Genomic DNA, 72,089 nt, shown 5'->3' with positions numbered 1-72,089 from the left:
TTTTTATTGTGTGTGTATATTTATGTCTCTGTGTGTGCATGTACCTAAAAGGTGTGGTGATCATAGGATGTGGAGGAGTCATGTTTCTCCTTTTACAAAATGGGTCTCTGGCATTGAACTCAGGTTATCAGTCTTGTCAGAAATCTCTTTAATTACTGAGACAACTCACTGGCTCATTTCTGCCATAATCTTTTTCTCTTTATGCCATTAGATGAGGGCTTTTGCTTTTTAATATTTTATATATTATATGTAATATTTTGTTAGAAATATGGATTGCAAATATCTTCTACTCTGTGGCTTACATTTCTGTTTTGTTTGGTGTCTCAGAAGATAAAGGTTTCGAATTTTAATTTTAATGTATTGTGAAGTGTCATGAAATTTTTTGCTTATCAAGATGCAAAGGTACTTTTGCCTGTTGTCATGTAGAGACTATTTACTGTTTTCATTTGGGCAGTGTATTAGATTGCTACTGCTGCTGTGCCAAAATACTACTTTAGCAGCAGGAGTGACTTTCTTTACAGTTCTGGGAACGAGTCCATGGAGTATTAGGCAGGCTTTGCATCTTCTGTGGCCTGTCCCATGACTTGTTGTTAGTGCTGTCTGCTTGTTGTGTCTCACTCAGTCCCAATGCTCTTATTGTAGGGAATCAGTAATATTAGGTAAGGGGCATCTTAACTATCACATTTATGCTCATTATTTCGAAGGGCTTTGTCTCCAAATAGCACAAATTCTGAGATGTAAGAGACAGGATTTCTCTGTTTAGCCCTGGGTGTCCTGAAACTCACACTGTACACCCGGCTGGTCTCAACCTCACGGATTTTATCTTCTTTACTTATTTTGTCACATGATGTAAATATCTTATATCCAGTCACCACACATTACTCTCTTGAAAGACCGGAGAAGCCATTAATCTTTTCAGTGAATAATAGACGACTCACTTCTTTTGATATGATTTAGTCACTCTTGCTGCTAGAGTTTTCATTCCCAGCAGACTTGGGACAACATTGTTTGTTACAAGGGTTAAGTTCTGCAAAATGTTGTTCAGGCTGGTGGTTGCAGCTTTTTTTGAGGAACTGGCTTTGATCAGCATGGTGTTTAGATTGCAAAAGTAAGCTCAAAAAATCCAAGGGAAGTTTACATATGTGGAAATAGATTCTGTTTGTCTTTTTGGTATCTATTTAGATACAATTTGAGATAAAATTTGTATTTTCACTCACATGTTGCCTTGTTAACTTGACAAGTTGTTAATAGAAGCACAGAGTTTAGAGGTAAAAATAAGTATGATTGAAAAGCTAAGGAGAAGATTGTTATTAAAATAAGTTTTCTCAAAATTAATTCTTTTAGAGAAATATGAAATGTTATATCTGGATCTTAAACCATACAGAAAAAGTCAGAGGAAACAAAAACAGAGTTCATGTTATTAACTTTTTTTAGGGATGCAAAATAAGCTTATCAGAATCTATAGATTTATAGAAATAATTCATTCTGTACACCTAAGAATGCATTGAAAAGACCATTCCCTTTTTTGACATAGTTTGCTCCATGAAAGAGACATAGAACTCTCACAAATTTGAGCATAGTAGGACACAAGTAAGTTGTGACCATATTATTATTTTTTTTTGTTACCATGGTAGTACGCATTAACTAAAACTAGACCTGAGGTTTACATTGTAAATAGTGGCATGGTGTTAAATATTTAATACCTTTCTATGGACCATTCCCTTTCTACACACTCCACCATGGCCAGTTTTCAGGCAGTAACATGATCTCACTGAATGGAGAGTTTAGGAGAGATGGACAGTTAACAATTCTCCTGTTTCAGAGGACACAATGATTCGTGTTAGCAGATAGATTATGATGAGATGAAGTGCCTCGATACTGTTTCAGATGGAAGGTTTGTAAACATTAAGTTGTGAGCCTGTTTAGTAAGTAGAATCAGCCTATTCCTACCAATGATAAAATAGAAAAGAAATCATGCCCCTTTGATTTATGCTTCAGTACAATGTGGAAGTTCTGTCATCCTCTGGATTCAGTAGGAAGTCTGTGTCTTATGATTTAGTATGCCCTTGTAGAATCCAGAATAAGTTTAGACTCCATATACATCTTTTAATTTTTCTCTATTTGGACATAAAAGTTTTATTGGAATGCAAGTGTATTAATTCCTTCAGGGGTAGTCTTTGTCATGGTTGCTGATGGGAGACTGGAATATATTTTTTATAGAAGTTGCTGGCAATCGCTAGACCTTCTGTCATTTTAATATTAGGAAATTAACAAATGTATAAAGTGTTTATGAATTTGTTTAATTATACTCAACTGACTTTGACCCAAACTAAAAACTCTTATGTCTGGCTTGTAAAAGTGAAAAGTTAGCTTTCTATTTTAGGCAACCTATAAAATAGAGAAAGATAAATCCAAACTCCAGGATGAAATATTCCTCGTAGAAAAGAAAGTAGAAGAAGGGAGAGCTCAGCATTATGAATGAGATGAATTCGTGAGTCTTGTGTATTCCCAGAGAATTATGGATCTTACATATTAATATGATATTGACTAAAATATTACATGAAAGCCAGCCATAGTGGTGCCAATCATGTGTTGACAGCACTTGGGTGGAGGATGCAAGAGTTCCAAGCTGTTCTTGTCTGCACAGGGAGGGGACACACTATTTTCAAAAATATAAATAAATGAAATTAATAAATTAAACTAAAAAACAACCAACCAAATAATAAATCTAATCAAAGAAAAATTAAACAAAACAAGAAATTAATGTATGTAAAAATAGAATGTAGGCCAGGTGTTGCTTGCAAACAATTTCAGTCCCAGCACTCAGGAAGCAGAGGCAGAGGCAGACAGATCTCTGTGAGTTTGAGGCCAGCCTTCTCTATGGAGCTAATTCTAGAACAGGTCCTAAAACAATACATAAACACCCTGTCTTGAACCCTCACCAACAAAAATTAAAAATGTATGTAGAAGACCATGAGAACAAAAATTTCCACATCTGATATTATTACCTATGTTTGCTTGTATGTTGCTTTGCTTATTGTTTTCAAGACAAACAGCCCTGTATAAAAGCCCTGGCTGTCTTGAAACTCACTGTGTAGACCATGCTGGCCTGGAACTCATAGAGGTCCACCCTCCTCTGCCTGGTGTTTGCTGGGATTAAAGGCATGTTCCCCCACTTCTCCTAAAATTTTACTTTTTAGATGTTATGAATATAAGTGGTGTTTCATATTACTGTTTTCTTCTTATTTCCATTTGATGAGACAGTCTTAGAATACAGCCCTGTCTCTATAACTGTATAACTGTATAATTGAGTCTCAAACTCCTGACCTTCCTGTCTGTGACTCCTAAGTGCTGGGATTACAAGTGTATTCCCCAACGCTTTTACATGGAAAATTTCCATATTTACTGTAGAAGTAGCCATATATACTATGACTTCAATTATCATAGTGAAGGATATATACTCATATATACACATATATAATACACACACATATATATATTATATACATATATTTACTTAGAATATTTATAAATGTTTTACTCCAAATTCTTGTATAAACAAACACTTGATGTGTGTAAGATTATTTAAAATATGAATTAGTAGGTTCATGTTGAACCTGAAAAGTGCTATGATACATTGAATTTGTGTAGAAATACTATTATTACATAATTTGTATAATCCTTGTAAACATAAGGTAAGAAATCTGACAAGGCCTCTTTGCTGGCCTCTCACTTTTATTAATAATCAATTAACAATGTACTAACTAATGCATGTTTTCTTGGAGCAAAAGGGCCTCATTAAATACTTACTGACTGATACTGTCATTTCAGATGAGTGATATTTCAAAAGCAAAACAATCTCTAGAAAATGAATCAAAAGTCTATCAAATCACAACTAGATGGAGTAAGTTAAGTTGAATTACTTAAATCGGTCTGTTACTTTTGAAGAACATTTAGGTTTTTATATTATTATTAGGTATATTAGTGAGAGTTTTCTAGAGGAATAGAACTTAGGGGATGGCAGCCAGCTATCTATCTATCTATCTATCTATCTATCTATCTATCTATCTATCAATCTATCATCTATCTATCTAATCTATCTTTCTAAAGGGAATTTATTAGAGTGATTGTCAGGCTGTATTCTGGTTATTCCAGCAATGAAAGTCTAATAACAGAGGTTCTAAGAATCCAGTATTTGCTCAGTGTATGAGGCTAGATGTCTCATCTGATACTCAGTATACACAGCAATCCCAAAGATGTAGGCTACAATGCCAGTGGGAGTGAGGACAAGCAAGCTTCCTACTTCCATGTCCTTTAGATAGTCTGCTGCCATAAGGTGTAGCCCCAAATATAGGCGGATCTCCCCATCTCAAAAGGTCCAGATTAAAAGTGAGTCTTCCCTTTTGAAATGATTTAATTTAGAAAATTTTCTAACAGCTTCCTTGGGATTTAGTTATATCAAAATGTCATTGACAACCAAGAATAGCCATCATATTAGGTGAAAAAATATTACATTAAGACTTGAAATATAGCAGATATTAAATATGCATTTAATTTTAACTGAGTAACTTTGAATGAAATTCATTTTCACCTGAATATATTTAAACTAGGACTGTATCTGAGCACTCTTTAAGTTGTGTTAACATGTAATGATAGTAAATATAGTTACTTCCTGAAGTATGTAGTTTAGCGCAGGAGACAGAATAAGTAGTGTGGGATCTTTCTGGAATATCTACTCCTGAACTAGTGAGCATGAAAGAGCATTGTCACCAGTGTACTGTATGCATGACACTTCCAGAAAGCCTCAATTCTGGTTCTGGTTCCTTTTCTAAAATCACAAAGTGGGCAGGGAAGCTAGCTAGAGTTTTCTGAAGTGTACATGGCAGTAGCAGGTTGCTAAGGGCAACAACCCATTGTTTCACCCATTTCTCCAGGTTATTCCCTTCCTGGTAGCAAATGAAGCCATGCATAGAAAATAGTCAGTACAGGCAGTGTTTTAAGTAAGTCACTAAATAAACCAATATGTCGGTATTTAGTAATTGTTCTTTTCTATTTCAGTAGTTAACAAAAATGTCTGCATACTACATGGAAGGTTCAATAATTTGCTCAAGTCATGTTGCAAATGAGTGTTGTATAAAATTAGGGTTGATACTTCCTCTGCTGTTAATAGTGGAATGTTTTGGCCTTAGATTAAATTTCATGTTCTTTATTGGAGACACAAACAGGAGGTTTTCTGTTAACTTGTTATAAACTGTGTATTTCTATGATTTAAGCCAATATTTGAAATCAATGAAAAAATAACTTAAGGGAGTAATAAGAGATACCTTGAATGAAAATTCTCAAATTCTGGAAAACCTGCAGCAGTTTTGTAATATACAGATATTCTCTGTTTGATCTGAATATAGCCTCTCAAGATCTGGGCAACCTGTGACTTTCATTGTTGTCTTGTAATGTTTTATGAAATAGTACAAATCACTAGGTGTGTTTGGGTGGTGTATGTAATCCTTGCATTTTGGCAGGCTGAGGCAGTAAAAAAGGCAAATTTAAAGCCAATGTGGGCTATATAAGCAGAACTTGTCTCCAAAAAGCACATAGGCTGAGTCTATGGCTTACAGGTTAAGAACACAGGATGCTCTCCTAGAGAACTTGGGTTTGATTCACACAGCACCTGAGTGATGGCTCACAACCATTCTTAACTTCAATTTCAAGGGATCTAAAGCCCAATTCTATCCTTCCAGAGATAGCATTTCGTAGTAGCAATGGAGCCAGTCCTGGAACTCACTCTATTGACCAGGTTGGCTTGGAGCTGACAGAGGTCCACCTCTCACTGCCATTGGAGTTCTGGGTTAAAGGCCTGTGGCCCCACCTCCTGTTTTATGTTTATTTTACAAAATGCCTGTTTTGATATGCCCTAACTGTACTTGTGTTTGAGCATGCAACAGGCAGAGTGTTACTACCATGCTTAAAGATTTCTATTGAGCTCTAAGGAGTACTTAAAATAGGGAATAATCAGCTCCTACACTGGTGTGGAAAAAGTAGCTTATTCTCAGGTTTTCTGGAATGTCATGGACCACTTTCCTCACTGCCTGACACTCCCAGGAATAGAACTGTGCATGATGCAGCTTTACTGACTGTTGATTGTCATTTTGTTTCAGAAGGCAACTTTGCCCACCTCTGGTCATTCTGAATGCAAAGCAGCTGACTCTGGCATGACTCCTCCAATGGTTCCAAAGGTTAGAGGCCCTAGAGTCCCTAAAGGACCTGCCTTTCCAGGGAATTCAAGAGGCCAGATCACACCACCTCCTCCTCCAGGAAACATCAGTGGAGGTCCTGGATAGTATGTCCCACCATGGGATTTTGGAGGCCCATAGTTTCCTCCAATGCCAGGTAGGCATTGCTTAAAAAGTCCATGTGTGTGTCAATATTTATCTGTGCTTTCCTTCAAGTTTGTTTCCTGTTACTGAGATAAACACTGGCTAGTACCATATTGAGAGGGAAACAGGCTATTGTGGAGGCTAACAGGTTACAGTCCAGCAACAAATGAAATCAAGGCTTCACCTTGATACACCTTAGGGTATTTTGAAATTGTACTTTGCTGTGATAGGCCAGAAGATCAGTAAATTTACAAGCAGATTTTTTTTTTTTTTTTTTGTTTTTGTTGTTTTTTGTTGTTGTGGTCTTGTTTTCTTCTCCCCAAGGCAGGGTTTCCCTATAGCTTTGGATCCTAGTATGAGTGTTTGGAAAACAGAATTGGGGCTGGAGCTAGTGGGTTAAGATGTGTATGGTACAGGGTTCAACTTCCACTGTCTTCTACCCATATCTTGCAACAGGGGGTAATGTGTACCAACCAATGGACTTTACATCTGACCTTCCCCCAAGAACCCAGGTTTTCCTGACTCTCATACGCTAAAGTAGAAAAGAGCTCTCTCCAGATGTGATTCCCCCTTTCCAACAACCTGCACCTGAACCTCTAGCCTGCACTGGGACCTCCTGAAACACAAGGAGATTTGGAACTTTCCACGGCAGTCATTGCTTTTCATTTTCAATTTTAGCAGCTGCGGTTCCTAATGATTCTGTTATTGTTGAAAGAGAAGCTAATGTGATTATATTTTCAGGATAGTAGTTTGTAAAGATAAATGATGTATATATTTATCTTATGAGTAAATTATTTCTATATATGTTATTATGGATAGTAGCTTTTACTTTTATTATCAGCACATCCATAATCTTTGTAGTTTTATTCATGTAATCTCATAATTGTGGATATCTTAAACTCAAACTGCTGTGTCTTTAGACTAGAAATGTGTAAAAAACATCTTGTGGTAGACAAGTGTAAAGTTAACTGTATGTGTAATCAAATACATTTTAATTGAATTAAAGACTTGTTTGCCATTGATTACAATTAAACCTTCCAATGTCCTATAAACTTGGTTCCATAAATTAGTCATTTTACTTTTTATAAAATAGGGCCTGGAGTTAGTGGTTATTAAGTGTGCAGTACAGGATTATCTCCTTCCACTTTACTTCACCGTCTCTTTGAACAGGGAGAAATGTGTATGCACTAAGGGGCTTTCCATCTCATTTTCCTCCAAGAGCTGGGTTCTTTCCCTCACTCTTTAATCCTCAAGAAAATCTATGGGGATATTTTCGTACAAGAGAGTTCATTGGCCCACCATATCCTCCAATGCCAAGTAGGCTATTTTAGAGGTACTTGTATGTGTCAATGTTTGCCTGTGCTTTCCATCAAGTGTGGTTCCTGTTACTGTGCTAAACTCTGGCCACAACCAACTTGAGGGGGGTGTTTGTATTGCTCAAGTTACAGTTCAGCAACAAAGGAAGTCAAGGATTCACCTTGTTTCTTCTTAAGGAATTTTGAATTTTTACTGCATTTAATAGGTCAGAAAATCAGTGAATTTACCAGAGCATTTTGTTTTTGGTTTTGCTTTTCCCACGTTAGGCTTTCTTTATGGATTTTGAGCCTGTCCTTGAACTCAATCTGTAGATGAGGTCAGTATGCTTACCTGTCAAGTTAGGACAAGCACAGGTGAATCTGATGGTGAAGTTCTCATTGATCCTACGTAGTTAAGAAGTGTACTTTTCAATGTTAAGATTTGTTTTGGAGTCAAAATACTGTGGTGTGAGTGTTTGGATATTCCATTCTACCCTTCACCAAAAGCAGAGTTTTCAACTCCTCTCACATCCTGAAAATAGAAATGAGTTCGATCTAGACTTGAGTCCCCATGCCAAACAAACTGCACCTGAACCTCCATTCTGCACTGGAACCTCCTGAAACACAAGGAGACCTGGATGTTTCCTTGGCAGTCATTTCTTCTCATTTTCAGTTTTAGCAACTGCTGTTGCTTATTTGATTCTTTTGTTGCTCAAATGGAATCTTAATGCAATTGTAAATTCTGGATAATATTTTGTAAGTAAGGATGATTTAAATATATATCTTATGAGTAAATTATTTCCATGTTATTTCATTCTGTATGGTATCTTTGCTTTTCATTATTACCTCATACATAATTTTTATGCTATTATATGTGTAACCTTATAGTTGTGGATATCTTAATCTCAAAAGGTTATGTCTATATACCTGTGTTGTGTAGAAAGTTCTAGTTGTAGACAAATGTAAAGTTAACTGTAAATTTAATATGAATTTTAATTGAATAAATGTTTTGTTTCACATTGAGAGTAATAAAACTAGGCAGTATCCCATTATCATGGTTGCATAAATTAGGACCTTTTACCAGTACAGATAATTCAACTGTTCCAGAGGGAAGTGTCTGTGGCTGGAGAGATGGTGGCTCAGTGGTTAAGACTGGCTGCTACTCTAGACCAGATGACTTGGGCTTGGTTCCCAGCATCCACATTGCAGTTCACTGCAAGGCATTTCTCTCTCCTGGGAGGCGTGCCTTCCTGTTAACTACTCTCTTTGGCTTGTATCCTATGACTCTGTCAATTCTAACATGTTATTTCTGTGTATCACATGCATGCATGATGACTGAGAAGGACAATGCATGGCATCAGACCCCCTTGAATTGGTTTTACAGATGGCTGTGAGCTGCTGTGTAGTTGTTGGGAATTAAGCATAGGTCCTATGGAAATAAAGCCATAGGAGTTGTGCTTAACCATGGGAACCATCTCTCATATATCAGGGATGTCATCTATTTTATGTGCTGATGCTAATTTTTTGTGCCTTAGTAAGGGTTTCTGATATCTGGCTAGAATTAAACTGTACTCTGTTCCATGTCTAACTTCTCATTGTTTTTAAGACATTTATGTATATCCTCTTTAGCAGTCAAGGATATTAGGCAGGCAAATGTTAATGGATATGTAAAAGTCTACCAGTAAAATAATTTGTGTTCTTGTTCATAATTGTTGCCTCATGTGATCAGTTTTCACTCAGTAGATTCAATCTGTCAGGACCTCTTCAACTATCACTACCCACTGAAGCTGTTAAAGATATATATATATATATATATATATATATATATATATATATACACACACACACACACACACACACACACACACACACACACACACACACTATAGCTATTAAACTGAAATCATGATTTTCACTGTGTCACAGAGACTCCACAAGAGTTGGTGTGGCAATTAACCACTGAACCCATTGCTCCAGCCGTATCTTGTGTTATATTTCCAGGTATCCCATCTGACCTGATGTATGTGTTGAAGGTTAGCTTTGCTGCCATAGTAAGGTTTTCTTGTATCTGGCTGTATTACAATCTTTACTCTTCTCCATATACAACTTCTCATTGTTGTTATGTCATTTACATAATCTGGTTTAGCAGTGAAGGCTATTAGGCAGGAAAATGGCAATAGATATGTAATTACTAGCAATAAAATAATTTGGGTCTTGTTCTTAACTAGTTACTTTATTTATGCCTTTCACATTTGTTGATTGAATCTCTCGGGACTTCTTCAACAATCACTCACTATCCATTGAACTGGGAAAGATGTGTATCTACTATAGGTATTAGAGTAAATCATATTAAGAAAGTATAAGTTTCAAACATTTAAATTTATTTTTTTCATTCATAGATGTTTTTCCATTTTTTAATTATTTTTATATTACATACCCATCCCAGTTCCCTCTCCCTCCCACCCTCTTTCCCTCTCTCCTGCCGTCCCATGCCCCATGACCATTCTTCCCTCCCATCCCCTCCCCAATCTACATGTAGCGTGATGCCTTCCAGGAGGGGTCATCTAAATTTGTCAAATCATTTGGCATAGAGACTAGGCCTTCTTTCCTATCTCTACGTTAAGGGAATATCCCTCCATGAAGATTGTGCTCCCAAAGTCCTTCTGTTTACAAGGGATATATCCTGGTTCCAATGTCCGAGTTCCCTTTGACTGCCCAGGCCTTCTAACTGAGACTCATGTTCAGGGGGTCTGAGTCAGTCCAATGCTGGATTTCTAAGTATCAGTGTTGGGCCCATTAGCTCCTCCTTCTTAGGGTCAACTTTCTCTATGTGTTTCTGTAGCCTGGTCCTGTCCTCCCTCTCTGCATCTGGATTCGTGTTTGACTCAGTGTTTAGTTGTGGGTGTTTGACTCTGTTTCCATCAGCTATTATATGAACAATCCATGATGTTGGATAAGTTAGACTTCGATCTCATTATCAGGGAAAGGCATTTATGGTAGCCTTTCCACTGGTGCTCAAATTGTTAGTTGGGGTCACTGTAGGACGTCTGGACATTTCTCCAGGTTCAGTTTTCTCTTTGAAACTATAATGGCTCCTGCTTCTCTCTCTCTCTCTCCCTGTCTCTCTTGTTTCTCTTATCTATTGACCTTTGACTCAGTCTTTCTAGTCCCTTTCCCATCTGTGAGGATCCTCATATGAATTTCTTAGAATCCTCCTTGTATACTAGTTCCTTTGGCAGTGTGAATTATAGGCTGATGATCATTTGCTCTATGTCTAAAATCCATGTACTAGCGAGTACATACCATGTTCCTCTTTTGATTAATAGGTTACCTCATTCAGGATGATTTTTTCAAGTTCCATCCACTTGTCTGTGACTCAAGTTCCATCCACTTGCCACTTGCCTGAATCAATCAATACTTCTAGTCCCTTTCCCATCTGTGAGGATCCTCATATGAATCTCTTAGAATCCTCCTTGTATACTAGTTTCTCTGGCAGTGTGAATTATAGGCTGGTGATCCTTTGCTCTATGTCTAAAATCCGTATATGAGCAAGTACATACCATGTTCCCCTATTTGTGAATGGGTTACCTCATTCATGATGCTTTCTTCAAGTTCCATCCACTTGCCTGGGAACTTCAAGATTCCATGTTTTTTTCCTCAGAGTAGGATTTCATTGTGTAAATGTGCCACATCGTCTTTATCCATTCTTCAGCTGAGGGGCATCTAGGTTGCTTCCAGATTTTTGCAATTACAAATAAGGCTGCTATGAACACAGTGGAACAGATGTCTTTGTTGTATGGATGTGTATCATTTGTATATATGCCTAAGAGTTGGATTTTCGGATCCTGTGGTAGACTGATTCCTATTTTCCTGAGGAACTGCCTGTTTGAGAGTTCTCCATTCATTTCTGTATCACATTTTTAATAGGGTTATTTGGTGTTTTGTTGACTAGTTTCTTGAGTTCTTTGTATATTTTGGAGATCAGCCCTCTGTCAGATGTCTTTGTATCTTTTCTGCACCTATACATGCAGGATCAGGACAAATATATCACCACGGCTCTGACCAGTACAAACCAGCTAACATGTCCCTTGGAGTTCTTTCCTTTGGCATCTCCAGATGTAGCTCCCTTCATGCAGTATTCTTTACTACTCTTCATATTAGGTATGCAATTTAAGGTAAGCTATGTGAGTTGGAATTCTCATTGAGAAACTAGACTTTGTGTTTTATATTGTACCTCAGTGAGTATCACATCCAAAATGGTTGAATTGAATAGCGGATATAGCAGTAACCACTTGATGCTAGGCTGTGAGGAATGAGTTTTCCGATGGAATGTGTTTAGTTAAGTACTTAGTCCAAAGTAATCTCTGGTCCACTCCAGTAAGTCAGTCAGGCCCCCATAAAGACACCAAGTGACCTGAAAAACAAGTATCACATGAGGATAAACTGAGCAGTGACAATATATGCTTGAGGTTGGCCACATTTGTTTGAAGGTCACCTTGTACCCAAGGAAAATAAGCTCCTTTTCAAGAAGAGGCATTTTTCTTGTTGATCAGAATGCCATCTTCATTATTCACAAAGACTTTCTTCTAAAAACCTCAAGTCATGGATAAACAACTATATCCTCAAAACATTTTCCTGTAACTTTTGCATTCAGAACTTATATATGCAGTTACCTCAGGCTTCAGGACCCCAAGTACACTATATAGACCTCACCCTCAAATTGGTAGGTGCTACTTTCTCTGTCCAAATGGGAATCATATAGATGTAACACAAAATGGTAGAACCTAGGCTCTAAAGCTAAAGATATTTCAGTCAGCTTTGCAAAGTAATTACTGTCTGGACAAGAACAGCAATTTAATCTCTTTCAGGCCCAGTTGATTCAGCTTTAATACCTATAAAGCTTCTAGTTTGGTTTCTCAAAGAAAAGTACTTAATAGAGAATAGTAAATTCCCCTTGCTTTATAGATAATCAGCTCTCTGTCCACCTCCTTACCTCTCCATGCCGATGTTGAGTTAGCCATTCAAAATGATCAGGGTTCAGAACCAAGTTCTGCCCTTCTCTTTGGCCTCTTTCTCACAACCCAGTATAACAATGTCACCATACTGACATAACCACCTTGGACCATCTTCCACCTTATTTTCTGACTCCCTAGAATTTCCAGAAGACTTGACCTCCTGGACGTGCCATAAATGAAAGCTTCTAACTTTCCACATACTATAACTGGTTAAAACTCACATATTACTCACTAAGATGACTTCGATGTTTTTCTTGTTTCATTCTATTAACCTATGCACATGAAGGATGATCCACTACAAACAGAAAATGGATTATGTCATACCTCTGCCAGTCTACTCACAGAGCCCCAAACTACTGAAAGCAAAGGAAACATTATATTGTCCTATCAAGGTACCATGACATGAATTTGCAAAGCCTCTAGTTCTCTCCTGGGCTCATTCAAATCCATTCTGCGATCTGTCCTCTTCCTATCTACACATAGCAGGTTGTATCTGATGTTTCTGATGCTCAGAAGGACTGAAGCCTAGTCTTCTCTAGGCACACCTACTTGCTCACTAGTTCTGCCTAGTTCTTCAACTTTTTGTTATGCACCAGCTATTCTGTATGAACCCTTATTACCCAATTGTCTGCATGTTTATTACCCATTCACATGGGAATCTCTTCTTCCTTTCTGTCATTTTCTCTACAGTACTAATCACCATCTAAAACATTACATGTTTGACTTATTAAATTATTACTTGAGTCTGTACCTACATATAAATTCCCTCCTTATATTCCCACAACGTTTGAAGCTGTCAAAAAGCTCTTTGGTAATTAGAATATTTTTGAATGGGATGTTCAATGTTTTATCCATCATCTGTTTGATACTTAGTTTTACATTGCAAATGTTTGACATATATAAATTTAAAGAAGGAAAGATTTACTTTGTTTCATTTTCAAAAGTTTCAGTTTGTAGTCACTTAATGCCCTTTCTATGAGTTTACAATGAGACAGTAAATCATGGCATAGAGGAAAGAGCAAGGTAGAACTTACTTCCTGGTGGCCAAGTAGAGAGAGCCAAGTAGGTCCTGGGGTAGCGTGAATATTTCCAAGCCATGTTCCCAGTAACTGAATTCCCCAGCAAAACCTCACCTTCTCTAATTTCCAGCATCTCCTCAAAAAGTATTATCAGCTGGGGTGGATTTCAAGACACAAGCCTGTGGAAGACTATGTACACATATGCAAATGTAGTGTCTGATTCTGTTGCTAAGCATTAATGCTTTTTAAAACCCTCCAGCAAAGGCCTTGGTGAGGTGCAGCCTGCTGTATCTACAGGGTTAAGGTCTTCTGCTTAGGAGAATCAGAACTCTACTTACTGCTCTGTTGTTGGAGGACTCATATTCCAGTGTATTTGCCGAGATTCACTTCTCTGAAGGAAATTCCAAACTCCTGATGTGGGGATGGGACATATTCTTTGCAGGGTAATATGGGAATTACCACGGCATAGGTTTGTCAGTGAAATGAGTAAAAGGGGGGGGGGGTGGCGAGTGTAAGACTGAAGATCATGTCTGAGGCAATATTCATGGAATACTCCAATGTCCTCTTTATTCACTTAATTCAGTAGAAGCGTAACCCAGGGATGGCATCTGGCAAGAGGAAACAGGAATCTCTTCAACTTCCTCATGGACAACTGATGACTGGCTTTCTACATAGACAGAGAAAAAGACATGGAAGCCCTAAGTTTTCTCTTCCAAAAGAGAAGATGTAGGCTAACGAGGCACACAAACATTCCTTCAAGACTCTTTACTTGACTTCTCTTCTTCCCACCACAACAGATGACAACTCTCATTGTCTCTTTAATATTCACTGATTTATTTCCTGAGCCTGGCACCCAGTAGGGATGCAGTAATGATTGCAGAATAAATGCACAATTAAACACTGAACATGAGCATAAAAGCAGAGATGAAATCAAACTTACTTAAAGACAAACTGTCCCCAGATGAGTTCAAAGTGGCTTTGAAAGGAGGAGAAAACAAAAGTTACAGTATAATTTGAGAAGAGCAGCAGACAGGAGCCAAGGAACATACCTGTTCAGAGTTTGGTTTTGAGCAAAAATCTGTACCCATGAAAGCTTATTCAAGAAGTACAAAGATGGATTCTGACAAGCTAAGAAATAAAAGAAGGAGAGACACACACGTTTTCTGTTTTCTTAGTTCTGTCAAATGATCTCTTCCTTATTGTCATTACTGACTCACATAAATATGATTTCATCTTGATAAAGGAGCATCCCAGAGATTACTATTTGATCCTCATGCTTTCTAAGTATTTTGTTCAATTAGTAGAGAACTATCAAGCCCCCACAATGACCAAGGAATGAATAGGGTAGAGAAGGAATTTACTCTCTGTTATGAGAGGAAAGAGAAACCAATAGGTATATCCCAAGATTAATGAGTATACTGTGGTCTAAGCTCCTGGAATGCGATTTCTCCCTCCAAACAACAAAGAGTAGAGGTAGAGAGATTTTCAACAGGAAAGACCAAGTATTACTCAAATAAGAATAGAACTAAAAATTAAATTAAAAGTAGGAGCCTTACTACCAAATTTCTCTCCCAATGTATTTGGACAGAATGTGGAAGAAATTGAAAAAGCAGAGATCAAGAAGACCTCTAGGAAAGTGATATTAAAATAGTCTACAGTCTGTGTTAATGTGATATTTCTCTCATGTATACACCCTCATGACTTGACCTTAGATAGTTTCATATACTGTGAAGTAATGACCGCTGGCTCAAATAACATTTAAGAAGAGGGTCTTGTGAAATGGCTCAGTGGGTAAGAGTATTTGGTCCAAAACAAAGATGATTAATAATCCTCAGCACCCACTTAAAAAGCCAGGCATAAATGCATATACTTCAGCATTGAGAAGCAGAGAGACAGATGCGGTGAGCTCTGGCCACATATCCTAAAAAAGGCAGTTTTCATATTCAAAAAAAGATCCATTTTCAAGACAATAAAGTAGAATATTGTAGAAATCAATTGATGTCCTGTTGTGAACTCCATGTGTGTATGAACAGGTGTGTCTATCTGTACACTTGTGTTCATGTACCTCACACATTTACAAATATAATAAAAACCTAACCAGACTAGAAGAGAAAGCTACAAATCCAGCTTTACATACATGCTTAAAATATTAATGCATAGTACTACTGACAGCAAAACCAAGAAAATGGTTCAAACTTTCCAAAACCCATAGTCTTTTTACTACCTCCCAGATGTTCTCAGCAATAAAGTCATCATTTGTTACAAAAAAGAAGACAAGGAGGGAGAGGAGGAAGAGGAGGAGTTGAAGGACGAAGAGGAAGCAGCAGCAGCTTCGTATGTGCATATCTCTACATATCTATATCAACATTTGGGAACTGGAATGGAAGGGATCAAGTAGGGATGGAAAAAAAGTGACAATGGAGAGATACAAAAGGATACAATAAAATCAAAGACCATATGAAGGGCAGTATAGAAGCACAAAACAGAAGAAACATCCTAAAATACATGAAGCCAAAGAATGGCTATATATTCTCAACAAATGAAGCCTCCATTACCATGAATGTGTTACATCTAACTGTGCTGTTGGCCCCACGGGAAGCCACACACAACCCAGACTGTTGTCAAGACTATAGGTTGTTCTTCCCATCATGACAGCTGGACCCTACTGAACATTTACACATAGAGCTACTGCCACCATAGAGCCTTCACCCCAATGAGCTAATGACTTTGGTGCATGAAAGTACTGAAAATATTCTGCAAACTACCCAATGAGAAATATAGACATCAACCCAGCTACAAACCATTTGATCAATAATGGTGTCCTGCCTTCAAACAATGTAAGTACAATGGTGGTACAAAATTTGTGGGGGTAACTAATCTAAACTATATCTGATTTGACTTAAGGTCCTTCTCACAAGGTGGAACCCATATGCGGTACTGCCTGAGTAACCAGGAATCTGAGACTAGACAGCCCAGAGACTGAGGGTAAAAGCAAACACTACTGTTCTCCTGAAAGAACATGACAAAATGACTCCTGGGGACAATTCGTTCTACTCATTGATCAGTGCCTTTCTCAGCTATTATCAGAGAAATTTTTCCCTGAAGCATATGGGAACAAACCCAAATGTGCAGAGAGTGTGAGATCTTGTAACACTTAGCGCTGGATATGATATCAAATCCCAGGGCTCAGAGAACCCTGCAGAAAAAGAGGGGCACATAATGTCAAAGCCAGAGCAGAGGGAGGGAGAACACCAATGATACAAGGCCTCTAAATCAAGACAATGGACTCATATGTGAACCACAGAGACTATGGCAGCATGCACATAGCCCGCACAATGTCTGATTGATAGAGTCGAGCTGAAAAGTGAAATAGACACCTTCCCTATCCCATCCCATCACTAATCCAGCCACTACCAACAATTGATGAACACTTGTAACTGAAGGTTTGGTGTTCTCCAAGGGAATCCCACTAGAGAAACCACACTTAATGCCAAGCACTAGTTGACCAAGAGGAAACAAATTCAGTGGATGATACTTTTCTCATAACAGCCCTGTATCCAGGGCTGTTATTTGTTTGTTTTCTATTTTTATACTTTTTCTATTTGTTATGGTTTCCCTTTTGTATGAAATCCCTGAGTGTGTGACCAATTGAGTCTATGCACCTTTGTCACCTGAGCATTTTCTTGTGCTCTCTACCTTACGTTTGATTTTATTGTCCTATTCAAATATGACAGTTTCTGTTCTATCTTGTTGTGCTATTTTTAATTTAATTATTATCCCTCAGAAGACTGTTTTCTCTCTAAGAGAGATGATAAGGTGGTAGATCTCGATGAAAGTGTAGATGGCAAGGAATTGGTAAGAGCACAAGGAGGGGAAACCACAACCAGAATATAGTATATGTGAAAAAATAAAAAAATCATAATAATTTATCAATACAAGGAAAAATTAAAATTTAAAAATATACATAGAAAAAGCATATCAACATTTGATCATCTGCACTCGTACAGCCATTTTGCAGATCAGTATGGCGGTTCCTCAAAAAATGGGAATTAGTTAACCACATGACCCAGAAAACCCTCTCTTAGGCATATAGCCAAATGATCCGCATCCATGCAACAAAGACATGTGCTCAACTAAATCATAGCAGCATTATTTGTAATAGCAAGAACCTGGAAGCAACCTAGATGCCCCTCAACTGAAGAATGGATAAAGAAGTTGTGGCACATCTACACAATGGAATACTACTCTGCAAAAAAAAAAAAAAAAAAAAAAAAATGGAATCTTGAAACTTGCAGGCTAGTGGATGGTACTGAAAGAAACCATCCTGAATGTGTTAACCCAGTCACAAAAATAAGAACATGGTATGTACTTGCTCATATATGGATTTTAGACCTAGAACAAAGGATCAGCAGCCTATAATTCACACCAACAGAGTAACTAGGATACAAGGAGTATTCTAAGAGATTCATATAAAGTCCTTCACATAAGGGGGAAGGGACGAGTCCCCCAGAGCACATGGGAAGTGGGGGGGCATTGAATGGAGAGAGATGTAGGAGAAAGAGAAGGGGAGGAGAGGAAACGTGCGACTAGGAAGATTGAGTAAAGGTAGGAATTGAAAACAGAAGAAAGAGAGAGAGAGAGACAGAGAGACCCACACAGAGAGAGATAGAGAAAAAACATAAAAGAGGGAGCCATTATTGGTTGAAGAGAAAACTGAAACTAAACAAAGGTCTAGGGATCTATAAGACTGACCCCCAACTAACAATTTGAACAACCGTGGAAAGGCAACCATAAATGCTCTTCCCAGATAGTGAGATCAACAACTAACTTATCCACCATCATGGACCCATCATCTAGTACCTGTCAGAAACAGAAGCAAACACCCATAACTAAACACTGAGTTGTACTAGAATCCAGATGCAGAGGGAGAGGACAAGAACAGGTTGCAGAAACTGCTGACCTGAACAAGGAGGATCTAATGGGCTCCCAGACTGATAGCTGGGAATCTAGCATGGGACTGACTCAGGCCCCCCTGAATATGGGTCTCAGCTAGAAGGATTGAGCAGTCTAAGCGAACTCAGTCAGTGGAACCAGGGTGTATTCCTAGTGCACAAATAGACCTTGTGGACACATCCCCCATGGATGGATACTGACTGAACCTAGAGACAGGAGAGAACTCCTAGTCCCTACTTCAAACGACTTGACAGATCTACAAGACCGCACCTGGATGGCATTGCACTACCTGTGGAATTGGGGTGGGGGAATGGGATGGGAGGTTGGTCAAGGTGCACATGAGGGGGCAGAGAGTGTAAGAGGGAGGAAAGGTAGGAGGAAGGGAGGGAGGGAAGGAGAGGGAACTGTGATCTACATTTAAAAATTATACATAATTATTTGCTAACTATGAAGTCTCCTAAACTTGGTTTTTCTATGAACATGCATTCGGTCTCTTCAGTTTCTAAAGTAAAGCAATATTTAGTTTTGCTTAACTACTTTGAAATTAGAGCTGACTTTCATTTTTGTGATTTCTTATTGACACTATCATTAAGCTCATATGACACTATCATTAAGCTCATATCCAGACTATCGCTCAATGGCATGTGCTTGCCTGCCACATAGAAGGCTCTAAAGTCAATCCCAACATCAACATTAAAAGCAAACTAACACTGGCTGAGAAAATGGCTCAATGAGTTAAACTGCTTGACTTGCAAACCTAGTCATCTGAGTTCAACCCCTGCTATTGAAAGTGGAAGGAGAGAATTGACCTCAGAATTTTTCTGATGCTCGCATGCATACTATGGTATATACATGTATACAAACACACACACACACACACACACACACACACACACACACACACACACACACACACACACAGAGATCATGGTCAGGAGCTCTGCTATGTCGGTTGCAAATGTGATGTCAGTGTCTAGGACAATTACTCTCTCTAGGTTGGCAGGAAGAGTCTGGTCAGAACCCACTTCATCAGTCCATAAAGCCCAGAGTAGAGTTTGTTGGGTATTCAGGACACTTCAGACTAGACAGGACAAAATATAAAGAAAAAAGTAGAGTGTTGTGCCCACCCTCGACCATCAAGGAATACGCAACTCAGGGGAGATCTTCTTCTAGCAGTTTAATCAGGATCCTTGAACAAGCTTCTTCTTCTAACACCAGGGAAATGCCATGTGCATCCTGCAGATAGGCTGCTCTTATATGGAAGCAAGCAAGCTGAACAGGCTTAGCCAAATAAGGACTTGGTTACCACAGAGAGAGCTCACCATCGGGAAGGTGGAAGGCGGAAGCCAGTGCCATCTTTAAGGCCTGGCACTTCGCAGCTCTCTACAGTAGAGAAGGAGGGAGGGAGGAGAAGGAAATACAGGGGGAAGAATATGGGTAAAGAGAGGGGGAGGGATAGGGGAAAGAGAGGAGAGACATGGTAAAATAAGAAAAAGGGGAAAACAGCCATGTGGATTCATTGCTTAAACATTAAAAACCATGCTGAGAAAGAAACATTATCCAATTTTACAAACTTTTTAAATAAATAAATGAATTTTCTTTAAATATTTATTCATATAACTTTGCCACATTAAGTTTTTTTCTGGGAATAAAAATGTATTTGAATCAATGCAGGCATAAAATCCTAGTTGTGATGTAATTATTAAATGTAAATTCTATGATGGCTTTTGAAAAGACTTTATTATTATTAGGGAAATTATATAGGTCCAGGGAAGAAAATAAGTATATGAAAACAAAACAACCCCCCAAAAACAAAACAACAACAAGCTAGCACCTCATTTTTTTATAAGTAGAATCATTTCTTTTATTCACTACATTTAGGTGCCATTAAACATCACTACATGTTTTGGTGACTATATAACCTGGAGAAACTGCAGAACCCAGAAAAAATGGACAACAGTGTGGAAAGCAAGGGAGGGAAATGGCAAGGCATAGCCACATAGAATTAAACCCTGGTCAGAGTAAAGCATAATACCTCACAGATCATAGGGGCAAAATTGAAAGTTGTGTCAGGTGAATGGAGGGCATTAAAGGAGAACAGTAACCATCCAACCATCAACCCCACTTTACAGCAGGTATTATGTAAATCTGTGGTTGGGATTGCTAGAGGAGGAGCTGGCAAGATAGCTCAGAATAAAGTATTTCCTGTACCATCAGGAGGACCAGAGTTTGGACAATAATAAACAACACAAAAGGAAGGAAATAGACCCTATGCAAACACTCATCCCACAACATCCAACAGAAGCAGAGTACCTGGCAGAGACACTTGCCACAGTGGATAAATGACAAAGGGTCTACATAATAATGAACACATTACCCTCATTGTAATGGACAGAACAGTATTCCTATAGTGACTGTTAGTAATTCTAAGCACATGTGGCAGGAGCTTTAATTAGCAATAATCCAATTGAATCCAAGATTTCTATATATGGCACATATATAAGGGAGCAGAAATAATCGCAACTTACAAGTTCCTTCTCAAGTGGTTGATGGAGGTCACTATGAGTTAGAAACTCACCTTGCTGAAGCTATGACACTCTGGGTATTCATGGGAACTAAATGGCATTTCCTCAAAGCTCTCTAGCTGACTTGAGCATACTGAATATTCGGTAGCCTTGTAAAAATAACCTAGAAAACCTGAGTTAGTGTAGTGATATGAGTTTGAGGACACTCCTGATTTATCTTCAAAAGTCAAAAATCCCAAGCCAGGAAATGAAGGACAGTGGTGTGTCAGTCATAATGTCAAGTTTTTGGACTTTGACAGGTAATACACAGGCAGTTGAGGAGGCTGGTTTGGGCAGGAAAGGCTGTCCACTTCTCATTTGGAAATGCTGATTTTCAGTAGTCTCTAGGCTACTGCAGTAATGATAGCAGGGACAAATGTATTATCCTTCACTGAGCGTCAGAGATTGGGGGAGAGTTTGCTACCATATTAAACTCCTTAGAAGCATTCCATCAGTTGTAGTTAGCCATAGTACCCAAAGCCTGAACTAATACCTTCCATGTTCCTTTTCCCTGCAGAACTTCTACATTTCTGGGTTCCTGTAAGGTCAGAGGAGAACTCTCTATCCATATAAACAGCTTAATGAACCAGCAAGCCAAGAATGTGTGCACTATTGTGCATGTGAGTGTTTGACTGTGGAGAGTACAGTACAATGTCAGGTATCATCTTTAAGAATGTCTTCCATGCCTTTTGAGTCAATGTCTCTTTGGCTTGAAGCTCATCAATTGGGCTAGGCTAACTGACCAGTGAACCCCAAACCTCTGCCTTTATTACAAGAATACACAAGTATGCCTACACAACCATCTCTAGCATGGTTCCAGAGATCAAATCACATCCTCCTGCTTAAAAGCCAAATAATTCATAGGTAGAACAGTTCTCCCCAGTAAGGAAGACACTGATTTCTAAATATATTAATTAATTTAGTGTGTGTATATTTGTATACATTATAGTGTACATGTGGTAGTGGGAGGGTAACTTATGCAAATTTCTCATCTCATATTACCATGTAAATCTCAGGGATCAAACTAAGGTTTTTAGGACTAAGCAGCAAAGACTTTAAATGCTACAGCTATTTGATCGTCCCAGGAAACCATTTTTCTTCCTTCACCTCTGCCTTCTTCCTTTTCTGCTTTGTAAGTTAATTACATTTAGGCATCACTAGCTTTTAAATGTTTAAATAACCCTGGGCCTTAATTTTCTCACCTGTAAAATAAAATTACTCCATTATAACAACAAAGTAACTGTATTTATAGTCTGTAAGCTTTCTCTCACTACTAAGGAAATATTTACTCGTGAAAAATAGTTTCCTTACCAATTTGAACCTATTTCTCTAAATGAAAAATCACACTGACACTGCAAGTGTGGATAAAAATATGTGGTCAGTTTTACAATGGATTATTACTCGACTATTAAAAAGAAAAAAAAAATGACACCAGGAAATTTTCTTGCAATGGGATGAAACTAAAAAAAAAAAAAAAAAAAAAAAAAAAAAAAAAAAAATCCTAAATAAGGCAGCCCAGACCCAGAAGACTAACATGTTATGTACCCACTCATATTGGATATTATTTTTTAAATAAAGGATAACCATGTACAATCCACAGACCAAGTGCAGTTAGATAAAGGGCAGGGATGGCACAAGGATATCCCTGGGAAGGTGAACTAGAATAGATTTTGTGGGTGGATTGGGAGCAGGTTGAGAGAGAGACTGATGGAAACAGTACAAGGGGCAGAACTGGAATAGGTGAGTGTTTGGGGATTAGGAGACAATGTTGAAACTTTCATGAGCATGAGCCTTGTGCACACTCCTTGTAATGGATTATATGGAGCCTGTACTGGCTATGTTCTGTAGTCAGACTAGGCTCCCAGTAGCAGGTCTGAGACACCAACCTAGTCAAAACAAAACAAAACACTAACAACAACAAGAACAACAAAAAAGAAAAACCCTGAATACCCATAACCTGTCTTGCCTGTAACATGCACTGGGGTAGTGGTGGGTGGTCCAGAGCTTGTAGGAGTATGGATGACTGTTCTCACTTCAGACCCGAGCCACTAGAGGGAGCGCTTCCCCAATCCTGCCTGAATGGCCAGATCCAGATGCTGGAAGGTGAAGAAGGAAATATGGACTAAAGGAGGTGGTTGGTGGGAGGGTGGGAGGGAGGGAGGGCAGGAGGAATAAGAGTGAAATTACTCCTAGTGATATTCTGCTATACACATAGATTGAGGCCTAGCCTAATCACCATCAGACAGGCTTCCTCCACCTGATGGGAGCAGAAATGACACCTACAGTAAATATGAGGCAGAGCTCAGGACCCCCGTCCCCTCAAGGAGAAGAGTGGAGAAAGGATTGTAGGAGCCAGAGGGATGAAGGACACCAAGAAAACACAGCATACAGAATGAACTATTAGGAACCACGGGGACTCAGAACAGAGACTAAAGTAACCACAGAGCCTACAAGGGTCTGTGCTAGGCCCTAGCAATATATGCTGTATTTGTTTACCCTGGGGATTTTGTTGAACTGCTAAAATTTGGAGTAAGGTGTCTATTACTCTCTTTTACCTGCTCGTGAAACCGACTTGTTGCTACAGGGTTACCTTGTTATTTCTTGATGTGAGTGTTTATGGTTAGTATAATTGCATCTTGTTATGATGTGTTCAGTTGATATTACTGGGAGATCTGCTCTTTACTGAGGGAAACAGAGGCAGTAGATCTATGGGAGAGATAAGCAAAAGGGGACTGGGGGAAGGGGAGAGGTAGAGTCTGTGGTTGGGATATAATGTATGACAGAAGAATAAAGAAAAAGAAAAATGTTTTGACACATAGAAAAGTCATTTAAGTTCTGGGTGGTTGTTCTGGCAGTGTTCTGGTTCTGTGTAAATCCACCTGAGCAGGAACTGTATCATGCAGTCATAGGGTGGGGGCACCTGAAGAGGCTTGTGAGAACCAGCTAGGGAGTCCTCTGAGATGAATTCCAAAACCTGTGTTCCTCACAACCACTCTGGAAAATTTACCTTCTTTGACTCAATCTCCTGACTCACAAAACAGGGGGAACTAAGTGATAGACATGACACACAATTGAGAGAAGCATTCAATGAGGAAGGAGAACAAAAGTGGCCAGCAGAATGTGTGCCACAAGATATGGGACAAAGATGAGCTTTTAAATATCAATCAATACATTCTGAAGAGCAGCTGGCCTTCAGTCTAGCCATGGTTAACTAGGTGGTCTCTTTGGCAGAGTGGCTAGAATTTTGGGTATATCAGTTAGATGACGACACACTTATAGTACACCCTCTCCAGTGTGTGAACATCCTGGTGCTTCATGGTAGCATGAGTAGGTATGCTCCTTCTACCTACAGTGAGAGCAACAGAAGTGGCAAGACCCATATTTATTTCTCCTTGCTATTAAAAAGGAACATTAGGAGGTTTGGGAAATGGCTTAGTCTAAGAGCTATACATATAATACATATGAGAACCCGAGTTTAATTTTTAAGAATTTGATAAAAATCTGATGAGACACTATACATCATGAGGCACAGACTGAACATTTCCTGAGGCTCAATATCTCCTTGTTCTAACTGAAATCAGTCACATCCAAGATCAATGTGAAATGTTCTTAAAAATAACATATAAAGTGGCTGAGGAAGATCTTCAAAGTGAATTTTAGCCCTCCACTGACACATGTACATACTCCTGTACACACACGTAAATATACCGCTTATGAGTTCCTGGGGCTAAGGAGAAGCCAGAGGCCAATATCAGTGATCTGAGGTATCGACACCATCATTACATAGTGTCACTGTATGAGACACACCCTCCACATACAGGAATAGCTATTTATCATTTCACCTGGTGTTTGTATAACAGAATTAGGGAATACATCTGCCAGATGGACTCTTTGTAAAATTATGTACTAGTGGAATCTCTAGTCACCAGAGTCTGGGATTGGGCTTAAAAATCTGCATGCTAATAGAAAGACTCTGTTCCTCAAACCTGGGTGACTCCAGAGGCTGTACAAGTATCAAAATGGCAGCTGCCCTTTCCAGAGTCCACGAGAGATGTGGAAGTCATTATGTTTACATGTAGCAGAGCAGGCCTCAGAAGAGCACGGTGCCATTTCTTCACTCTTTCTCTACAGCCACACGGGTGTTGTGTGGAAAGGGTATGGACAGTACATACTAGACGGTTTAATGGTAGCCATTTGGTAATAACCTCCCACATCTGTAATTACAGAATACAATGAACTCTGCTGGTATAAATGATAAGTGGGTGCACAGCATCCATCTGATAGAATGACAATTAAAAGGAGGGGGGAGAATATGGACACAATCAGATGGAAATGTCCAGAGGAGATTAACTTTCAATTTGGTCTGCAAAACAAGTAGGAAGCGGAATTTCTCAAATACCTAAAGGGAAAAAGATAGAAGAGGTGTCCATATATATAAACAGACTGCCAAGCATGTGCACACACTATGCACACCTGACTGTATGTGTTTTTGTGAAATAAATATAGCCTGAAATCTTTCTAATATTTATGATTACTCTATGCACTCATGTGTACCACCATGTGCATATGAATGCTAAAGGTGAACTTGTGAAGTCAGTTTTCATTCCCTGTTTAGATGTGCCTATTCTTGTGAAGTCAGCTATAGGTTCAAAGGTAGGTTCAAAGGTTGGAATTGAAGGAGGTTCATATCGAAAGAGCAGAAGGTTGCAAAGTATGTATAGCCTACTAAAGAGAATGGGGAAATCCCTTAGAGTGGAAAAATAAAAGAGTTTTTAATACGAGATTGATCCAATCTCAGATGTGTTTTAGGAATGCATGATATATGGAGGTTGGAGTAGGAGAAGGCAACTTCAAAGCAGTAGAAGTATCATAAGGGTTTATTATCCGGGGGTAATATACCAAAAATTCAAGTTCTGGTGCTCATTCTAGATTCATTAGGTCTGGAGGAGGGTTCAAGAGTCTGGAGTTTTCTGTCAGCATTTGCAGGTCATATTAAACTCCGCAGATTATAACTGAAGTAACATTAAAAACAAACGACATCCCAACATCAACACTTCTCCATGTCTCCTTGGCTAGTTTTCTCATGTAGCTCCCAATTAGCTCATTTCCAAGAAACATTCATAGACATCTCTGAGCAACAGTGACCACTGACAGCTGACAGTTTCCTGAGAGTACAAGGATAGAAGATCTTTCTCGATATAAGTAAAGACCTGACTATTTTGAGAGAGCCAAACATGGGAGTTGCTTCCACATCTCTTGTGATATTGGAAACTTAGAAATTCTGTTCCCATATACATAGCCAAAGTTGTAGTGATGTACTTAACCAACATTAGCTGCAGTGCTGAATTCTAGGACTCCCATCTCCCAACATCAGCATCTCTGAAAGAAAGTTTGCAGAAACTGAAAGCTGGTCTGTATAGGTAGTAACGCATCAAGGGAAACTTGTTTAGTGTGTGATCATAACCTAACTAACATACTTGCCTTATTCCACTGAAAAAGCCACAGAAACCTACTTACAAATCACCTCTGTGAATACAAGTTACTGTGGAAGGACAGAAGCTCAGTGAGGCAGAGGAACATGATCCCAGCCAGATCTACCTACAGGAGAAGAACCCCATCCCATCTTTGCAGTACCTTCCTTTCATCATATCACATCTCAGAAGCAGATTCTGTTTAGATGCATGGAACTTAAGGAGACTGTCCACTGGAGCATTCCCTGACTACTTGCACACTCTTCAGAATGTCACACTCTGAAATGAAACTCGTCTCAGCATCAAGCATTCTTCTTTGTGAACTGGGCTGTTGTAGCAATTTAGTTTCCTGAAATATTACTGCCTTAACAACTATTAGATTTTTCAGTGCACTGAGGGAAAAATTACATTAGATCCCACATCGTGTGAAATTAATAATGTTTGAAATTTCAGTAATTGATATAGTTTCAATATATACTTATATATGTATACTTAAAACTGAGCTGTAAACAGAGAGAACAGTCTGGGAAGAGTTTAAAAGTTAAACAATACAGCAACACAAACAATGCTGTCTAAAAGGACATGTACTCAGCTCAGTTAGTAGAGTACTTACCTAACATGCAGGAATCTCTAGGAATAATGCACACCCACCACCACGCCTACGAGATATAAATAGTGGCTCATTCCTGCAATACCAGAATTGGCGAAGTAGAGGCAGGAAGGCCCAAAGTTCCAGGAAGTCTTGAGTTATACAATAAGTTTGTGGCCAGTCTAGGCTACAAGAGCCCGTGTCACACAAATACCCAAAGAAAGAAATCCACTGCTTACTGTGTACCTTACCTACCAATGAGTAATGGACTGTTGAACTAGATTCAGCATGCTTTCAACCAACACTCAGTTGGGTCTTTGGGATTCTGCTCTAAGGGAGGAATGACAGTTTCTTGACACCTAAGAGTATTTCAGGAGATGATGGCTCACCTGGAGTGGTATGGTACTTCTAAGATATAGTTCTAGTTCTAATTCAGGCACATAGTCTTTGGTCAGTCTACATCAGAGTTTTCTTTAATCACAAGAGTGGAGAGGCCTGACATGGCATGTGATCTATGGACAAGAGTGTAGCCAACAGAGAAAGTGCTCTAGTTAAATTGCCTTCAGCAATGTGAACTTTATCTTGTACCCATGTTTAATTTTCTAAATTACAGTGCCAACAGAACAAACAGATTGTGTATCCGTATGCCTGTGATTATGTCTACTTCTGATATATAACTCACTTTTAAAATTATACTTACCTCTTACTATGAATAAAGATAATTACCTTTACCTGAAGGGAGAGAAGTGGGGGTAGGGGTGGGTATTTTCTCAGTTTCTTGGAGAGCATCAGAAGGGCAGAGACTGCATCTTCTGAAGCAGGACCGTTTCAGGGGTTCTTTACTATTAGCTGTATAAGTTGTTCACTAAAAAACTGTTTATCATTTATCTTTGGTCTAATGAACTCATTAATAACCCACATTCACATGGAGGTAGAAAAAATAAGTTATTCCAATGGTTTGAAATTAAAATCCTATTGAAGAATGTAGTTATTGAATTAGTAGGAAAACTAACTCCTTATGACTGGACAGATCATTTCAAAAAAAAGCTGAGAACTGATCTCTGTTAGATTACAGCACACTGACTTAGCCCTGACAGGGAGGTGGGGGAAGTAAACACAGCAAAGTCACAGCACAGAACTACACAGATGTGTTTGTCATTATGGATTTAATCACAAGAAAGCAACTTCTCTGTCCTGGGGTCATCTGCTGAATATTATTCTCATCCAACTTCTCCTTTTTAGTTGTCCCTCAACTCACTTGGAAGGACCACAAATTAAAGGGCAGCCATGTATGTGAACACCAGACACATGAGTGGTTAAGGGAAAAAACCCTAGTTGCCACTTGGTTAATTTCTGGTTGTTTTAAATTTGTTTTCTTTCACAACACATGGAAAGCAAATCTCTCTCATGTGGCAGTCTGAATTTCTTCATCTCACTGACAAAATGACCCTCCTCAGTGGTCACTCACGAAAAGAGTATAACTTCATTCTATTCATGCAAGACATGCAACTAACATTAACCAAAAAACTTCAAATATTTTGATCCCGACATTGAGGCTTTTTTTCCAAACTAGTTAGAATATGGTTATATTGACATCCACCCTCCATTACAGGCCCTTACTATTTATATTATGGTTGGTAAGAAATCCAGATATTGAGTATAGCTAAGTGTCTATGTAGGGAATTTACCATCCCAGAGAGTGCAAAAAGGAAAAGAATATCATCCCTAGATAGTAAAGTAATAAAACATAGCTGTGAGTGTAGCTCATGTTAAAACACACATGGTTCTTGATCATTTCTGTAGCGCACACACACACACACACACACACACACACACACACACACACACACACGGCCAAACAGACAAGTAAAATAGGAAAAATAATTCTATTGTTCCTTCATTTCACTTAAATTTGTTCATTTGACTGATAAAATAAAAATAATAAATCAAATTCTTATGATCTGATTCATTAGGCCTTGAGATAGCCTTGTGGGTAAAGATGCTTGCTGTCAAAGCTAAAGGCCTAAGTTAAGTCTTCTAGACTTACACAATTCAAAATTAGTAGGGAACAATTCAAATCCTAATTTGGCCTCTGACCATATGTTTACAATGGCAAGGGTTCACCTGCCCACACAGACACTGACAAATAAATAATTAAAATTGTAGAAAGAGTTCACTTAATTCTTCAAGACAATATCTAAACATTTGCTGTGCTCGCAAGTTTTGTATATCAGTGAAAGAATTCCAAAGGTGGAGTGTTCCTGGGACTCAGGAGACCATCTAAAAAGAATAGGATCTTCTTGTGTTTATGTGAACATTGACGTCACATTTGAGAAGTGTTTGTTAAATAAGAGACACTATTGTGAAGCAATTTGCAAATATTATGCCCCCTCTACACAATAATCCTGAAGCACACACCAAGGAAATAACAGAATTATGAAGAGTTTTGAAGAATTATTGGAGCTGGATTTGAAAAGTCATATGTGCTTCAATGTGTAGCTCTTGATGTTTGTGGAAACTGATTCAAATAAGATGTTCAAGTGAACACTGAGAAGTGAAAACAATAAAGAAGTTAGTAGTGCAATTCTTGGGATGGAGTAACAGATTGGAGATGGTAATTCAAAGCAGAAAATATGGAGGTCAACAGAGCTTGTATTTTAACGTAAATGAATACTCCCTGGGGTAATACCAAAAAGTACTAATAAAGAATAACTTTTTGTGGTATATATCATCATGGCTCCATCTCCAAACTAAAGGATTATAACAGCTATTGAAAATCTATTAAGAACCAATCAGGAGTGTCGCAGGCTTTTAATCCCAGCCTTTGAGGCTGGGGTATGCGGATCTCTATGAGTCCAAGACCTGCCTGGTGTATAAGAGCCGGTTCCCAGGCAGCCTCTGAAAAACCTGTTCCAAGAAACAAAAAAAAAAAAAAAAAAAAAAAAAAAATCTACTAAGAAAACTATGAAAATGAGTCATCAAGAATGAAACCAGATCCAAATTATAAAGGATCTCAGTCTGTTCTTCACTACCTTGCCAATATGCCATGTTGACATTTTCTGCTTAGTGTATTTGAACAGTGTCACTACTGGCCTACAGCACACATGCACTGGAGTTTAAGGCTTCTTCTGCATGTAAGAAAGCTTAGTTGGGGCCAAAACCCAACTCCAGTCAGCTCTGTCCTAAAACCACATGGCCCAAAGTGATAAACTAAATTTGGGCAAGTACAGTGGTACCTAGTTTTGCAACTTGGTGTGGTTCAGTGAGCACAGCAAACACAGGTAGCTCCCAGAACTTCCTTGAGGGCAATTAATACTTATCAGTTGATCTTCTGTTCAATCACCCTGAAGGTAACAACTGGGGAAATGAACTGACACATCAGCTCTAACTTCCAATTTAGGGAAAAACAAACCAAATTTCTGATGCTTAAAAACTTTAGATGGTCTGTTTTATTTGTTTGTTTGTTTTTGTTTTCTTTTCCAACATACTTTGCCAAGTTCCTACATAGTTTTCTTGGAGGAAATTCAAAGCAGTCATTACTTGGAAGCACATGGAGCAATGAAATGAGATCTGACACTGAAAAATAAAAAGACATTTCAGAGCAGTGACTCTCAGGTCCTACATTTGAGATACACAAAAGCATCAGCTTATTTCATGAGGCCTACAAATAGGATGCTAAATAGGGCAATGCTGAGCAGAATGTCTCCATCTCCAGGAATTAGTACACACACACACACACACACACACACACACACACACACACACACACACACCACACACACACACACACACACACACACACACACACACACACACACACACACACACACACCCACACCACCCACCCACCCACCCACCTACCTGCTATTAATTCCGAGTCAAGAAAGGATATTTCTTAGGAGTCAAGTGGTATAACTGGGCTGATCACAGTGAGTTCGAAGTGTGAATGCGTCATCGTCTCTTACGTCAGAGGCCGTTTTCTGACACTGATTATGACAGAGGACGACATCTCTGCGTAGGAGCGTTTCCCCCTAGCTACTACAGTGTGGCTTTTGGACTGGAGAGGATAGGACAGAGCGTGATAGTAGCTGTAACTTGGGGGCTGAGCTTTCACTCTGGGGCTGTGCCAGCCCTCGGAGTGTAGGGCTGTAGCCCCAAAGTTGGTGCTTCAGCTTTTAGTGTTCCATAGGGGAGTATTTTTTTTTTTTTTTTTTTTTTTTTTTTTTTGACTTGATAGGACAGAGTGCGATAGTAGCTGGGGATAGGGGGCTGAGCTTTCACTCCGGGGCTGTGCCCCAGGCCTCGGAGTGTAGGCCTGCAGCCCCAAACTGGGTGCTTTAGGTTTTCTTGCTCCAGCTCTCCAGGACTCTGGTGCTGGAGGTCAGAGTGCCAGCGTTGACGCGTCAACTGAGATAAGGAGGTGGAGAGGGCAGTGGTGCCAGCCGGCCCCAGAAGCCTTCCCTTTCCCAGTGTCCCACTGACTGTGCTCTGCTCTGCTGCTGTCCATCTGTCCAGCCGCAAGGCCCCCCATGGTGGGCACAGGGATGGCGGTGCCTCGTACTGCCACCGTGGTGTGCCCATGGAGGATTTTTGAGCTGCTGCCAGTTCTAATTATCTTCATGTTCTGTGAATTTAAAGTAAGTAGTGCCATGCTCATGGTTCATTTGCCCATGAATAAAAATGCTCTATGGAGGTTCTAAATGAAATAAGGATTTTGGTCATTTTCATCATGTTGGCTGTTTGGGGAGAAAATACACAAAATTAATCCACAGTTGAAGTCTATTGCCTATAGAAGTACACATGCAAAATAAGGGAAGGGAGTGATTGTTTTTCCTTGGGTTGCTGGCAAAGTCTTTAGACTGAGCAAATAAGTTTCAGTAGATGAGGTGTGAAAACAGCATACACAGGAGCTCACAGCATAAGTGAGCCAAGGGCCTGATGTGACATGATGCTCACTGTAGACCAGTGGGTCTCAAGGATTGCTGTGGGGTGTGAGATCCAGCACAGGCTCATCAGTGATGAGACCCATAGAAAAATGTATAGATATTCCTGATAGTATGAGAATCAAATGTCAGGGGAAAAAACACAGGAAGGAGAATTGATAGGGATAAGGATAGAGAAGTTGGTCCTAAATGGGGCAAGAAGAAATAAGAGCTAAAATGAGTGTGACTTTCTTGATTAGCTGCAGAGAGGGGTGGGATGTGTGAAGAATCTGGAATAGTCCCAAGTTCCTGGCTCTGTCAGCTAAGTTACTGAGATGGGCCTTATGGGAAGAGAAGCATATTGTAGATGAGAGATGATTTCAGATCACACACATCTCCCTCAGAATCCACAATCAGGGCCTAGGGAGATGACTCAGTGCGGAAAGGAAAGTGCTTGCCATGATCTGGAGTAGGAGCCCTTAAGGCAATGTAAATGCTGGGTGGAGGTATGAATAGAGGAATCCCAGGTTCACTGGTCATCAGTTTATCAGAGAATGTGTGAGCTCTAGATTCAGTGAGAGACTCTGCCTTAGAAAAATTGAGGTAGAGAAGGAAGACATTACAACAGCAGCCTCTGGCTTTTCACATAAAATACACAGGCACCTAGCAGTTACCAACACTTATTTTTGATAAGGTTGGGGGTGAGGAACACGGAGGGATTTTGCAGACTTGGCTGGATTTTCTGTGGTTCAGTGGGCTGTGTGGATGTGTGTTGCATTTTGTAAGGGAACAATTCTCTCCCCTTCAGGATGGTGTTAGCTATGAGTCTTCTATTGGTGCTGTTTGTCAGATTGAGAAAAGTAGTCCTAGTTTGCAGTCTCCTGATGATTAGACGGTCGATTTTCTTACATGTTTTATTACTATCTGTTGAGATCTTCTTTTTCTTCATTTCTTTTACTGTGGATTATGACATTGATTTTTTTAACTGAGCATTACATTCCTTTCTGTGTATATATGGTGTGTGTGTGTGTGTGTGTGTGTGTGTGTGTGTGTGTGTAAATCCAAAGCCCCAAGAGTCGGTTTTTTCCTTCTACCACATTGGTGATGGGGGTCAAACACAGGTCCTGAGGATTGGTGGCAAAGTTTTTACCTGCTGAGCTATCTTCCTGGCCCAATAATATTTAAAATTTTTATTTAGATTTATTTATTATATATAGTGTGTTCTGTCTCCTTATATCCCTGCAGGCCAGAAGAGGGCACCTCATTGCAGATGGTTGTGCGCTACCATGTGGATGCTAGGACCTGAACTCAGAACCTCTTGACAACTAGCTAATGTTTTTAACCATTGTGAGATCTCTCCAGCCCCTGCCCCCACATATTTTTTTTTACAAAGTCTTTTATGACTATAAATTTTCCTGTTACACACTGAATTAGTTGTTTTGTGTAAGTTTTATGTTGCATTTTATTATTTTTTTTTAAAAAAAACCTTTTATGTTCATGGATGTTTTGCTCGTGCATGTATGTCCATGCGTCACATGTTTGCTGTGCTTAAAGATGCCTTAACGGGTGACATATTTCCCTGGAAATGGAGTCATAGATAGTGGTGAGCCACCAAGTGGATCCTGGGAAACAAACATGGGTCATTTATCTACAAGAATGACAAATGCTCTTAACTGCTTAGCTCTCTCTCCAGCCCTTCCTGTTTTTTTGATAACTAATTTTAACCCGTTGTAATCAGAGAAGATGCTTCTTGACATGGGAATTTTTTAATTGAATTTTTACTATTTTAAACTATGTGTATGTGTGTGTATATGTGCTTGTAGCTTCAGCTGCCCAAGGAAGCGGCAAGAGGGCATCAGATCTCACAGAGCTGGAGTCATGGGCAGGCACTTAGGGACTTCTTGACATGGATTGCTGCAAGAGCAGCAAATGTTTTCAGCTGCTGAGCCATTTCTCTGGGCTTGGCCATGTGGTTTGATTATTTAAAGAAACAAAACAAAAAACAAAGAAAACATTGATGTGTGTTTTAGCTTAATGCCTGGATTTTTTCTGAAGAATCTTCCATGTACATTTGAGAGTGAATGTATTTTCTGCTATTATTGCATAGTATTTTGCTAGTATGATAGTCTAATTTATTTGTTGTGTTTTTACCATGTTCTCTTTTCATGCTGACTCACTGAAAATGAGATCTAAAAATAACTAACTACTGTTGATGAACGGTTTGTTTTATCCTTACTTCAACAGATTTACTCCATTTTATTGTTCTCTTGCATAAAATCCTACATCTTAAAGACTGAGCTACCCTTTTCCATCACATCTTTGTTTCTAGTAACAGTTTTAGTCTTAGTCTTTTTTATCTGCTATCAGAGGAGTCTACTTGTTTATGATCAGTTAGTATTGGGACCTGGTGATAAAGACTAGAATAACCCACTGAGGGAAGATGGATTCAGGAAGAGGTAAAATATGCAATTAACTGCAGGCCTTACTCTGTGAGGTGTGGAAGAATATTTTAGAGGGTATGTGGAGGGCTTGGATATACATTCATAGTCTCTGGAGTGAGATAATGGAAATATTTGCCGTGCCTGAATATCTATTCTTGTGATCCTAGAAGCAAATCGTTATCATTGCCTTGCAACATGATATCACACTTGTTTGTATGTGGCTCAGGTGAGAAAGAGAGAGAGGACCAGGATAAAATATTTTCAACCCTTTTCTGAGCCCTTGTAAGGTCAGTCCTGTACCTTAAGGATCTAAAACACAAGGTTAAAGGAACTCTCCATGAAACCCAGAGCAGAGGCTGTGCACCTACACTTTGGATCCTTTCTGGAGTCACAGATGTAAAAAGGAAAATAAAGATACAGGGAATAAAAAAAGAGGATACTATTGCATGTATTTTTTTTTTTGGTAGAAGTTAATAAGCTGTAGATAGCAGCTTGTAAAAGGTCCTTGTCATGTACTAGCATAAAACAGGTTTTATAGATAGTAATTATCTAAGGATTTGTTGTTCATTTTGTCAGACCCCAAGGAGAAGACAGCTGTGGAGTTTCTAGATGGTGTATGTTGATGCCTGGAAAGAGTCAAGCCCATCATTTCTAGGGTTGTTTTTGAAAGAGCCATTTTCTTTTTGGGCTCAAACTGCATTAATTTAACTCAAGAGACAGGAAGGAAGGGTTTAAATCCCAACTCTGAAGCTCTGTCATTAGTTTCTTATCACTCTCCCTTCCTCAGAGGACAAGCTGCAGTTCAGTGTTTTTCCTCTGCAGGAAATGTTTTTTCAAACCCAGTGCATATGGATAAATCATGAACTTGAACTCAGGGAAAAGAACCCAACCCAGATCATTGATACTTTTTTTTTTTTTTTTTTTTTTTTTTTTTTTACTGGATTTTAAAAATCTTTGGTAGGGACGGTGTCCCTCACCCATCTCCTAAATAAATACATTGAGATTTATTCTTACTTACGAATGGCTGGCCTTAGCTCAGCTGTTTCTAGCCAGCTTTTCTAAATTAAATTATCCCATTTCTCTTTATGTGTTGCCTCTGAGCTCTTTTCCCTTTATTTATTCTATATGCCTTTCTTTCCTTCTTACTCTATGACTGGTGCCCTTGGTGTCCTCCTCTTGTCCCTGGATATTCTCTAGGTCTCTCCTCCTATTTATTCTCTCTGCATGCCAGCCAGCCCTGACTATTTTTTCCTGCCTAGCTATTGGTCTGTTCAGCTATTCATTAGGCCAATCAGGTGTTTTAGACTGGCAAAGTAATGCAGCTTTACAGAGTTAAACAAATGCAACATAAAAGAATGAAACACATATAAAATATTCCACAATGTTCTTTTCTTGATACTATATCCTTATCCTTTAACTCTCCTGGAGTTATGCTCTGTGGAATCTCCCCATAACTTCTGTTTGAAAACTACTGTTTCACCACACTTAGCCCCTCAATAAGAACAATTGTAATTTACTAGAAAACATGTTTGGAGGCATTCTGCTTTGTATTTTATGGTAGCCCATTCAATATGAATAGAGTTGGCCACAGCCACCTGTGCCTGTCTTTGTACCAGTACTGTTGAAGAAGCATGCTTATAAGTTTATTTTCTTTGTCTTGAAGGTTGTGGCAGCAGTGCCTGAAGATATGACAACAAGCTTTGATCCTAGTGAGCCATCATTAGAATCGCTGATATGTGTGGTTGCCATTGGACTGGTTACCATTTTCTTATTTCTTTGGAGAGGATACCGATCAGTAAGTAACCACTTATAGTAAGTGAATGGTCATTCTAAGTTTTTTGTTTTTGTTTTTTAAGTTTATTTCCTTTTATGTGTATGCTGTTTTGCTTGTATGCATGTGTGTGTGGTATGTGTTCCTGGTCTACAGAAGTGATTAGTGGGCCATTGTTGGATGCCCTGGAGCTGGAATTACTGATGACTGTGAGCTATAATGTCGATGATGGCATTTGAATCTTGGTCCTCTACAAGACTAACAAATGTTCTGAGCCATTTCTCTCTAACCTTCATTTTGTGTTTAGATTGAACATCTAATTGGAGAAACTTGTTATTTCAGGGAAATGAGTTAGGTCTTAGTGTTCTGCATTATGCTAACAGGTGGTTTTTAAAAACTGAACAGAGATTAACAGAAATATTTTTATGTAAGTGTATTTTAAAGGATTTTATTGTAGGGATACTACACACTAGTACTAAAGCCCCAACTTTCTTTCTTTCCCTTTTCTTCTTTAAATTTGGGGTGTCTGTGTTTGTTTTTAACAATATTAAAAAGTTTGCAGGTGTATCTACTTCCCAACTAAGGGTAAAAATCGCTACTTTCATGGCTCTCCTGGATCCTATATTGCTTTTTCCTATGGATCCTATATTGCTTTTTCCTATGCTAACTGTTTTTAAGGAGGGAGTCATAACATAGCCTTTTCTTTCTGAGACTTCTTTTTAGATGTTGGCCTTTGTGCTTCTGACTGACTTCATTTCTAATATCTTCATGGTTTTTTCTTCCTTACCTTCTGCTTACATATATCCTACTGTTTTTTTTTTTTTTTTTTTTTTTTCTTCCAGTTTTCTGTCTCTGTTTTCTAGGTGGCATGAGTGTTCTTGTTTGCATCCCTTGATCACTTTACCCTATCCCCACTGTTCTCAAGGGTGGATTTATCCCTTCCTTATCGAAAGCTGAAGTATGAAGAAGAAAAAGACTAATGAGTTTTTTTAGTCAGTCAAGGTCTAGAGTCCAATGATATTTCATATATTTTTATTTTGATTATTAACCGTAGGAGATTTAATAATGGTGGCTCCTTAAAATACTTTGTTTTAGAGCCAATATATGCATGGGAAACATGGAGTTAAGTGGAATTATACAGTTTTCTTTAGAATAAGACTGTTTCAGAGCCTTTAATATGGTAACACACATGATACCACACAATGGGAGATCTTACTATATAGCATTGTTTTCATTTGAAATAGAAGGCTTTTGGGTAATTTATTTACCATAAGGCCATAAGAAAGTTGGCATCTTAAAGCTGGAAGTAGAAGTCAGATAGATTTGCTTGAAGATATATTTGTTTTAATGTAATTTTGTTAAATTTTTTTTTCAGATTCAAAGCCGACTTTATTTGAGTAAGTAGTCTTTTTTGATTTTAGATCTTGTGATTGTATATAATTTAAAGTGTTTTCACACTTTAGTCATAATAATTTTTTCTTTGCTTGCTCAGTAAGAGAGAATAGACTGGCTGTGGCACTTGCAATGGAAATCAAAAAGAAATGTGATCTAATTGACAAAGTGTGCCTTGCTCAAGAGGAGGTAAGATGTGTTTGAAAATACCATCCATCACAGTGTGGAGCTTAATTATTCTCCATGGGTTATTGCCTGCCATCAGAGCTTTGTTTCAGACCAGAGCTCTGTTGCTGCTCAACTTCATCACTTAGCCATTCTCTTTGCAGCCACCCTGGTGATGTGTAGTGTTTACCTTCCCTGACTAATTAGTCAGAGCACCTTGATTTGCTTATTGCTCATTTAGATATTGTAAAATTGCCTTTTAAGTCTTTTCCACGTTAAAAGATGACTTTATTTTTATTGTGTGTGTCTATTTGTGTAGGCGTGTACCAAGAATAGGACATGGAGGAGTCACTTTCCTCTTTTTATTACGTGGGTCCCTAGGATTGAACTCAGGTTATCAGTCTTGGCAGCAAGCTCCTTAACTACTTACTGAGCCATCACACTTGCCCATTTCCATCCTTTTAAATGCACTCATAATCTTTCTCAGTTTATGCCATATAGATTAGGGCCTTTGCTTTTACTATTTTATGTCATATATAAGAAAGAGTTTTGTCAGATATATGGATTGTAAATCTCTTCTACTCTGTGGCTTACATTTCTGTTTTGTTCAGTGTCTTAGAAGGTAGAGGATTTGAATTACAATTTAATGTAGTGTAATGTTTCATGAGATTTTTTTTTGCTTATCATGGATGTAAAGTTACTTTTACTTGTTATCATGTAGAGACTTTATTTACTGTTTTCATTCGGGCATGCTAGGGCTACTGTGACAAAATACCTTTAGCAGCAGAAGTGAATTTCCTTACAGTTCTTGAAATGAGTCCATGAAGATATAGCCAGGCTTTGCTTCCTCTGTGACCTGTCCCTTGACTTTAGATATTGCTGTCTGCTTGTTATGTCACTCTCTGTCCTAGTGCTCTCCACATAGGATACCAGTCATATTACGTTGCAGTCATCTTAAATCCCTCATTTTACCTAGCTGTATTTAAAGGCTTTGTCTCTAAATAACACAAATTCTGAGGTGCTGAGACAGGGTTTCTCTGTGCATCACTGGCTGTCCTGAAACTCACTCTGTAGACCAGGGTGGTCTGAAACTCACAGATTTTATCTTCCTTACTTGCCTTATTTATCACATGATATAAATGTCTGATAGCCAGTTACCACATATTGTTCTACTGACAGACTGGAGAAGCCATTAATCTGTTCAGGGGATAGTAGATGACTCACTTCTTTAGATCCACTTTAGTCACACTTGCTGTTAGGGTTTTCAGCCCCAGCAGATGTGGAGCAACTTTGGTAGTCACAAAGGAAACGTTCTGCCATATGTTGCCTAGGCTGGTGGTTGTGGCTTGTTTGTAGACTTGGCTTTCCTCAGCACAGTGTTTAGATTGCAAAACTAAGCTCATAAAAGCCAAGGGTACTTTACATGGTGGATATAAATTCTGTTTCCTTCTTTGGTGTCTATTTAGATACAAGTTGAGTTAAACTTTGTATTTTTTTCCCTCATGTGTTCCCTTGTTTTATTCAGTATGAAGGCTTAGAGTCATCCTTAAAGGAGGCCAACTTTGACAAGGCATCAACAGAAGTACAGAGTTTGAAGGTAAAAAAAAAAGTATGATGTAAAAGCTAGGGAAAAGATTCTTATTAGAAATATCTTGTCTCCTCAAAAACAATTATGTCAGAGAAATATGAAATTGTGTATCTGGATCTTACAATGTACAGAAAAAGTTAGTGGAAACAGAATAGTTGTAGGTGGCATAAAATATTTTAAAACATAACAGTTTTATCTCTTGTCATTAACTTGTTTTGAGGGATACAAAATCAGTTTATCAGAAGCTATAGATTTATAGAAAGAAAGAAATTCTGCATTCTGTACTCTGGTGAATGGATTGGAAAGACAATTCCTACTTTTGACATAGTTTGCTCCAGGAAAGAGACATAGAACTCTCACAAATTTAAGCATAGTAGCAGACAAGTAAGTTGTGACCATATTGTTTTTTCTTACCATGGTAGTAGATATTTACTAAAATTAGAATTGAGGTTTACATTGTAAAGAGTGGCATGGTGATAAATATTTAATCCCTTTCTGTGCATCAACCCTTGTCTACACACTCCATCACAGCCAGTTTTCAGTCCATAACCATGATTTCACAGAATGGAGAGTTTAGGAGAGATGGACAGTTAACTCTCCTGATTCAGAGGACACAATGACTTGTCTTAACAGACAGAGTATGATGTGATGAAGTGCCTCAATACTCTTTGCAAGTGGAACGGTTATTAAAACTGAGTTGTGAGCCTGTAGAGTAAATAGAAGTAGCCTGCTCCTACCAATGATAAAACAGAAAAAAAAACTTTGTCCCTTAGATTATGTGTTCAGTCCAGTATGTCAGTTCTGTCATCCTCTGTCCTGAGTAGCAAGTCTGTGTCTTATGATTTAGAATGCCCTTGTAGAATCTGCAGGGAGTTTAGACTCCAAATAAACTCATTAATTTTTCTTTATTTTTACATAAAAGTTTTTTTGGAATGCAACTGTTTTAATTCCTTCAGGGGATATTCATTGTTTGCCGTGGTTAACTGGTGGGCACCTAAAATACTTACACTTTTTTTTTTTATAGAAGTTGCTGGCAACTGTTAAACCTGCTGTTATTTTAATATTTGAGAAATGAAAAAATGTATAAAGTGTTTATAAATTTGAGTATACTCATCTGATTTTTACCCTACAATCATCTGATTTTTACCCTAACTAAAAATTCTTATGTTTGGCTTGTTAAAGTTAACTTTCTATTTTAGGCAACTTATAAAAATCTAGAAAGAGATAAATCTAAACTTGAAGAAGAAATATTACTTATAGAGAAGAAACTAGAAGAAGAGAGAGCTAAGCATTATGAAGAAGAGAAATTGGTGAGTCTTATATATTCCAAGAGAATTATGAATCTTACCTATAAATTAAATATTGATTAAAATATTATATGTGAGCCAACCATAGTGGCACAAACTTATAATACCAGCACTTGGGAGGAAGAAACAACAGTTCCAAGCTATCCTGCCCTGAACAGGGAGGGGATATACTATCTTCAAAAATGTAAATAAACTCATGTATATAAAAAATGGAATGCAGGCTGGGCATTCTTGACAAATGCCTTTAATCTTAGCACTCTGGAGGCAGAGGCAGGCAGATCTCTGTGAGTTTGAGGCCAGCCTGCTCTACTGAATGAGTTCCAGGAAGGTTCCAAAGTGACACAGAAAAACCCTGTCTTGAAAAATCAAAAGAAAAAAAAAATGATGTAGAATAATATGAGAACAAAATTTTTCACATCTGATCTGATCTTTTCACCTCTTTTATTTATTTGTTGTTATGTTTTGTTTTTTCAAGACAGGATTTCTCCATGTAATAGCTCTGGCTGTTGTGAAACTCACTATGCAGACCAGGCTGGCCTGGAACTCACAAAGATCCACCTCCCTCTGCCTCCTGTTTTCTGGGATTAAAGGCATGTGCCAACACCTCCCATCAAACTTTTACTTTTTAGATGTTATGATGAGTGGCTTGTGCATATTCCTGTTTTCTTATTGTTTATATTCATTGACATAGTATTAGAATATAGTCCTGTATGTATAAGTGAGGCTGGCCTAAAACTCATGACCTTCCTGCCTGTGCCTCTTAAGAGCTGGGGTTACAAGTGTGCACCCCCACACTTGGCTCGCTTGTTATTTTAAATGGAAAATTTCAATGTTTACGTTGGAAGTAACCATAAAGAATATAACTTGAATATTCATAGTGAAAAATATATAACATATATAATATATATATATATATATATCATTTATTTTACTTTAAATTCTGGATTAAGCAAAATCTTGATGTGTGTGAGATTATTTAACATACGAATTAGTGGGTTCACCTTAAACCTGAAAAGTTCTATGATGTATTGCTTTTTTAAGGACATCATGTGATTACATAATTTTTAAAATCCTTGTGAGCACTTGGAATGCAAGCTGACAAGGCCTCCTTATCTGGCCTCTCCCTTTTATTAACAGTAAATTAACAATGTACCTCACTAATGCATGTTGTCTTGGAGCAAAATGGACTTATTAAATACTTACTGACTGATACTGTCTTTTCAGATGAGTGACCTTTCTAAAATGATCCAGTCTCTAGCAGATGAATCACAGTCTGTCAAATCACAGCTAGCTGAAGTAAGTTAAGTTGAAATAAATTAGTCTGTCACTTCTGAAGACCATTTATGTTTCATATTATTATTAGGTATATTTGTCAGAGTTTTTTAGAGGAACAGAACTTATGAGATGTCATCTATCTATCTATCTATCTAAATAGATATCTATCTATATATCAGGTATTTATTAAAGCGATTTCCAGGCTGTGTTCCACTCAGACCAGCAATGTCAGTCTACCAACAGAGAGTCCAAGAATCCAGCACTTTCTCAGTCCATGAGGCTGGATATCTCACCTGATACTCAGTATACACTGGAATACCAAAGAAGTAGGCTGTAATGCCAGTGAGGGTGAGGACCAGCAAGCTTCCTCTTCCATGTCCTTTAGATAGGCTGCTGCCAGAAGGTATAGCCTGGAATATAGGTGGATCTTCCCACCTCAAAAGATCCAGATTAAATGTGGGTCTTGCCACTTGAAATTATTTAATTTAGAAACAGTACTCACAGCTTCCTTGGGTTTTAGTTAATTCCAGTTATCATTGATAACCAAACAGCCATCACATTAGGTAATAAAATATTGTTAGTATTTGAAATGTAGCCAATCTTAAATATGCATTTGTTTTAATGTGTTACTTTGATTGAAATTCATTTTCCTCTAGATATATTTAACCTAGGAATGTATCTGAGCACTCTTGAAGTTGTGTAACATGTATCAATAATAAATAGATTTGCTTCCTGCTGTATAAAGTTTAGGTCAGGAGACAAAGTGTAAGGAGTGTGGGGTCTTTCTCTAATATCTACTCCTACACTAGTGAGCATGGAAGAGAGAGGTCACCAGTGGACTGTCCTCCTGAGACCTCCAGAAAGCCTTCAATTCTAGTTAGAGTTTCTTTTCTAAAATCACAAAGTGGGCAGGCAAGCAAGCAAATTTTTCTGAAGTGTACATGGCAGTAGCAGGTTGCTAAGGGTGACAACCCATTCTTTCAGCGATTTCTCCAGGTTATTCCCTTCCTGGTAGCAAGTGAAGCCATGTTTGGCAAATAGGCAGTAAAGCAGTGTTTTAAGTAAGCCGCTAAATATACCAATAATTCTGTAACTAATAATTGTTCTTTTCTATTTCAGTAGTTAACAAAATGGTCTGCATTGTACATGGAAGGTTCAATAATTTGTTCAAAGTCATGTGGCAAATGACTTTGTCTATCAAAGTAGTGTTGATACTGCCTCTGCTGTAAATAGTGGAATGTTTTGGCTTTTGCTTACATTTTTTATGTTCTTCAGAAAAGACATAATCAGGCGGCTTTCTGCGAAATTGTTATAAACGGTGTATTTCTCTTACTTAGGCCAAAACCACACTAAGAATATTTGAAATAAATAAAGAACGACTTAAAGGAGTAATAACAGATACCTTGAATGAAAATTCTCAACGTCAGGAAAGTGTGCGTCAGGTTTGTAGACTACAGATATTTTTTTAGATATGAATATAGCCTTTGATGTTGTGGGTACTCACATATGAACCATGTGTGGAGTTGTGTAGTGAATGAGTAAGCTTATGAGAACAGAAAGTCTCCCCTGCAGACTCCCATAAAGGATTTAAAAGTGTGTTCTTCCATCTGTCTTCTCCCCTGATAGAAGGCAGTCAGAATTTTTACTCTCACAGGAGACATCGGCTAACAGGATTCCTCACAATAAAGACTGCAGTAAGAGTTAACAGATTACCAATTGGGGTGCTAGAGGAGGGAGGAGTTCTTGGGTAATGTAAAGTGAAATCTTACCTTTTATCCTCACCCTCTTCTCTCCTAGACACTAACCCACAAGTGCTCTCGCTGCTGTTGTCATAAATCTGTTTGTCTTCCCAGGTCCCAGGCCCCTTCCCCTCTGTCTCTTTTCTTCCTTCCTTTCCCTCCCTTGCTGTCTCTCTTTTCCTTCCTTTCTATAGTGTGCATATTGAGATGGGGGTGTTTGTGGGGGTGTGGTGTGAGAGTTTGACTGTGCACAGGTGTGACATGGTGTTTGTCCTTACCTTTACTTTGTTACAGACATACTGTCCTTTTCCTCTTGTGGAAACGCCTTTACTATCTTCCCAAATTACTAGTGTGACATTTTCTTCTTACAGTATTATGGATCTCTGAATAGTAGTCTGTCTGACTTGACTATATATCCTGAGTTGCCCGATGTTTTATTTTACTACTTGGCTTCCTGTAATGGATATTTGTAATCTATCTCAATGGAAATGCCAATCACTCAACTACCTTGGCTAATTTGTTCATTTACAATTCTATTATTGTCATTATTGTTATTTTTTTTGAGAGTGTCTTGTATTGAAATTCAGGGTGACCTGGAACTTACTGAGGTACTCAGTCTCCTAATTGCTGGGTTCAAAGTTATGTGTGTGCCTACTGCCAGATTTTTCCTGTTCTATTTTTTATTTTAATTATGTGCATGTGTGTAACTTGATTGTAGATATGTGCACACAAGTGCAGGTACCTTTGGAGGCCACAAGCATCAGATCCCCAACATGGTCTGTAAGGGGAACCAAATTCAGGTCTCGTGAAATAACCATAGATACTCTTGGACTCCTTCATTTTCTTCTGGGGGCCATTTTTCTTGGAATCTTAGATTCTCCTAGTCCAATAAGAATGTGTAATGAGTGGCAGTGGTGTCACATACCTATTTATCCCAGCACTGTGAACAGAAGCAGGTGGATTTCTGTGACTTTGAGCCCAGCCGGGTCTACAGAATGAGATCCTGGATAGCCAGAGAAACCATGTCTCCAAGAAGGAAAGAAGGGAGGAAGGAAGGAAGGAAGGAAGGAAGGAAGGAAGAAAGGAAGGAAAGAGAAAGAGCAAAGAAAGAAAAAGAAAAATGTGTTCTATAGATCTACTGGGCATTTTTGTCCTGATACTACAGTTCACTCAGCAGCCAAGGATTCTTGTTTCCTTATCTTAAATGTTCTGTTTCCTGTTTCAAAAGAGAACATTTGTGATTAATTAACTTGTTTATCTTTCAGATAATAAGGTACAGTAGGTAATTTTAAAAGGCAATTGCATAGCTGTAAAGGTCTTATTTTCCATTTTTAAAAAAGATTTTATTTCAAAATTAATTATTATTTTTTTAATTTTGTGCATGTTATATTTGTGTGCATTTGTGTTCATGATTAAGGTGCTCTGAAAGGCCAGGGAAGGATGTTGAATCTCCTGTACTTGGAGTTATAAGTGGCTGTGATGAGCCCGATATAGGTGCTGGGAACTGAACTCAGGACCTCTTGGAGAACAGTGCATGGTATTAACCACTGAGAAATTGCTCTAACTCCTTGTTCTCTTTCATGTTTCTGATATTTCGATACTTATTTGCACTTCTTGGTGTTTTGATTCTGCTTTTGTTGTTGTTAGTGTGACAGGGTTTCTCTGTGTAATAGTCTTGGCTGTTCTGGAACTCACTATAATCTCATGCAGGTCTCAAACCAGGAGATCTTTCTGCTGTGCTGCATTTTTTTTTTTTAAATAAAATTTTGATATTGCTGCATTGTCTTCCCTTTCCATGTTTGGTTTTGAAACTTGAATGATGTGTTGATTATGGGACCTTCTTTGCTTGCTGCCCTTTTTTTTCTTCTCGAACATTATCTTTCTGTTGTCTCTGGCTCTCTGAGATTGTGTGATGATGTGTCACATAGGGTTTCATTAATATGTTGGATTCTTACATTCTGGAAACTCTTGAAACTGTGGGTTACTAGAACTATTTATTGTGACAATTTAAATTTTGTTTTTTTTCCTTTTTATTTAAATTTGAAAAAATGTTGTTTTACATGTCAATCCCAGTTCCCTCATGTTCCCATTCACCCCTATAACCCCCACCAAAACCCACCCTATCCCCTTTCTGCTTCTCAGGGAGGGTAAGGCCTTCTGTGACCAAATAGCAATCCAAGATTGGAGAGACTAACTTTAAAGCCCTTCCATATAATGATATTGACGACTACCTGATTAGTTGAGTGTGTGTGTGTGTGTGTGTGTGTGTGTGTGTGTGTGTGTGTTCATTTGTTCACGTGGATACATATGTGTAATTGTGTGTAGTGACTAGAGGCCTTAATAGTGTCAGGGATGGTCCAGTTTATTTTTTTAGAAAGAATCTCTCTAAGTAATTCTGTCTATCCTGGAGCTCCCTATGTAGATCAGGATGACTTTGATCTCACAGAATTCCCCCTGCATCTGCCTCCTGAGCACTGAGGTGAAAGGTGTGCATTGCTGTACTGGACAACATGTCATCTCATTGAGCTGGTTGGCCTTAAATCCAATTAGAAAGTGGTTGCTTACTTTAATAACACTTATGCTACTGTGGTACCATAAGCCACATCTTGCTGCTGGGTTGTTATTTCAGCTTGTGTGCTTCACAGGTAGGTGACATTGATGAATATGTTTGGACTGCTGTATGCATAACACCTTACAGCACTATTGAAGCTTGCCAGTAGGGATGAAACATTCAGCTATATGTATGCATAAAAGAAAAAATGAGATGAGTGGCAGAAAATGTGATGTGTATATGCATGTTTGAGAGAAGACAGGTACAGGGAGGTAATAGGAGAGATATCAGGAGCATGTGTATACATCTGTGTGTTGGTATGTGGGTATATGTTCAGGCATTTGTAGGGACTAGAGGAGGACATTAGATCATTTAGAATTACAGGCACCTGTGAGCTACTCAGTGCAGGTGCAGGGAATTGAGTGTGGGTCCTCTGCAAGAGCAGTATGTGCTTTTAACTACTCTACTGTCTCTCCAGTTCCCTAATTCTTCCCTTTTGGTTTCCATTCCTCCCTCTACTACTACTGCTTTCAATCATGAGCCTCTCTGGATTGTGTCAAGTCATCTTATTTTAGGATTTTCTAACTGGCCTATGTTTCTTTTATTGTCTGTGGATTGTTTGGTCTCACGTGTTCCTTCTGTTTGTCCATTTTCTTTTGGGGTTGATGCCTTCTCCTTTCACATCTTTGTTCTATCATCTCAGGCTTTAGAAAACATTGTGGTGAGGACTCCTGTGTTGATTGTCCTTACTATAATAAAAACTGAGTCATCCTCACTTCAAAGTCCTACCATGTATACACCTGGGAGGCAGAGGCAGGTGTATCTCTGCTGTGAGTTCCAGGCCAGCCTGGTCTACAGAGTAGGTTCTAGGACAGGCTCCAAACAATGCAGAGAAACTCTATTGGGAAAACAAAACAAACAATCAAACAAAAGTAATGAGATGTAGCAGAGTATTTAGGGTACAAAGATAGAAAGAATTGACTAGATTTTTCATACAAGTATGTGTCAAAATCGTGTACTTGATTAAAATTTTCCTTGTAAATCAATTGAAGAATATTTCTTATTTTATAGTCTTCTGCTTTGAAAGTTCTTTATAAAAAGGAACCACATCTGAGTCCCTATTTACGTAGCAACCCTATCTTTTTTTAATATCATTTAATAACACATTTAGTATCTTTTAATGATATTGAAAAAATTCTTCTAAACATTGTGCTATCTTTCACATCGTTGTTATTGTTTTCCTGTCAGTATTTAGAAGAAGCTAAAGTCATGAAAGAACAAATGAATCAACTCAATAAACAGAAAATAGCAATCGAAGTATCCAACGTACAGGCAGAGCAACTCCTAAAGGTTAAGGAAAATCAGATCAAGGTAATGGCTTGTTGGGTTTAGTTCAAATTATTTAGTTCAAATAATTTTAACAGCTTTTATTTGCTATTGTGTCTTTTTGTTACATTTCAAATGCTTCTAGAACATACATAGATTTGTAATATATATGTTAACACTCCATGTCTTTGTTCGCCAGTATTTTAGCCTAGTGTTCATGAATAAAGAAATAAAATAATGATTTTTACCTTTTTGTTATTTTATATAACCAATTCCATTTAAATGAAAACAAACATTAGACAATATTTGGGAATTTGGGCATCATTCTTTCCAAACTACTTCCTGCTGGTAAGGGGCTCTGACAAGGTAATTCCAAGAAGATGCAGAAATCCTGGCTGTAGTCTGTAAGGATGCTTTGTCCAGCTGTTTTGAATGTAGGATCACCTGGTACTCTGTTTCAGGCAGTCTGGCTTTATCAAACCACATTAGTCTGGAAGGAATCCACATCTTTTCATTTTCTGTGGAAACAAAAATAGAAATCCTTTTCCCCAGTAACTTGTCCTTGAGCTTAAATTTTGGAGTCAAAGCATTTTTTTAATTTAATTTATTATTTTACATGTCCATCCCAGTTCCCTCTCCCTCTCTGCCCTCTCACATGCACTCTATCCACCCTCCCCTCCTATCCCCCCACCCCAATTCCATATGTAGGGGAATGCCATCCAGTTGGGGTCATGTAGATCTGACACGTCATGTGAAGTAGGGACTAGGGATTCTCTCCTGTCTCTAGGTTAAGGCAGTTATCCCTCCATGGGGGATGTGTTCACAAGGTCCTTTTGTGCAACAGGGATACATCCTGGCTCCACTGTCTGAGGTCCCTTAGACTGCTCAGTCCTTCTGGCTGAGAGGCATATTCAGGAGGGCCTGAGTCAGTCCCATGCTGGCTTCCCAGCTATCAGTCTGCTGGCCCATTAGCTCCTTCTTGTTCAGGTAAGCTGTCTCTATGTGTTTCTGCAGCCTGGTCTTGTCCTCTCCATCTGCATCCGGGTTCTACTTCGACTCAGTGTTTATGTATGGGTGTTTGCTCCTGTTTCCATCAGGCACAAGTTTAGTACTACATGGATAAGTTTGTTGTTGATCTCACTCTTCGGGAAGGGCATTTATGATAGCCTTTCCACAGAAGCTCAGATTGTTAGTTGGCAGCAGTCTTGTAGCTCTCTAGACCTTTCTTTGTGTTCAATTTAACTTCAAACCATTATTGGCTCCATCTTTTATGCTCTCTCTCTCTCTCTCTCTCTCTCTCTCTCTCTCTCTCTCTCTCTCTCTCTCTCTCTCTCTCTTCAACCGGGCTCAATCTTCCTGGTCGCGCATGTTTTCCTTTACTCCCTCTTGTTTTCTCCTACTTCTCTCTCCATTTGCTGCCCCCCCCACTTCAACTGAGCTCTGGGGGATTTGTCCCTTCCCAGTTCTGTGAGGGACTTTATATGAATCTCTTAGAATACACCTTCTATCCTAGTTCCTCTGGTGGTGTGAATTATAGGCTGGTGATCCTTTGATCTAGGTCTAAAATCCACATATGGGTGAGTACATACTGTGTTCCTCTTTTTGTGACTGGGTTACCTCATTCAGGATGGTTTCTTCAAGTGCCATCCACTTGCCTGCGAATTTCAAGATACCATTATTTTTTTCTGCAGAGTAGTATTCCATTGTGTAGATGTGCCACATCTTCATTAACCATTCTTCAATTGAGGGGCATCTAGGCTGCTTCCAGGTTTTTGCTATTACAAATAGTGCTGCCGTGAACATAGTTGAACAGATGTCTTTTTTGTGTGGATGTGGATCATATGGGTATATGCCCAAGAGGGGGATTGCCGGGTCCTGTTGTAAACTAATTCCCATTTTCCTGAGGAACCGCCATACTGATCTCCAAAATGGCTGTATGAGTTTGCGTTCCCACCAGCAGTGGAGGAGTGTTCCCATTTCTCCACATCCTCTCCAACATGAGTCATCATTGGTGTTTCTAATTTATCCATTGTGGCAGGAGTAAGATGGTATGTCAAAGATGTTTTGATTTGCATTTCCCTGATAGCTAAGGATGTGGAGCATTTTCTTAAGTGTCTTTCAGCCTTTTTGATTTCCTGTGTTGAGAATTCTTTCTTCATTCTGTAACCCATTTTTTAATAGGGTTATTTGGTGTTATGTTGACTAGTTTCATGAGTTCTAAAATTTGCCCTTTGTCGGATACAGGATTGGTGAAAAATCTTTTCCCAGTCTGTGGGCTGCCATTTGGTCTTGTCCACTGTGTCCTTTGCCTTACATAAGCTTTTAAGTTTGAAGAGGTCCCTTATTAATTGTTTTTCTCAGGGTCTGTGCCAATGGAGTTATTTTCAAGGGTACCTCCTACTTTCTCTTCTAAGAGGTTCAGTGTGGCTGGATTGAGGTGTTTGATCGATTTGGGCTTGAGTTTTGTGACAGACATGGGTCTATCTGCAGTCTTCTACACACCCTCATCCAATTGTGCCAGCACCATTTGTTGAAAATGCTGTCTGCACCCCATTGTATAATTTTAGCTGTTTTGTTGAAAATCAGGTGTTCATTAGGTGTGTGGGTTAATATCAGGATTTTCAATTCCATTCCATTGATCTGCCTGTCTATTTTTATGCCAATACCAGGCTGTTGTCAGAACTATAGCTCTGTAGTAGATTTAAAAATCAGGAATGGTGATGCCTCCTGAAGTTCTTATATTGTATATGGTTGTTTAGGCTATCCTGGGTCTTTTGTTTTTCTATATAAAGTTGATTATTATCATTTCAAGGTCAGTGAAGAATTGTGGGGGGATATTAATGGGGATTGCATTGAATCTGTAGATTGCTTTTGGTAAGATTGCCATTTTTACTATGTTTATCCTACCTGTTCAAGAGCATGGGAGATCTTTCAATTTTCTGGTGTCTTTCTTAATTTCTTTCTTTAGAGCCACAATGTTCTTGTTATATAGGTCTTTTATTTGTTTGGTAAGCATTACACCAAGATTCTTTATGTTGCTTGAGGCTATTGTAAAGGGTGATGCTTCTCAATTTCTTTCTCTGTCTCTTTGTCGTCTGAAAAAAGTAGGGCTATTGTTATTTTTTTGAGTTTATCTTGTATACTGCTAATTTTCTGAAGGTGTTTATCAGCTGTAGGAGTTCCCTGGTAGAGTGTATTGGGTTGCTTATATAAACTATCATATCATCTGCAAATCGAGACAGTTTGAGTTCTTCCTTTTCAAATTGGATCACGTTGATCTGCTTTTGTTGTCTTATAGCATTAGCTAGATCATCTAGTACGATATTGAAGAGATATGGAGAGAGAGGGCAGCTTTGTCTTGTTCTTGATTTTATAGGAATTGGCTTAAGTTTCTCTCCATTCAGTTTGATGTTGGCAGTTGGTTTGCTGTATATGGTTCTTATTATGTTTAGGTATGTTCCTATTATCCCTGACCTCTCCAAGACCTTTATCATGAAAGGGTGTTGAATTTTGTAGAAAGAGTTTTCAGCATCTAGGGAGATAATCATATGGTTTTTCTTTTTCTGTTTGTTTATATGGTGGATCACCTTGATAGATTTTTGTGTGATAAACCATCCTGCATTCCAGGGGTGAAGCCTACTTGGTCATGGAGTATGATTTCTCTGATGTATTCTTGAATTCAGTTTGCCAGTATTTTATTGAGTATTTTTGCATCGATATTCATCAGGGATATTGGTCTATAGTTTTCTTTCTTAGTTGTGTCTTTGTGAGGCTTGGGTACCAAGGTTATTGTGGCCTCATAAACAGAGTTTGGCAATGAACCTTCTGTTTCTATTTTGTGGAATAGTTTGAGGAGTAGTGGTATTAGTTCTTCCTTTAGTGTTTGGTAGAATTCTGCACTGAATCCATCTGGCTCTGGACTTTTTTGGTTGGAAGGCTTTCGATGACTGCTTCTATTTCTTTGCAGGTTTTAGGTCTATTTAAGTTGTTTTTCTGTTCTTAATTTAATTTGGTAAGTTATAATTATCCAGAAATTTGTCCATTTCCTTTGAATTTCAATTTTTGTGGAATGCAGATTTTCAAAGTATGACCTGAAAATTGTCTGCATTTCCTCTGTTGTTATATTCCCCTTTTCGTTTCTGATTTTGTTAATTTGCATATTCTCTCTCTGCTTTTTCGTTAATTTGGATAAAGGTTTGTCTATCTTGTTGATTTTCTCAGAAAACCAATTCTTCGTTGCATTGATTTTTTTGTATTGTTTTCCTGGTTTCTATTTTGTTGATTTCAGCCATCAAGTTGATTATTTCCTGGCATCTACTTCTACGGGTGAGTTCACTTCTCTCTGTTCTAAGGCTTACAGTTGCGCTGTTAATTCTCTTATGTGACTATCCTCTGTTTTCTTCATATGGGCACTTAGTGCAATGAACATCCCTCGTAGCAATGCTTTCAAGGTGTCCCATAAGTTCGGGCATATTGTGTCCTCATTCTCGTTGAATATCAGAAAGTCCTTAATTTTTTTGTTTATTTCCTCTTTGACCTAGGAGTGGTACAATTGCACATTGTTCAGTTTCCTTGAGTTTGCAGGTTTTCTGCTATTTGTGTTGTTGTTGAATTCCAATTTTAAAGCATGGTGGTCTGATAAGATACAGGGGACTATTCCTATTCTCTTGTATCTGTTGAGGTTTGTTATGTCACCTAGTATGTGGTTGATTTTAGAGAAGGTTCTATGTGGAGCAGAGAAGAAAGTATATTCTTTTTTCTTTGGATGGAATGTTCTATAGATGTCTGTTAATCCCAGTTGAGACATAACTTCTGTTAGTTCTTTTGTTTCTGTGTTGAGTTTCTGATTGGTGGTCCTGTCTAGTGTTGAGAGTGGTATATTGAAGTCTCCCACTAAAAGTGTGTGAGGTGTTATATGAACTTGGAGTTTTAGTAGCGTTTCTTTTTCAAATGTTGGTGCCTTTGTATTATGGGCATAGATGTTCAGAACTGAGACTTTGTGTTGATGGATTTCCCCTACGATGAAAACGAAATGACCATCTTCATCTTGTTTGATTAATTTTGGTTTGAAGTCTAACTTGTTAGATATTAGGATAGCTATGCTTGCTTGCTTCTTGGTTCCATTTGATTGGAATATCTTTTCCCAACCCTTTACCCTGAGGTAATGTCTATCTTTGGAGCTAAGATGTGTTTCTTGTATGCAGCAGAAGGATGGATTCTGTCTTCGTATCAATTCTGTTAGCCTGTGTCTTTTTATTGGTGCGTTAAGGACATTAATATTGAGCGTGAGTAAGGACCATTGATTGTTGATGCTTGCTCGATTTAGGTTTGTTGTTGGCAGTGGTATTTTGAATATATTAGTTCTTCTTTACCCTTGGTTTCTGGTGTAGTTGGATTATCTGTTGTCTACATTTTTGTGGGCGTAGTTACCTTCTTTGGGTTGGAGTTTACCTTCCAATAATTTCTGTACGGCTGGATTTGTAGATAAGTTTTGGGAAAATCTGGTTTTGTCATTAAATATCTTGTTTTCTCCATCTATAGTGATTGAGAGTTTTGCTGGATATAGTAGCCAAGACTGGCATTCATGTTCTCTTTATATTTAAGAACATCTTTCTAGGATCTTCTGGCCTTGAGGGTTTCCATGGAGAAGTCAGGTGTAATTTTGATAGGTCTGCCTTTATATGTTACCTGTCCTTTTTCCTTCACTGCGCTTAATTTTCTTTATTCTTTATGCTAGGTGTTTTGATTATTATATGTGGAGGGGTCTTTTTTTTTTTTTTGGTCCAGCCTATTTGGGGTTCGGTATGCTTCTTGTACTTTCATGGGCATGTCCTTCTTCAGATTTGCAAAGTTTTCCTCGATGATTTTGTTGAATATGCTTTCACCAACTTGAGCTGGGCTTCCTCACCTTACTCTATGCCTATTATTCTTAGGTTTGGCCTTTTCACGGTGTCCAACATTCCCTGTATGTTTTTTGTTAAGGATTTGTTGGATTTATGATTTTCTTTGGTCGATGAATCTATTTCTTCTAGTTTATCTTCTGTACCTGAGATTCTCTCTTCGATCTCTTGAATTCTATTGGTTATGCTTGTGCCTGTAGTTCCCGATTTTTTGCCCAGTTTTTCTATTTCCAGCATTCCTTCAGTTTGTGTTGCCTTTATTTTCTCTATTTTAGTTTTTGGTCTTGAACCATTTCATTTACCTGCTTAATTTTTTATTTATTTATTTATTTATTTTTTTTGGTGGCTTTCAGTACTTTCTTTGCTTTCCTTAAGGAATTTGTTCATTTCTTCCACTTTTTGTTTGTTTTTTTCCTCCATTTCCTTAAGGGATTTTTCTCACATCTTCTTTGAGGGCCTCTATCATTTTTATGACAGAAATTTTTAAGTCGTTCCCTTCTGCTTCCTCTGCTTTGTTGTTGTGTTCCATTCTAGTTGGTGTAGATTCCTTAGATTCTGGTGGTTTCATGCTTGTCTTTCTGTTGTTAGGTGTTTTCTTGTATTGCCGTCTTCTCATAGCTTCTTCCAGTAGGTGTTGATGGGGTCTCCCCCTCTCTCTATGATACTTCCCCAGTGGGATTTTGTGGTCAGTGAGTCAATATCTATATCTCTGGGTAGTCCAAGCTCTATAGGAGGTCTCTCCACAGACAGGGACCCAGGGATGGGGTCAGGGCTGAGGATAATGTAGAAGATGCCACTAGCCAATGGCTCTAGTCAATGGCTGGGGGAGGAGGACAGAGGCTGAGCTGAAACTTGGCAAGTTTCTGCATGATAGTCTGATCTCACTGGAAACTGGGACTCTCCAGCTGAGGCCTCTTTCTTTAGTAGAGGCCCTGCTTTAGGGGTCAAGGATCTTGCTGGCGGCAGGAACTCAAAGTGGACTCTCAGATATAGGCGGATTTCACAAAAAAAAAAAAAAAAAAAAAAAAAAAAAAAGAAATATCAACAGCAGCAGAAAAATCAGTTGATGGTCTTCCAGTACTCCTTCAAAATATTTTACAACGTGTCTTTGTTTGTCTCAGTTGGACTCTCCAGCTAGTTACTTCCTTGTATAAATCAAGAATCTGTATTTTAGTTTTTTGTGGGTATAATCATGTGAGTTTTTTGGCCCTCAGAAACCAGAAAGGTTGTAGTCCCTGCAGCTGAGGTTACAGGGAGTTGAGAAATGCTAGATATGGGTAGTGAGATTGAATTTGGGCCTTTGTCAAGATAATATCTGCTCTTAACAGCTGAGCCATCTCTCCAGCCAGAGATGTTAATTTTTTAGTTGGTGTGTATTTGTATGTGCCCATGTATAGGAATGTGCATCTGAGTGCAGTGCCCAAGATGTCTATGATGTTTTCATAGATTTGTATGAATCTTTTTTATAGCTTTTGTATGTCTCGGAGATAGATGAAACACCACACAACATATCCCACTCCATATGTTATTGGCCACTGCATGCTTCCCACAGAGGCCAGAAGAGACCACTGAATATCCTGGAGCTGGAGTTACAAGTTACCCATCTGATGTGGGTGCTGGGAAAAGAGCTTAGATGCTTTAGTAGAGTAACAAGTCCCAAACTGCTCAGCTATCTCTCAAGTCCAACTGTAAATTAGTAAAAAATATAAAGAATGTCAAAAGAAAGTATTTTAGGGAGTGGGGAGATGGTTTAGTGGGTTAGTGCACTTGGTCTGCAAACATAAGGTCTTGAGTTTGAATTCTAAGCACCCACATAAGAAGATCATGGCTGCACATGCCTGAGAGTCCCGCACAGGGGACAGAGACAGTGGAGATTAGACCCTGTTGAGCAGCCATGCTTTTGAGATAGTGGAGTTCTTATTCCATGAGAGGTCCTGTCTCCAGGCAGTAAGGTAGAGTATGATGGAAGAAGACACTTGCATCTTCTTGCCTCATGCTCTTGCAGCTGTATGTGCACCTGCATACTCATGTGTGTATGATACGCACAAAAGAAAATATTTTATTGCTTTGTAGTTAACAAGAATGAACCATTATAAAACACTGTATTTGATTTTGTTTTCTCTTCTTTCTTTTCCTTTTTCTCTTCATCCTTCATTCCTTCCTTCCCTCACTACCTCCCCTTCCTCCATCCCTCCTTTCCATAATATCCATAATATTTATTTTTGCATACAGTGTTTCAAGAGGTAGTGTTTTCTTACCAGAACTCACTTTATTATATCAGGCTGGCTCCCATCTCACATAGATCTGCCTGCCTATTCCTTCTGAGTGGTGGGGTAAAAGATGTACCATGTTCAGCAAGTTAGTTTTTCAGGATTAATAGTCCCTAAATGTGGAGTTAGAAGATAAAACCAACTGTTTACATATCTCAATTGCAGAGAGATACTTAGGGTACAAAAGGATTTATTTATGGGGATTGATTTAAAAAATTATAATATTTAAAAATTTACTTGTGTATGTATGTGTCAGGTATGTGCATTCCATGATGTGGGTATGGAGTTCAGAAGACAAATTTTGGGAGGCAATTTTCCTACCATGTGGGTTCTGGGGATTAAACTCAGATTATCAGTCTAAGTGGCAGATGCTTTTACCTGCCGAGCCATCTCATTGGCTCAGGATTGAATTTCAGATGAGTTAAGTTCTAAATTGTAAAGCTATTATCATGAGTCATTACCTTCTCTTTTTGTTTTCTCTTTTTACTCAATATCCAGTCTCTGATGGAGAGCCTGCTAAGGATGAAAGACTGGAATTCTGTGCTTGGGGAAGATGTAACTGATGATGGTAATCTGGATGTAGAAGTGAACAATGACTTAGAGAATAACGTGCACTGACTTGTGGCGACTGGCTCCTTGTTTCCTCTTCATTCCACATGTGTATCGAGCTCCTCATATACTTAGACTTGGCACATTTTGTCTATCTTCATGAAATACCACGCTCCCTTTCCACCTTATTTAGCTAGTCTTTTGTGTAAATATTTCTTTACCTCTTCAGAGTTGTAGACTTCTTCTCTTTTGTTCTTCTCTATAGCCTATATTTCTTCATTATAACAACACAGCTCTTAAGTTCCATAACAAAAGGGGAACTATAGTAAGGTATAGTAATATAAAATATTTGTATTTTTCATTTTTATTTTGTAATAGAAGAAACATAAATTCTATTTATGTTTAATAGTACTTAACTGGAGCCATGGTTCATTAATAATTTTAGTGTTGAAGCCACGGTTGACTAATTAACCTGGATGCTGTAATGCCATAAGAATCTAAGCGTAGTTAAGTCCATGGACACTGTTTAGGTAAATATTCAGTTCTTGTTGGGTCTCTGTAGTACACTGTCTATCTTCCTGAGTGTAGATCACTCTACCTTATATAAATTATTATTTTATTTTAATTACTCTTTTTACTGAGACAACATCTTGCTGTAGGTCAAGCTGGCCTGGAATTCACCTTGGAGTCCAGGCTGGCCTTATCCTCATGGGAATCCCCTTGTCTTAGCTGTGAAATGTTGGAATTAGAGTCAAGAGCAAGTAAGCTCAGCCTCAAATTATTTAATTTTGGCCAGAAGAGGGGTTGCAAGACTAGATAAAGAACTAATGTATTCATTTGGATGTGTTCACTAAGTATGGTTTTATTTTTCACTGTAGGTAATCAGCCTAAGGGAGCTTTGAGGAAGCTAATATATGCTACTGAGGTTTGTATTAGTATGTAAAAATCTAGATGAGAAGGAGCAGGACCTACAGCAGACATGAAATCTGTGTGTCCTTAGTAACTAATTTAAAGATTGCTTTAATTTTTTTTGTATAAGGTTATATGATAAATGATGAGAATTTTCTTTTTCTTTTGATGTATTAATTTTCTGTGCATTGGTGGTTTGCCAGCATGCTTGTTTTTATGAGGGTTTGAGATTCCCTGGAACTGGAGCTACAGACAGTCGTGAGCTGCCATGTGCGTGTAGAGACTTAAATTCAGGTCCACTGGAAGAGCAGCCACTGTACTATCTCTCCAGCCCCTAGGATTTCCTTATCAATTTCTTTTTTTATATCAACTTTAGAAATTTTTATAATTATAGTATTTAGAAATGTTCAAATTGTACACTCATTTCTTCCATTAAAGATATCTTCAGAATATTATTGTTTTATTTAACCATTCCCCATGTGCATTCTTTTCTTCTGGTTCCAATGGTTCTATATACTCTTTTGAGAAATAAATAATAGCTGTGTTTTCTTCTGGTTTATTCCCTCTGTCAGTTCTTAGTTAATCTGTGTAAAAAGTCCTGATTGTATAGGGTGAAGGCTGCTTTGGCAGCTGCACTGATGTCTTTATGTTGTCCATGATAACATCATCACGGGGAAAATAACTGCAGAACAGTAGTATGGGGTATATTGGGGATGTGTGTTTCTTTTGTGTAATTGATAATTGCTTTTCTTATTCTTTTCCTTCTTTGAAGTTAAGTGCTTCGTTAAAAACCCTAGAAGGAGACAGAAACCAAATTTATACTCAGTTATCTGAAATAGATGCAACAAATGATGATCTTACAGGTAAGGGTTCTTGACGAGCACGTCTCCTTAAAGAGAATGAATTACTTCTGAGTTTTACTGTCAGTGGTAAATGTATTCCATTATCTCTTATATTTATGTAAATTATTAAAAGTATGTAAGAATGTGGAGTATGGTGCATCTTTGTTAGGGTTTCTATTGCTATGTAGAGACACCTTGACCATGGCAACTCTTATAAGGAAGACATTCATTGGATCTGGCTTATAGTTCAGAGTTCTAGGGCCTGCAAATTATAAGTATACCATAAAGTAGTATTCCATAGTAATTGCACTGCAGAAGATCACACAGGCAGACATGGTGCTGGGGAAAGATCCAGGAGTTCTATATCTAGATCTGCAGGCAGCAGGAAGAGTGCCCCTGGGTCAGTCTTGAGCATCTGAAACCTCAAAGCTCACCCTCAGTGACAACTTCCTCCAACAAAGCAATACTTCCTAATAGTGTCACATCCTCTGAGCCTAGGGTGACATTTTCACTCAAGCCACCACAAGGAGTACAATGTTGGATATAGTTTTAGATGTTAAAAAGTTTTAAATTTAATTTTTTCCTTACATTTTTTAAAATTGAGAAAGTGATCTTCAGGACTTGAGCTTGTAATGTCTACTATTTTAATATATTCATATAATTTATTAGCATACACAAGAGTGGCTTTACACCTGTAAAAATATATTTTTTTATGGAAAGCATTAAAAAAGTTTGCTGATTTTGTTCACATTGAAAAATAGTTTTTGCCAGTTGTGTTTGTGCTGTAAAAGGTATATCACATCTCACTGTGTTAATGAAATAAATTCATATTTTTATATCTGAAAAGAATGGATGGACATATTCAAATGTCTGTGCTGGTTAACTCAGAATGGAACCACAGGCATCTTTTTTTTTTTTTTTTATTTATCCTCATCTATATTTTCTTTTCAAAACAGGCTTTATTGATCCTGTTACACTTGCTTAAATGATGCAACATAAGACAAAAACTTCTGCTTGTAGAGCTTCATTTTTACCTGCCTGATGCTTTTCCTGCCTGTTTCTAACTCTACACCTATGATCACAGGCAAAGCCCCTTCACTGATTACACAGCTGAATATAAACCTACCAGAAATCAACATCAACAAAATAATCCTCTCAATGAATACAAGAAACGTCAATATGTAGTCAACCATTGCCACGGCTGCCCAGAACTTCACATTTCTTCCTTTTCATTCTTAACTTATTCTGTCTTCCAAACGATAGCCAGAACCATTTGAATCTGGACCTATGCTCTATACCAGACTTCATCGTTGTGAGGCCAGCTTCAGTGTACTTTATCTTCTTTATAACCTTCAAGACCAGGGTTGAGATCTGATGAGAAAAAAGACCAAAAGGGTCTCAAAGGCCTTTAAGACTTTTAATGAGCAAAATGCTTAAAAAAGATTGAACCATTGGATTAAATTGCCCTACTCACTGATTATACTAATTGTATTGTTATTAGACCTGAAAAAACATTAGTCTAATTAAAAAAATGCTGCTATCTGAGAATAGTAGTAACAGTGTGGAAGATACAGAGAGGAATAGGCACTCTGTTTTCAAGGCAGCTTTATCGAGGCATACATTAACGTACATGTATCTTAGTAGGAAGTACCAGTGTAGCAAGCAATTAGTTCACCAGTTATTCCATTGTTTACTCCTTCTCTTGGCCAGTCTTAATCCCCCCCCACCAAATAATATGGGAAACTCTTGTGTGTGTAGAGCGTTCCTCCAAATCCACCTTTTCTTTTTCCATGGTGTTTTAAAAAATTATTTAATGTTTTTTATTTATTTACTTTATTGGGAGTTTGCTCACATATATGTCGGTGTGAGAGTGTCAGATCCTCTGGAACTGGAGTTACAGACAGTTTTGAGCTGCCCTGTGGGTGATCGGAATTGAGCCAAGGTTCTCTGGAAGAGCATTCATTGCTCTTAACTGCTGAGCCATGTCTCCAGCCCCAACATTCTTTCCTTAATGCGTCATAAAATTTTTCAATAATTAATTTTTAACATATGGGAGCATTTTTCTCTAACCATCTCTCATCTCCCATAGATTCTGGCCTTTTTGGTAATTTATAGTGTCCTTCCTTTAAATGCATGTTTCTATGTAACCCCAGGCTTCTTGAAGTCCTCACATTTCTACCTCAGCTTCTCACATGTCTGCTTTATATAGGCTTAAAATTACTGCACCTGGCCTGTACAGTGCCCTATTATAGTGTCTGGGTTCAGTGCATAAAAGCCCCTTCTTCTGAGCCTGATGGTCTGAATTCAGTCTCCAGTGGAAGGAGAGAACAGACCCCTGCTAGTTGTCCTCTGACCTTTGCCCACCTGGGCATGCAGGCTGAGGTGAACACACACACACACACACACACACACACACACACACACACACACACACACACGTTTTTTGAATTGAGCTATACTTTTTCCCAGTCCCCTTCCTTCTGAGCCCCTGCCCTCCACGTCTCCCAAACACTTAGTTTTAAAAGTTTTAAAATGAGATAAAGTAAGACACTAGAAAAAAGAGCTTGAGTGTATAATGGTAAAATAATTTGTGTTGTTTTTTAAGGCTTCTTTGCATTAGTATGATTCAATTATATTACAGCTTGTATTGACCATTGATTTCTTGATAAGTGACTTGTTAGATCTGGCAGACAGCATGGATGGGCATTTTTTTTTCTGATATAGCTTTACAATTTTTGCAGAAGTCAACTATTCATGATTTCCTGTACACGTTCCCTTTGCTATTACTGTATCGACACAAACTTTTCTTTTGGTCCATATGTTTATTTAGCTTGCATTTTAGAATAATAACATCCCATTGCACATAGTTACTAAACTTTTCCTTGTTATGATTTTGAAACGGCCCTTTTGAAGTATAGTGCATTTTTTTTCTTGTATTCGATTGGTTCACATATGTTTTGGGAATGATACCTTAGAGCAGGTCAGAGTTGAGGTTCTCATTTTAATATTAGAGCTGTGTAGAGTTGTATTAATCATAATGAAAGAAAAAATGAGATATGTAAAAATAATGGTATGCTAGTTCATACAGAATTCACAATCACTTATAATTGTTAATCCATTTTGTGTGTGTCTGTATTCATATGTATATAGAGGACAAAGGTAGATATTCAGGCTTTCCTTCAATTGCTTTCCCCCTTATTCATTGAGAAAGCTGTCATTAAACCTGGATTGTGCTGCTCAGTAAGCCCTAGGGATCTTGTTTTTTCCCTTTTCAGCACTCAGACAGGTCTTATATGGGTGCTCATGACCCAAACTTTGGTCCTCATGTTTGTTTAGCCAGTACCTTACTGACTGAGCTATCTCCCCAATTTTGTGGGTGATTCAGTAGTATAGCAGTTGAAATAATGTAAAAGTCATTATTCTTTCCAGTCTTCATTTTGTTTGAGTCTTGGTCTCTCAGGAAACTGGAAATGAACACTTATTATCAGCTAGTTTGAATGACAGCACATGAACAATTTAGACTGAAAAAAAGACTGATTTATTATGGTATTAGTAACTGAACTGTTGTGTATAGTAATTGTCTATAGCTGTATGTCCCTGGGCATGTCCAATCTTGTCAATTATCTTTTTTTCTTTAAGATTTATTTATTTATTATGTATACAATTTTCTGACTGGATGCACACCTGCAAGCCAGATGAGGGCACCAGACCCCATTACAGATTGTGTGAGCCACCATGTAGTTTCTGAGATCTGAACTCAGGACCTTTGGAAAAACAAACACTCCCCTTACCATCTCTAGCCACTAAATTTTAAGACATATTTTTAATTGTATATTGTCTGAGTGATTCCATATACATTTAAAAAAAAACCCTAGGCATGTGATTAAGGATTTTTGTTTTCAAGATAGGCTTCTCTGTGTATCTTTATAAAGTAGGTGGGTTTTGAAGTCACAGTGATCTGACCAACTTTGTGTATCGTTAATATTTTTAATATGTTTTTAATTGTATGAAATTCCTTTAATTTCTTTATTAAGAACTGAAGAATTTCTTTAATTCCTTTAGTTTCTTTATGATTTTGTACCTTTGTCTAGAGCATATGCGAAGTCTCAAGTCTGAACAAGTGTCTTTGCAGTCAGGTAATACACAACTTGAAATCGAGAAACAGAAGCTTCAAAGGAAAATCACAGTGATGAGGGAGCTGTACCAAGACAATGAAAGGATGCTTCACAGGTGAGAGGTGTTTGGTAACTCCAGTGAATGGCAAGTGAAATGTCTTTAAATGCATGTTATGTATTAGAGGCTTTACACATTGATTATTGGATGTTATCAATTACATAGAATCATTCATGTTGTTTCTTTTTTTTTTTTAATTTGGTGTTTGTTTGTGTTTTCAAGACAGGATTTGTCTGTGTAGCTTTGCAGCCTATCCTGGAACTCACTCTGTAGACCAGGCTGGCCTTGAACTAAGAGAGATCCACCTGCCTTTGCTTCCTGACTGCTAGTTTTAAAGGAGTGCCCTACATCACCTGGCTACATCATTCATTTTTAAGAATGTTATTTTGTCTTGGACGATTTTCTTCATGAACAAAATGTAAATATGTTGGAATTCCCAAGCTACCTTTCTCAGTATCTGGTAACATTTATCAGATTATTGCCTTAAACTCATGCTGACATACAGGGTCCAGGAATCTGAGCGGTGTCTTTGGATGGAACTTCCTATTGTATATAAAACTGACTCCTTTCTTCTGCGCAAGTTAGTCTTGCTTAATATTCTTTGATGTAGTTACTAAATGGCAGTATCATTGTATTTGTGAACAGGGCAGCTGCTAGTCATCCTTCAGTGCCCCTTTTGTGTCCCATATTTGTTTGTCTTATCATCAAATTCTGTCAAATTTCTTAACCTTTAATCTGATGGCTTTTTATCATCTACCAATACTCTGGTTAAAGCCATCATTAGCAGTAGTTGGTTCATTACAGTAGCCCTATGAATGTCTTTATATCTTCCTACACTGTCTTTTCTCTGTAAACTCAGAATAACTCCTAAAACATAAATTGTGCATACTGTCACAGTCTTTCCTGCACCCCCCCTCAAATGTTTTAAACAGACTTAAAACAAGATTCTCAGAAACAAGTTTACCATACCCACCTTGTGAGAAGCTATAGACTATTCTATGTCTCTTTTCTTTGTTGCTATCTATTGCCATTGGCTTTCTTCATTTTTGGTGTGCCCAGCACATCTGTATGGTAAGGTCTTTCATCTTTCAAGCTTTTTCTTTCCTTCTTTTTATTTTTTTCACTATGTGGTGTTCTATGTGCTTGCATTTTTGAATCTTTGTTTCATTCAGATGTGGGGTCCCGCTGTCATCTTAAAGAAGGCTTTCTCGGTACCCTAACTAAACCAATATCTCTTATTTTGTTCCGTTATTTCTCGTCACATCTTGTTTTGTTCTCTAAACGTCCTCCGCTTCACATTAATTTAAACTCTGTAAGAAGTATGGTATTTTTATTTATATTCCCAGTGCCTAAACTGAAAGGAAAATAGTGGGTTTCCAATCAATATTTGTGCTCAATCAATTCTTCAATATCCTTGAAAGGATAATAATCAACTTTATACAGAAAAAGAAATAAAATCAGGATAGCTAAAACAATCCTGTACAATAAAGAAACTCCAGGAGGCATCACCATCCTCAACTTTAAGCTCTACAACAGACCTATAGTCCTGAAAACAGCCTGGTATTGGCACAAAAACAGACAAGGTCACCAATGAAATTAAATCAAATATTCTGCCATTAACCCACACAGCTACGGACACCTGATTTAGGACAAAACAGCTGAAAGTATATACCGTGAGGAGGAAAACATCTTCAACAAATGGTGCTGGCACAACTGGATGATGGTGGGTAAAAGACTGCAGATAGACCCATGTCTATCGCCATCCACAAAACTCAAGTCCAAGTGGATCAAAGACCTCATCATATGTCCTTCCACACTGAAACTCGTAGAACCTCATAGAAGAGAAAGTGGGAAGTACCCTTGAACAAACTGGTACAGAAGACTGCTTCCTGAACATAACTCTAGTAGCACAGACACTGAGATGTACAATTAATAAATGGGACCTCCCCAACTGAGAAGCTTCTATAAGGCAAAGGACACAGTTGACAAGACCAAACGGCAGCCCACAGAATGGGAAAATATCTTCACCGATCCTACATCTGACAGAGGGCTGATCTCCAAAATATACAAAGAACTCAAGAAACTAGTCAACAAAATACCAAATAACCCTATTAAAAATGGGGTCCAGACCTTAATAGAGAACTCTCAATAGAGGAAATTTAAAAGGCTGAAGGGCACTAAAGAATGTACTCACAGTCCTTAGCTATCAGGGAAATGCAAATAAAGGAACTTCGAGATACCATCTTACTGCTGCCAGATTGGCTAAAATTAGAAACACCAAGAACAACTTATGCTGGACAGGATGTGGAGAAAGGGGAACACTCCTCCACTGTTGGTGAGAGTGCAAAGTTGTACAGTTATTTTGGAGATCATTAAGGCGGTTCCTCAGGAAAATGGGAATCAGTCTACCACAGGCCCCGGCAATCGCCATCTTAGGCATATACCCAACTGATCCACATCCATGCAACACAGATTTCTGTTCTACTATGTTCATGGAAGCATGGTTTGTAATCACAAGAATCTGGAAGCAACCAACATGCCCTTCAACTGAAGAATGGATAAAGAAGATATAGCACATTTACACAATGGAATACTACTCTGCCGGAAAAGAAAAGAATAGAATCTTGAAATTTGCAGTAAAGTGAATGGACCTTCAAGAAACTATCCTGAATGAGGTAACCCAGTCACAAAAAGAATAAAATTGTATGTACTCAATCATATATGTATTTTAGACTGAGCAAAGGATCACCAGCCTATAATTAACACTGCCAAAGAAATTAAGATGCAAAGAGGATTCTAAGAGATTCATATAAGTTCCCTCACAGAAGGGGAAAGGGACAAGATCTCCTGAGCATATGGGGAGTGGTGGGGCAGTGAGTGGAGAGGGAGCTAGGAGGAAGAGAAGGGGAGGAGAGGGAAGCATGTAGGCCTAGGAAGATTGAGTCAGGGGGGGAATAGATGAGAAGAGAGAGGGAACATAATAGAGGGAGCAATTATATGTTTGAAGAGAAAAATGAACCTAGAGAAATATCCAGAGACCTTCAAGTCTCACTGCAAGTAACAATTTGAGCAACAGTGGAAGGGCTACCATAAATGCCCTTCCCTGATAATGAGATTGAGGACTGTCTTATCCACCATCATAGAGCTATCATCTAGCAGCAGATGGAAACAGAAGCAGACACCCACAAGTAACCACTGAGCAAAACAGGAATTCAGAAGCAGAGAGAGAGGACAAGACCAGGCTACAAATATACATTGAGACAGCCAACCTGAAAAAAGGAGGAGCTACTAGGCCCCCAGACTGATAGCTGGGATTCCAGCATTGGACTGACTCAGACTCCCTAAACATGGGTCTCTGCCGGAAGGCCTGGGAAGTCTAAGGGACCTTGACAGTGGAAACAGGATATGTACCTGGTGCACAAAAGGACTTTGGGTGCACATCCCCCATGGAGGGATACTCCCTTAACCTAGAGACAGGAGAGAAGGCCTAGTCCCTACTCCAAATGATGTGTCAGATTTAGATGACCCCTCCTGGAAGACATCACCCTACATGTGGAGTTGGGGGGTGGGAGAGGAGTGTGGTCGGGGGGCATGGGGGTATGAACAGAGGGAAACAGGGAGGGAGGAAGGGGGAACTGGGATTAATATGTAAAATGAAAATAAATAAATAAAATTGTACTCAGTGTATTTAAATATTGATGGCAATATGAGACATTGCCCTGACATGTCCAGATAAGGCAGAGAAAAGACCCTTGTGATACCAATCTTGCAATTGCAGATTTCCTAATAAGAATTATAGTTTAGAGTTTTCATTATAAAACCAAGCACACTTTGACTTTTATTGCCCTTTGGAAGTCCCTTGTCTGTCCTATTCCTTCATACATTAAGTGTGCATGTATTTATGTATGTGTGTGTGCGATGTAAAGTCCATTGTTAAATTTGTTTGTAACCTTAAAGCCTGTTTTTTTTTTCCCCAGAGATTTGCTGGCCTTTGATTTGTAAACTGAGAATGATGAAGATTCTGAGAGGCCCAGTGTGAGAACTCCTGGTTGAGGGCTAACACAGCAATTTCTTTCAGTTCTCATTCTGTAAACAATTGTCTTCTCTGACTACCTCTTCTTTTTAGAATTGTTTATTTGGTGAGGTACCTGTTCACATAGAACCCAAGCATGTGCTTGAGTGCTGTCACGTGTTCTTGATGGTGAGAAGGCCATAATATACTTTGTGAAAAAAATGCCATGTATAAGATTAACTTTGTTTTGTCTTAACTTACAGTGCTGTTGGTTGGGAATTTACTTTAGGAAATACACAACTTATGTTAACCAAGATGTGTTTTATTTTGTTCGAGACTGTTTCATGTAGTCCGTGCTGGCTTGACCCTGATTACAGTCAGCTGTGACTTTTAACTCCTGATCTTTCTGCTGTCACTTCCCAAGTGCTTGGAACAGATGTTTTCCACCATTGTAGATTTTATCTAGTTTTAAAAAATGATTTATTATGCTGGGCATGGATGGTGTACACGTTTAATCCCAGCACTCAGGAGGCAGAGGCTGCTGAATCTTTGTGAGTCTGGTCTACAAAGCTACATAGAGAAACCCCATCTTATCAACCAAAGCAAAATAAAGAAACAAAACTGTGATTTGCTCTTTTAAATTATGTATGATGTGTGTGAACCTGTAAAAATAAGTGCTGGTGCATGTAGAAGTCAGAAATGTTGGCCCTCCCTGGAATTGTAGATAACATGCTGTTATGAGTCACTGGATATGGGTCTTGGGAACTGAGCTCAGGTCCTCTGCAAGAGCAGGATGTACTCTTCTTAATGGCTGAACTATTGCTCCTGCCCATGGATATTTATTTTCATTTTATGTGTATGTGAGAGTTCCTGTATGTATGTCTATGCACAATGCCTGTGCCTGGTGCTCTCTAAGGCCCGAAGAAGGCATTGGATCTCTTGAAACTGAGTTACAAATGCTTGTGAGCTGCCATGTGGTTACTGATTACTGAACTTGTGTCCTCTGCCAGAGCAGTTTGTGCACTCTTAGGTGTGAGCCATCTCTCCAGTCCCATGGCGAGTTTTAAATAAAATACACAGGATTCAAAGTTGTGTATTCTTTACATCATATGTTTCATGAAAAGTGATCAACAGAGAAGTAATCCTGTATTACCCCAGGAACCAGTGGCCCCAGTATTTGCTAATTTACCAGTTAATGGTTAATGAGTTAATGAAGTTAATGAATAATGCTTAAAAATTCAAAGGTGCAACACATTTTTTTTGTCCATTTTCAAAGTAGTGGTGAAAATATGCATTGTGTTCTGTTTGTATGTGTTCACACTGTGATTTCATGTATTACTTTATTTTCTGTTGCTGTCCTGATCACACTGGTCATAATGAAAAGTCTAGGCACAACTGAAATTGAGGCCATGGAGGAGGACTGTTTATTGCGTTGCTTTCCATGGATTGATCAGCTTCCTTATATAACCCAGGGGTGGCACCACTTGCATTGGCTGGGGTCTCTCTTACATCAATTAGTCATGGAGAACATGCCCACAGGCTTGCCTCAAGCATGTCCTGGGGAGTTATTTTTCTCAGTAGAGATTCTCTTTTGCCAAGTTTCTGTAGTTTGTGAGAAGTTGACAAAAAGCCCAATGAGTATGTCTATTTTGAATAGTATTATATATTCTGCTCTGAATCAACTCACAGATCAAGCTGAATTATGCCACAAGCTGTTCTTCAGGGTAGGACATAGAAACTTTGTAAAACTGTATAAATATCAGAATAAGTTCTTGCCTCTATAGGCTATACTTTTGGTTAACTTATTTTCTATATTGCTTTTTTTCATTCACGTTATTTTCTTTTTTTTTTTTTTTGTTTTCATGACTGATACATTATGTTCAGCTCTTTAAGTTTAATATTGGGAAGAAGTGAAATATTTGAATCTAGAAGTTTAGTATACTGCTTTATATATGTGATTTCTCTTCGAAGTTCTATCAGTAGAGTTTAAATTTCAACATTTAGGTTGTATTAGTTACTTTTCTGTTGCTGTGATAAAATACAATGGCAGAAAAGAAAACAAACAAACAAACAAAAGCACCTAAATACCAAACTATTCAGGTCAAGGCAACTAGTAGATGGGAGAACTTGTTTTGGTGTACAGTTCCAAAGGGAGAGCCCATGATAGTGAGGGGAGCATGGGAGCATGTTCTTAGAGCAGGAAGAGGAGAGATCATAACCCCCTTAAAGTTGAAGAAGACGGATAAAACTAGAAGTAGGAAGAGGCCATATGCTCCCAAAGCCTGCTCCCGGTGACAATCATGTGTCATATAATAACATGGTGGTACAAAATGGACCACAAATAGGACAATGCCACCCATTGATTCTTTGCCATCTTTGTTTCTTTAAGTATACTCTGATGTCCACACAGTGATGAAATGCCTTGTTGCTTCATTTCTCAGAGACTTATTGTTACATGGTATCTGACTGCTTTCTCTGTACCTTGTTTTCATTTTTATGCAATGGAAATAATAGTTTTGTATGGCTGTTGACTAGTTTAATTGCCCACAGAAATGTCTCGTAACAGTTCTGGCACACAGTAACTGTTCAATAATTTACCTGTTACTCGTTAGTAAAAGAAAAAAAGTAGTGCAGGGTTACTGCTAGTGCTGGGATTATTTATTCTCTTGTTCTTTTTTCCTTTTTAAAAGTTTAAATTAGAAACAATATTATTTTAGATATCAATCCCAGTTCTCTCTCCGTCCCATCTTCCCAAGACCCCATCACATCCTTCTTTTGCTGCATAGAAAGGGTGAGGCCTTCAATGGTGGATCATCAAAGTCTGTCACATCATTTGGGGCAAAGCCTAGGTCCTCCCCTTTGTGTCTAGGCTAAGAGACTATCCCTCTGTGGGGATTGGGCTCACTCTCTTATTATTTTTGACTACCAATTAAAAATATTGGGTCTACAAACTTTACTTCAAGCACTCAAGAAGCAAACACAGGTGGATCTATGTGAATTAGAGGCCAATCTGGTTTAAAATGTGATTTTCAGGTCTACATTATGAGACACTGTCATAAAAACCAAACAAAACAACACAAGCCATAGTTGTAGTTATTGGCCCTCTTACTAACAAACATAGTGACTTACTATAATAAAACTTGATCCTAGTTCCCACTCCCTCCTTCCATAATGGCCCGCTCACACCCTCACATCCCATCCCCCCCCCAACTCTACAGGGAGGGTGATGCCATCCAAGAGGGGACATCAAAATCTGTCTAATCATTTGGAGTAGTATCTAGAACTTCCCTCCTGCTTCTAGGCTAAAGGAGTATTCCTCCACGGGGAATGTGCTCCCAAAGTCCTTTTATGCACCACAGACACATCCTGGTATAACTGTCAGAGGTCCCTTAGACTGCCCAGGCCTTCTAACTGAGGTCCACGTTCAGGGATCTGATTCAGTACAATGCTGGTTTCCCAGCTATCAGTCTGGGGGCCATGAGCTGACCCTTGTTCAGGTTAGCTGTATCTGTTGGTTTCAGTAGCCTGGTCTTGACCACTTTTCTTATCACTCATCCCTCTTTACAACTGGATTCCAAGAGTTCAGCTCAGTGTTTAGCTGTGAGTTTCTGCTTGTATTGCCATCAGCTACTAGGTGGGGGCTTAATGATGGCATATAAATTAGTTATCTATCTCATTATCAGGGAAGGGAATTTAAGGTAGACTTTCTACGATTGCTCAGATTGATAATTGGGGTTATCCTTGTAGGTCTCTGAGTCAATTTTCTCTTCAAACTTATAATGGCTCCCTCTATTATATTCTCTTTCTTTTTCTCTCTCATGTATTAGTCTCCCAATTTAATCTTCCTGGTCCCACATGTGCTCCGCTCCTCCCCTTCTCTTTCTCCTGACACTCCACTCACTGACCCCACCCACTCCCAATATGCTCAGGGGATCCTGTCCTTTCCCCTTCTGTGAGGGACCTTGTATTATTGTCTTTGGTTCCTCCTTGTATACTAGTTTCTCTCGCGGTGAGACTTATATGCTGGCAATCCTTTGCTCTATGTCTCAAATCCATATATAAGTGAGTAAATACCATGTTCCTCTTTTTATGAGTGGGTTACCTCAATCAGGATGATTTCTTCAAGTTCCATCCATGTACCTACAAATTTCAAGATTCCATTGTTCTTTTTTTTTTTTTTTTTTTTTTCAGCAGAGTAGTAGTATTCCATTGTGTAAATGGACAACATCTTTATCAATTTTCAGATGAGGGGCTTCTAGGTTGCTTCCAGATTCTTGCTATTTCAAATAATGCTGCTATGAACACAGATGATCAGATGTCTCTGTTAACATGAATGTGTATATGCCCAAGGGTGGAATTGCCAGGGCTTGTGGTAAACTGATTTCGATTTTCCTGAGGAACTACAATACTGATCTCCAAAATGGCTGTACAAATTTGCACTCCTGCCAGCAGTGAAGGAGTGTTACCCTTTCCCCACATTCTTTCCACCATAAGCTGCCATTGGTGTTTCTAAGTTAAGTCATTCTGGCAAGAATAATATGGTAACTCAAAGTTGTTTTGATTTGCATTTCCCTGTTGGCTAAAAGACTGTTAAGCACTTTCTTAAGTCTCTTTCAGCCATTTTTGATTCCTCTATTGAGAATTCTCTCTTCATTTGTTGTTTTGGTAACTAGTTTCTTGAGTTATTTGTCTATTGTAGAGATCATCCCTCTGTCAGATGTTGGGTTGGTGAAGAATTTTCCCAGTCTGTGCACTGCCATTTGGTCTTGCTGACTGTGTACTTTGCCTTACAGAAGCTTCTCAATTTGAGGAGGTCCCATTTATGGATTACCAATCTCAGTGACTGGGCTACTGGTGTTATGTTCAGGAAGCTGTCTCCTGTACCAATTTGTTCAAGAGTGCCTCCCACTTTCTCTTCTAAGTGTGGCTGGTTTTATGTTGAGGTCTTTGATCCATTAGATGTTTCTGTGAATTCTTCCTTTGCCACATCATCGTCTGTATATAGTAGACATAAGGTTTTTTTTTTTTTTAACTTAATCTTGTATCCTGGTAATTTGCTGAATGTGTTTTCCAGCCATAGGAGTTCCCTGGTAGAGTTTATCGGACCACTTATGGAAACTATCATATCATCTGCAAATAGTGACATTTTGACTTCTTCCTTTCAAATTTGTATCCCTTTGTTCTCCCTTTGTTTTCTTATTGCTTTAACTAGAACTTCAAGTACATTATTGAAGAGATATGTAGAGAGAGGGCAGTCTTGTCATGTTCTTCATTTTAGAGGAATTGCCTTAAGCTTCTCTCCTTTCAGTATGATGTTGGCTGTTGGTTTACTATATATTGCTTTTATTATATTTAGGTATGTTTCTGTTTTCCCTGATCTTTCCAAGGATGTTCAATTTTTTCAAAGGCCTTTTCAGCATCTTAGTGGGATTATAATGTTGTTATTCCTTCTCCATTTGTTTTTATTGTGGGTCTCATTGATAGATTTTTGTAAGTTGAGCCATCCCTGCATCCCTGGGATGAAGCCTATTTGATCATGTTGGATGAGTCCTCTGATGTGAATTTGGATTCAATATACCTGTATTTAATATAGTATATTTGGATCAATGTTCATGAGTGATGTTGGTCTGTAGTTCTCTTTCTTATTTGTGCATTTGTGTGACTTGTGTAACAAGCC

The 72,089-nt window shown here is 38.4% G+C and overlaps 1 protein-coding gene and 2 non-coding genes across 3 annotated transcripts; 2 read left to right on the top strand and 1 right to left on the bottom strand.

The window, feature by feature from the left end:
• Positions 1-31,844: 31,844 nt before the first annotated feature.
• Positions 31,845-62,461, top strand: LOC127217085 (melanoma inhibitory activity protein 2-like). The gene is made up of 14 exons (XM_051177919.1): positions 31,845-31,917; positions 36,307-36,438; positions 37,790-37,815; positions 37,911-37,995; positions 39,497-39,568; positions 40,759-40,869; positions 42,091-42,162; positions 43,479-43,583; positions 47,680-47,802; positions 56,426-56,536; positions 57,136-57,214; positions 57,355-57,401; positions 58,158-58,248; positions 62,319-62,461. Exons 1-14 carry the CDS (start codon positions 31,900-31,902, stop codon positions 62,459-62,461), a joined length of 1,215 nt encoding a protein of 404 aa, XP_051033876.1. The 5' UTR covers positions 31,845-31,899.
• LOC127217089 (small nucleolar RNA SNORA26) lies at positions 34,918-35,039 on the top strand. The gene has a single exon (XR_007834074.1). It is a non-coding gene; the product is annotated as a small nucleolar RNA SNORA26 (small nucleolar RNA).
• LOC127217088 (small nucleolar RNA SNORA61) lies at positions 59,495-59,624 on the bottom strand. Its single transcript, XR_007834073.1, has one exon. It is a non-coding gene; the product is annotated as a small nucleolar RNA SNORA61 (small nucleolar RNA).
• Positions 62,462-72,089: the final 9,628 nt, after the last annotated feature.

Source organism: Phodopus roborovskii, unplaced genomic scaffold (genome assembly GCF_943737965.1).
Source record: "Phodopus roborovskii unplaced genomic scaffold, PHOROB, whole genome shotgun sequence".
Taxonomy (NCBI): Eukaryota; Metazoa; Chordata; class Mammalia; order Rodentia; family Cricetidae; genus Phodopus; species Phodopus roborovskii.
Note: the sequence above shows the minus strand (reverse complement) of the source record. Positions and strands in the feature narration are given on the sequence as shown.

Coding starts and splice junctions, on each gene's coding strand:
- LOC127217085 (XM_051177919.1), top strand. Junction 42,163..43,478: donor TCAAATCACAGCTAGCTGAA/GTAAGTTAAGTT, acceptor TCTCTTACTTAG/GCCAAAACCACACTAAGAAT. Junction 57,215..57,354: donor CCTTGTCTTAGCTGTGAAAT/GTTGGAATTAGA, acceptor TTTTCACTGTAG/GTAATCAGCCTAAGGGAGCT.